Genomic DNA, 72,089 nt, shown 5'->3' on the forward strand with positions numbered 1-72,089 from the left:
CACCTCAAATGCCAAAGTGGAACGGTTTCACAGAGTTAGCAGCAGAAGTTGCAGGGGGGAAAAATAGATGTTTTTGTTCAGGGAAGCTGCTTGCAAACATGAAAGTGGTGTTGAGAATTCAGAATCCTTGTTCTGTCTAGACTAGCATGGGTAGGCAAACTAAGGCCCGGGGGCCAGATCCGGCCCAATCTCCTACTAAATCCGGCCTGTGGACGGTCTGGGAATCAGCGTGTTTTTACATGAGTCGAATGTGTCCTTTTATTGAAAATGCATCTCTGGGTTATTTGTGGGGCCTGCCTGGTGTTTTTACATGAGTAGAATGTGTGCTTTCATTTAAAATGCATCTCTGGGTTATTTGTGGGGCATAGGGATTCGTTCATTATTTTGTTTTCAAAATATAGGCTCCAAGGAGGCCCGGGACATTGCTGCTGCCGCTCTGCCGATGAGTCTTGGGGACGACCGCTCCCCCTGCAATGCCCATTTTCCACCTTGGGCCTGGGCGCGGGCCCCATACTCACTACCGCAGTGTATAAGGCTCCAAGGAGGCCTCGGGTATATGGGGTGGGGTGGGTGTTTATTTGGGTGTGGGAATTTGTTTAATTTAATTTAATTATGTTGTGTTTGTAACTTTCTTTGTTTTTTGTTTTTACTGTTTTATTGTTTTGTTGGTTTGTTTTTTGTATAGGTTTTATTTTGATTTTAAGGGGTGGGGCCAGGGCTGCCTGGGAGTGGGTCCCAGCAAACAAAATGGCTGGGGCAGGTTCCACAGGACAACCGATCTCAGTGATCACGGGTAGGAGGAGGAGTTACGCTAAGACCAGACCATGTCATTACCGAGGAAGCAGGCTTAGTCGTTGCTTGAGGACTATCCCTGCCTCCAGGTCTGGTCCTGACCGGATGGATACTGGAATCAGCAAGGGATACCCACACGGCCTAAAGGTGCTGCTGTGCAATGCCAGGTCAATGATCCATAAAACTACTGTGATCCATGACTTGATCGTGGATGGAGGATTTGACCTGGCATGTGTAACGGAGACTTGGTTGGATGAAGCAGATGGGCCTGTCCTTGCCGCTGCTTGTCCACCAGGTTTCTCTTACGCACAGCAACCCAGGCCTTGTGGGCGGGGAGGGGGGGTTGCAGTGATTTTTAGGAAGTCTTTAGTCTGCACCAGGCGTCCTATTGGGAAAACCCAGTTTTCTGAGTGTATGTTCTGGAAGTTGGGCAATAGGGGCAGTACAGGATTCCTATTGGTGTACCGACCTCCCCGCTGCACCAAGGATTCCCTGCCCGAGCTGCTTCAGGTCATGGCGGACGTTCTCCTGGAGACACCTAGTTTGGTCGTCCTAGGGGATTTTAACATCCATGCCGACACGACCTTACAAGGGGCCGCTCGGGACTTCGTGGAAAGCATGGCCTCCATGGGGCTGTCCCTGAATAAGTCTGGCCCAACCCATAGCCGCGGACATGCCTTGGACCTGGTGTTTACCTCTATGGATGTTGGTGATCTGACACTAAGTAAAAGCGAAATGAAAGAAGTGCCATGGTCAGATCACTTCCTGGTGCAACTGGACTTCTCCGTGACCCTTCCCCTCTGCAGGGAGGTGGGACCAATTCAGATGGTCCTCCCCCGCCACTTAATGGATCCAAATGGTTTCCAGAGAGTAGTAGGGGATGTTTTATCCCATGTTGATGGCCTTTCAGCTGATTCCCTGGTGGCCGGCTGGAATGTGGAGTTAACCAGGGCTATTGACTGTTTGGCTCCGAAGCGCCCTCTCCGATTGCATGGAGTCCGAACAGCCCCGTGGTTTTCCACGGATTTGAGGGCAATGAAACAATCGTTGAGATGGCTAGAGCGCCGGTGGCAGATGACCCATTCTGAAGCTGACCGGACACGGGTTAGAGCTCAATGTCGAGCCTACCAAGTGGCGGTAGCGACGGCGAAGAAGACTTTCTTCACCGCCTCTATTGCATCTGCAGAAAACAGCAGCAGGAGACTTTTTCAGGTGGTTCACAATCTAGCGGAACCACCTGCTACATCGGGGCCCAGTACGGGCCACATGATCTCCTGCAATGATTTTGCAAAGTTTTTTGCAGATAAAGTCGCTCAGATTCAGGAAGAGGTAGATGCCACCGTGGGAGCAGGGCCGAGGCGAGAGAGTGCCAGAGTCCTGTCTAGTCAAATTGCGTGGGATCAGTTCCAATCTGTTACCTCCGAGGATGTGGACAGGCTGCTTGGACGAGTGAAACCAACCACCTGTCTCCTTGATCCTTGCTCATCCTGGCTCATAAAAGCTAGAAAAATAGCTCACACTTCTAGATCGTATTGGGTAACTATCCCACAGGGTTAGCTTAGACGTGGGATAAAAACTAAAATAAATAAAATAAAACATTACCAAGTTTACTGCCACACAGAAAGGAGATTCAATTCTGGGCACAGAGACAACTGAAGGAGGAAAAATTGAAGAGATCCAGTGAACTAGAATCTCCATCATCATCATCATCATCATCATCATCATAGCAAACCAGGAGTGGTTGTAAAGTTAGGTCACCCCAGTGGATGAACTTGTAAACCTGAAAGGGTGGGGGGGGCAATCCTATTGGAGCTAAAATTAATGGGGGGGGGGGTATGTATATAGTCAGTTCCTGGGTCAAGGGTATTTGAAGATGGATCTTTTTATAGAGGTGAGTAGGAGAAGGGAGCAGCCTGGACCTGGAGGCTAAGAAGTAAGCAGGGCTTCCTGTCGACTACACTTCAATAAAGGGATAGCTCAGCTGGTAGAGCATGAGACTCGTGATCTCAGGGTTGATGAGTCAAGCCTCACGTTGGGCAAAAGATTCCTGCATTGCAGGGGGTTGGACTAGATGACCCTCATGGTCCCTTCCAACTCTACAGCTCTGTGATTCTATGTTTGAGTTTCCCTGAAATGCCTGAAGTCTGTTTCTAAGAAAGGCAGCTGTGCCAGGCAACAATATAGTCATACCTCGGGTTACAGACGCTTTGGGTTACGCGATTTCAGGTTGCGCACCACGCCAAACCCGGAATTACTGGAACAGGTTACTTCAGGGTTTTGGTGCTTGCGCATGTGCAGAAGCGCCAAATTGCGGCCCGCACGTGCACAGACGCGGCACTGCGGATTGCGAACGTGCTTCCTGCATGGATCACGTTTGCAACCCGAGCATCCACTATACAATGAGGAAGTCCCATGTGAACAATTTGATTGGGATGGGGGGTGGGACTGGCAAACAAGTAGCAATTGAGGAGACCTGAAAGTCCTTGTTGCGTCTCCCCTCCAATTAGTACAGCCTTCAAGGCTTTAGCCCGTTTACTGCAACGCTATACCCAATTTGATAAGCTTGAGAGTAAGCCCCATTAGGCATAAAGAAATTTCCTTCTCAATAGATATGTCTACATTGTACCATAATGTACAACCACATCATGATTTTGTTTTAATGAGCTCCTGGACTTTAGCCTAACTCTTTTCATTTGTCATGGGGGTGGGAGGCGGCTGTCTTTAACATCCACCCACACACTATTTGCATGTCTAGAGAATACCTGTCTCAGATGCATCCTGGCTTTCATGGATAAAGGAACAGCAAAGCATGAGTCAAGAAAAACAAACTGGAAGCAGCAACTCTTTAGGACCCTGGAGGATTTCTATTGCTTGGTGTCCAAAACTTTTGCTCATTGGCTGAAAACATGGAATCAAGTTTTGCTTCTTTTTCTCTCTTTTCTCGGGAGAGGGAACAAATGGTTTATCTTTTCATATGTGTGTGTGTGTTTATGTGTAGCAGTCTCCCCAAGACACTGTGGTTCCTCATGAGGTCCTGGGCCCTAGCAGCCAGTGGCCCCACGTGAAGATCCTTTGACACATGTCTTCTCATGCAGCTCAAAACTTCTCCAGGAAGAGGGCATATGGAGAGGCCGCTCCCGGTTGCTAGCTAATGCTGTGGGTGCTGAGCCAGTGTGGTGTAGTGGTGAACTCGCAATCTGGGGAACCGGGTGTGCGTCTCCTCTCCACACGCAGCTGCTGGGTGACCTTGGGCTAGTCACACTTCTAGTAAGGCTGAAGTCTCTCAGCCTTACTCACCTCACAGAGTGTTTGTTGTGGGGGAGGAAGGGAAAGGAGAATGTTAGCCGTTTTGAGACTCCTTCGGGTAGTGAGAAAGCGGGATATCAAATCCAAACTCCTCTTCTTCTTCTTCTGAGTTGTGCAAGGTGGGCAGAGCAATGCTAAGCTTGCCTGCTACTCCCAGTTACAGCAGAGGATGCTGTCCCATCACCTGTATTTAATGAAGATTCAAGTTGGTTGGCTTCTGTACATGGAATGGAGGAACACCACCTTGTCCTTTGTCTCAAGCAGCAAAATGTTTTCGGCTCCCCCAAGTTGGAGCAAGAGTTTGGGCGTTGTCATTTTTTGTTGTTTTTTTCAGCATAAAAAAAGAAGCGACCGTCAGAATTTCCCACCTGAAAAGATAAGGACCAGAGTGCTGCTCTTGACCACTCAGATTCCAAGACCAACTATTCCCACAACCCCATTTCATTGCCTCAAACATGTTGCTCTACCCTACTGCAGGGTCTGACTAATGCGGCAGCTTAAAATTCACCTTATCAGTTTTCCCATTTTGTACAGAGGGCATCTTTTTATGACTAAGGCTATCAAGAATGCCAAGCTGTCAAATTTTCCAACCATGTGAGCCACCAAGAACTCACCCCTAACAGAATATTCTGCTTGTAGACCCAGACATCAAAATGTTATGGACTGCTTTTCTATTTTATGACCAGACCATCAAAAACTGATGCACTTCAGAATATTTTACCTGAAAACACAGGCATCAGTATGTATGTATGTATGTATGTATGTATGTATGTATTAACTGGGACACGGGTGGCGCTGTGGGTTAAACCACAGAGCCTAGGACTTGCCGATCAGAAGGTCAGCAGTTCGAATCCCCACAACGGGGTGAGCTCCCATTGCTCGGTCCTTGCTCCTGCCAACCTAGCAGTTCGAAAGCACGCCAAAGTGCAAGTAGATAAATAGGTACCGCTCTGGCGGGAAGGTAAACGGCGTATCTGTGCGCTGCTCTGGTTCACCAGAAGAGGCTTAGTCATGCTGGCCACATGACCCAGAAGCTGTATGCCGGCTCCCTCAGCCAATAAAATGAGATAAGTGCCACAACCCCAGAGTCAGCCACGATTGGACCCTTTACCTTTGCCTATGTATTAACTAACTAACTAACTAACTATAGTGCCCTTCACTCAAAGACCACAGGGTAGTTTACAATATAAACCATATGTGATGTGATGCTGATTTTGATGACTAATCTATTTAGTTGGATGAGGTGTGAAACATGCTAAAGCATTCGTCCTTTCCCTAAATGATGACGGTGCGAAGAAGAGATTGGGTACTATTTTAAAAATAAGGCAAATTATGGCAAAAGCATATGTGATGACTGTATAAAACATATTCAGCACTATGACCTATCTTATGAATGAAAACTCCATTAAAATAATCTGTATTAAATAATCATGACTGTGGTCTAAAACAACACAATTAGCTGCATATTACATTTGAACTAGGAGACACTAAAGGACCATATTGCTCTCTCATCACTGAGAATATTTTCCCCTACTAAAATGTGTTCATGTATAGAATATTACCATATAAGTGACTCCAAGATCTCACCCGCCCACCTGAACTCCCAATTTGCATATCCACAGAGAGGTTCCAATATTTATTGCTTGCATCTGACAATGGGTCATCATTCTTTTTCACTTGTGGTTCTTTCCAAGCATCTGGTAGGATAATGGCTTTGCAAGGGATTTCAACTTCATTGAAACTGGCTGCAGCCAGGTCACCATAGAGGAAAAGGGGTAATCTGATGCAATTGTTGTCACATTTCATACAATAGAAAATGAAGTTGTACTACCATCTGCCTCATTTACATGTGCGCTTGCATTTTTTTCCTTTTTTTTTCTATCATTAACAATGCTATACGGTGCTCTGGATAATATTTTGACATATTGCGGAAGTGTTCATAATTCCCAAACGATGGATCAAGGCACACCAATGGGTATCTTGCAGAATATCGATATATTACCAAGATGCAGGAAATGAGCACTGGCAGCAATGTAACAGAAGGTGCTAAGTGTCCTTCACTTCCGGGACACAGTTGGAAGTCCATTCTTAAATCCCATGCTTTACAATCAATTAACTAGTCATAAGATAACTAGTCACAGTAAGAGCTGTTCGAGACAGTAAGAGCTGTTCGACAGTGGAATTTGCTGCCAAGGAGTGTGGTGGAGTCAGTGGCGTAGCGTGGGTTGTCAGCACCCGGGGCAAGGCAAGTAATTTGCGCCCCCTAACCCGTGGATTTGCGCCCCCTAACCCGTGGATTTGCGCACCCTAACCCTAACCCCCAGATGTTGCGCCCGGTGCGGCCGGCCCCCCCTGCACCCCCCACGCTACACCACTGGGTGGAGTCTCCTTCTTTGGAGGTCTTTAAGCAGAGGCTTGACAACCATATGTCAGGAGTGCTCTGATGGTGTTTCCTGCTTGGCAGGGGGTTGGACTTGATGGCCCTTGTGGTCTCTTCCAACTCTATGATTCTATGATTCTAAGATTACAGTATACGATACAAAAAGTGAAAATTGGAACTGTTCAAATTGGAGTAAGCCATATCCCTCAAGTAATCCCGCGACTGTGTTACACACTTCATTGATTTCCTTATTAAGTGGGCAAGATCCACCAGGATGAACAACTTTGAATGGAGCAGATCTCCAGGTCAGTTGGCATCACATCACCAAGTCCAGTTCAGATGAGGTACACCAGCATAATTTGTTCAGCCAGTTTTCTTGTATTCCATGACTGCTAAATTTACTCAGGTGTCTTTGTAAAAAAATTGCCAAAAAAGATTCTTTGTGTCTTTTGCTTTGCGGGTCTTTAAGCGGAAAAGCAATATATAAATAAAATAGCATAGCAAATAGAAGTTTGAAAACTTCAGCATGGTTCGAGTTTCAGCATGTTCTGCAGTTGAATCTTCTCCATAAACTTACAACAGTTGATAGCCTTTTGTCTGCATTTAGTGTAATAGCTTAAGAGCAATGGATTATGAAATTCACCTAGGAGAGTCCAGCTCCTCCCTCTTTCTTTCTTTCTTTCTTTCTTTCTTTCTTTCTTTCTTTCTTTCTTTCTGGAAGCGGACTATCATCTCCCACGCTGTGTTTCCTGGGACTGCTTCCAATCTCTCCCTGAACAGCTGAACTGCAGCTGCACCTGGAATTCTAGGCTTGACTTCTCGACAGCAGAAATATAGCATGGACCTGGAGTAGAGACCCTTCGCAGGAGCACATTAAAACATGATCTGTGAGGCTGAAGGGAATTGGCTTTTGGCTTGATGACATTCAAGGTGTGGACATGACAGCAGCTTGCAAATATTTTAGAAGGAAGTAAATGACAAAGAGGGAGAGGGAAATGCAGGGGTGAAGGAAGGCGTCGTGACACCCAGGGTGGGCGTCACAACGTAGGGTGCATGTGCGGCGTTGCTACGTGCGACACATGTGCCATACGTAGCGATGCCGCACATGCGCTGTGTAGCGGTTTGCAGCCTGCACCACTCCAGTGCCATACAGGCGGTGCCGGGATCCCTCTGGTGCCACTACAGCCATGAATAGAGGATCCCAGCACTGTCCGTAAGGCACTGGAGCGGCGCCAGCAGCAAACCGCTAAGTACACTGCATGTGTGGCATCACATGTGTGTGCTGTACATAGCGATGCCACACATGCGCTATATAGCGGTTTGCCGCCTGCGCCGAACATGGCTGTAGCGGCAATGGAGGGATCCCGGCACCATCCGTACGGTGCCGGAGTGGCGCCAGCAGCAAACCCTAAGTACAACGCATGTGCGGCATCACATGCATGCGCTGTACATAGCAATGCTGCACATGTGCTGTATAGCAGTTTGCCTCCGGTGCCGAACACGGCTATAGCGGCGATGGAGGGATCCCGGCTCCGTCTGTATGGCACTGGAGCAGCGCCGGCAGCAAATCGCTATACAGCGCATGTGCGGCGGTGATGCTATGTACAACGCATGCGTGCAACGCCACATGTGCACTGTACTTAGCAGTTTGCTGTCGGCGCCAGGATCCTCTGCTCGCAGCTGCAGCCATGAACAGAGGATCCTCCAAAGGCGACTGTAGCGGTGCGGTGGCTGCTCGCGCCACCATGAGCCCCCTCAGGGTGACTTATTGTCACCCCCACAGGCATGGAACCCAGGGCGTACCGCCCGCCGCCCCCCCCGTTGCAACGCCACTGGGAAAAATCTTTAGCAGAGAGAAGGTGTGGGGATCTGAGGGTCTGGGCTGAAGGCATATGATGCCACCATTCTTGCTGAAGCTAAGCAGATCTGAATCTGGTCAGTGCCTGAATAGGTGACTGCCTGGGAATGACACACACAATACAGTGGTACCTCTGGTTGTGAACGGGGTCCGTTCCGGAGGCCCGTTCGTAACATGAAAAGAGCGCGACCCACAGCGGTGTGTCTGCACATGGGCAGGTTGCGATTTTCCGCTTCTGCGCGTGCGCGTGGCGTCATATTGTGCTTCTGCACATGCGCGAGTGGCAAAACCCAGAAGTAACCCTTTCCAGTACTTCCGGGTCGCTGTGGGACGTAACCTGAAAGAACGTAACATGAAGCGGACGTAACATGAGGTATGACTGTAGTGTGGATTCAATGGTGGAAGAAAAGTGGGGTCTAAATATAAGAAAATAAGTAAATATGGGGATGGGGTTCAAAAGCAGTTCTTGAACTTTGAGTCCAATTCAAAGTGATGCTTTTAAATTCAGACTTTTTTTCTGTGTCCATAATATTTATTGATTTTCATCCAATTTAACAAATTCTATTCAGTTTCCATACAATATTCCCTTAACATTTTGACTTCTCATCGTTACTTCCATGACGTTTCAGTTCAAATCCTTTATCTGCTTCCTTAAATGTAATACTTATTTCCACAACATATATCCTACATTACATTCCTTTATCATTCTCATTCCTGTGCTTAAATTTCCAGTCCTGCCTGCAATTTCAATAGACTATTATATTTTCTCAGATAGTCTGAAAAGGGTCTCCACGCTTCCACAACCATTTCATCTTTTTGCCCTCTTATTTTTGCCATCAATTTTGCCATTTCCATATAGTCCAATAGTTTTAAAGTCCACTCCTCTGTTTTGCTCTAGCACTAAGCCATGGCCCTTTCCCAAATCATTCTTGATTGATTGGCAAAGAAACTGCTTTCATGATCAGACAAGTCCTTTCCACTTTTATCTGTTGCGGTCCTGCTTGTGAATTCTATCTGAAAGTAGCTATAGTGAGATATTTTTGCTACCTAAATTCCATTCCCTTTTTTAAAAAAAGAGCTTCACTTCCTCTTCCTTTTTATCTTCACATAGATTTAAGGGCACTAATTTCCTGCCTATATGTTGGTTTTAGAGTTTTGTTCTACAGTGGTACCTCCGGTTAAGTACTTAATTCGTTCCGGAGGTCCGTTCTTAACCTGAAACAGTTCTTAACCTGAAGACCACTTTAGCTAATGGGGCCTCCTGCTGCTGCCGCGCCACCGGAGCACGGTTTCTGTTCTTATCCTGAAGCAAAGTTCTTAACCCGAGGTACTATTTCTGGGTTAGCGGAGTCTGTAACCTGAAGCATATGTGTTATGCCTACCGGCATGGTTGCTTGAGAGTGAACAGGCAAGATCCCCACTGGTCTTTTCAAAGGCTTTATTATTGGTGCAAAAACATTTACAGTGCAGAACGCCTCAATTTCATGTCTTGCTCAGAATCTGAGAGTGGGCGGTCCTTAAACTTTCCCCAGCAGAGTAGCCTCTTGACCCCCATCCCTCTCTGCACGAAAACCTACTGTGCAGGGAAGGCTTGGGTAAAGGGTGCCTCCTTCTCCCCCCCCCCCCCGCTTTGCTCATGCACAGTGTCTTGGTTCTTTCTTGCATCCTCCAATCCCTGCATCTCTTCCCCACTAGAGGCGGGGCTTCCCTCCTCCGCTGAGGAAGTGCTGCGATCTTTGGAGGCTCGCTGTAATTCAGCTGCCCTTCCACCTCTCACCTCTGGGCTGATGGCAGTTCCCTGACAGTATGTAACCCGAGGTACCACTGTAAAAAGGTAAAGGTAAAGGGACCCCTGACCATTAGGTCCAGTCGTGGCCAACTCTGGGGTTGCAGCGTTCATCTCACTTTATTGGCCAAGGGAGCCGGCGTACAGCTTCCAGGTCATGACTAAGCCGCTTCTGGCAAACCAGAGCAGCGCACGGAAGCACCGTTTACCTTCCTGCCGGAGCGGTACCTATTTATCTACTTGCACTTTGACGCGCTTTCGAACTGCTAGGTTGGCAGGAGCAGGGACCGAGCAACGGGAGCTCACCCCGTCATGGGGATTCGAACCGCCGACCTTCTGATCGGCAAGTCCTAGGCTCTGTGGTTTAACCCACAGCGCCACCCGCGTCCCTGAGGTACCACTGTACAAGAATGCAAATTGCCATTGATGGAAGCGTAGAGGAAATAGATGTTTTCCTGCCACTTCTCCCTGTCCTTCTTCCTAGATTAGTCACCTGTATGATCTTGCCCAATCAGGAATCATCCAGTAGGTGTGATGATGTCCCTAAGTACCCTATCTAATATGCCTACGTGATGATGTCACTGAAGGTAAATGAGAACGTAAGAACACAAGAGGAACCTGATGGATCAGGGCAATGGCCCATGTAGTCCACCATCCTGTTCTCACAGTGGCCAACTAGATGCCCACAAGCAGAGCCTGAGAACATCTGCACACACCAAACTTGTGGTTCCCAGCGGCTGGCAGTAATGAGAACGAGGGAAAGTTAGGGGCAACACGACTAAGTGAACATATTTGTATGGAGTGCTTGAAATAAAACTTGCCCTGAAGGAAAAGTGTTTTTCAGCACTGCCATAAATCTTGGTGGAAAACGGTGTGTGGTGTATGCTCAGTTCTAATTCACTCATGTTCCAATTTTGTGGTTTGATACAAAGCACTGCACATAATCAGGCGAACACTCATTATGGCAAATTTACTCTAATCTCCAGAAGGTTCTAAAGAACGTCAGCACTTGGGACAGGTGCAGGCCAGACTGTTGTTCTTTTTTTAGGGAGGTGGGAACTATTACATTGAACATGATCTGTCTTCTGAGTATGATACTATTGTGCATTCCCTGACATGTCAGAGGAAAAACAAAAACACTAATATACTGAGACAGTGGGGAAATATATATATATACATACGCTCCATATTACTGCATATCCACATGACTTCTTGATCTTCCTCTACTGTTGCGCTCCATTTATCATTGCCAGATGAGTTGGCCATATGCCTCCATTTACCCAGGTTCAATGGTCCAATAAACAAGGGAGGGGGTGAGTGGGGAGGAAATCCTGGCAACCTATTTGATGCATATAGTTGATGAAATAATGATATGTAAATAAAACAAGGAAGGCCAACGGAGAATAATTTTAGCCAATAAAGTCCTAGAAGAACATGAAATTGAAGCCAGCTCCCCCCCCTCCAATGAACTATTACACGAGTGGCCTCGATTTCTAAGCAAAAATCTGACAGCTACCGGGACAAGCTGTTCCCGAACCCATGAACATTGCTCCTCTAAGAAATCTGGCTTGGTTTCCAAATGAACCATCTTCATTAACCAGGGGGCACTAAAGGGAACAGGATGTAACAGGTCTAAATGCCCACCCCGCTAGACCTCAAGCAAATGTTGTTCACTGTTTCACAATAGTCTGAAAATAATCCAAGCAGGGTTTTCCCCCAAATAGATCTGTCCTGTGTATCAATTTCCCGAATTGAATCATCCACCTTAACCACTTTTGTTGCCATTGACTAAACAATAAGGGCTTGTCTGCTTAATGAATTCAGACACTCCTGGTTCACCAGATGCATTAGTCACTATATCCCAGGCTCAAGCTGGGAAGGTAACAAAAGCTGTCATTATAAAAATCACCCCAAAATCCTTGCATTGGACTTTTGTTGTTCCTTGACACACACTCTGGTTTTAGGCAAGTTTCCTCCCTTCCAATTAGTCACGTGTAGCATACCGCCCAATCAAGGATCATGCAGTAGATTAGGGGACATCCCTAAATAGCCAATCAGATCTGGCAACATGATGATGTCACTTAGGGTACTGAGAGTATGGCAAATAAATGAATGAGTAAATGGACATTTTCATTTTTATGCTCCATCATGTGATGCAGCACAGCTGATATAAAAGAGTTTTGAGCCAGGATAGCTTTCTGGGTCCTCTTCAGCTTCCTTCTGAAGAATGCTGGGCTGAGAATCTTCTACTGATCCATTGCATTTCTCCTCCCCAGCTGATAAACTGCTTCTTTTGAAATTGGTCACTTAGGTTTGCAGTCCTGATAAACTCAGAAGTTAGTCCAGTTGAAACCAGTAGGCTTTCTTTGGAAGGAACATGGGTTAGAGATCATCCCGTAACAATGATGTTTTGTTAATTATCCTGATGCTTGTCACTCCCAGCTTAATGTCGACTCCAAAAGGGGCTCAAAGTAAGTAAAATTCAATACACACTGCTGGTGTGTCGTGTCCATACAATGCCAATAAGTGAAGGGGTTCAAAGGCAGAGCATCTGATTTAAACGTTGCAATTCAACCCCTGGCATCCTCAGGTAGGGCTGAGAGTGTTCCCTGTCTGTAACCCTGGAAAGCTCCTATCAGTCAGACAATACTGTTGCATGTCACCTCAATCTCTGAGCGATGCAAGATTCCAGCGGTTCCAGGCACTTACCCAGGGTTTGTGTCTTCTTTTGGAAATGAGGCAGAGCAGAGACTGTAGTGTCTTTATGATATATGGTTTATTTACACATCTATACGATGGAGGGGTTCACAGCTTTAACACCCAAATGGGTCCTTTTTCTCCCATAGCCACATTCAAACAGAGTTCTGCCATGGATCTCTCTCTCTGCCTTTGCAGCCTGCAGCTTTTCCTCTAGCTCACATAACTCTAAACTCTGGCTTTATTCCCTCTCACTATCTACAACTCATTTGCATCTCTCACAGAGCCCATTCCTTTGCTCTTCTTACACTTCACCAAGGAGGCCAGACTGGCTTGATTCAATACTTGTTGGATAGAGAGATTAGAAGTCTGGTACCCAGTTTAATGCCCCCAAGCCTTGATTAAATTCAAACACTTGCTGGATCCAGGGATTAAAAGGTGTCTGGCACCCATAAACTCATAACAATGACCAATGGATTCACTCAGTATAAGACACTTTTCTAAGTTCCTAAAATAAGATACAGGCCCAGCCCTCAAGTTTACAAATTAGGAGACAATACAAACCAAGGAAGCGGAGTGACCATCCAGTTGGTGCCCTGGCAGTTTTATCCTTTTTAATTCTTGTTATGACAGAGGTGGTGCAGCTACCAAGTAATGCATGGTCCTCTGACTCAGTGGCGTAGCGTGGGTTGTCAGCACCCGGGGCAAGGCAAGTAATTTGCGCCCCCTAACCCGTGGATTTGCCCTAACCCCAGATGTTGCGCCCGGTGCGGCTGGCCCCCCCTGCACCCCCCACGCTATGCCACTGCTCTGACTCATGGCAGAGGACTTAGTGTCATTCCCTCACCTCTGCAGTCATATGTATCCGACAGGGACTGAGCAGAGGAGGAATGGTGGAGACTGTGATGGCCTGGGACTCGGGCTCAGACTCGGAACCAGAGGAGTCTCAGTCTGCACCTAATCCTTTGCCTCAGGCATCATCTGAACCAAGTCTGGGGCCTGATTCTGAAGAGTCCCAGTCTGCACAGGTTCCCCTGCAACAAAAGCACCAGCTGGGCCGAGTCAGGGGCCTGAGCCTGCCCTGGCTCCAGATGCGGGGATTACCTCATTGCCTTCAACTGGACAATCACTTACAGGTGCTCCGCTACCAGTTGGGTCAGGAGAGGCTGAGGTGGCCTCTGGGTCTAGTAACCCACCAACATCTCCCGAGCTGCAGAGACTGAGGTCTGAGATAAGGAGAGACCTGAGTACTCGTAGGAGGAGTGCTCACCTTTGGGCGAGACAGGGAGGTGAGTCACCGGGGGATCAGGACCGGCCGTTACCCCGACAAAGATAAAAGGCTGCTGGACCCTGCCCCAGGTGGGAGCAATGTTGCTGTTTGCCAGAACCTGCCTGTGATCCTGTGCCTGACCTTGCTTGGTTTCCTGCCTTGGCCCTGTCGGACTGACTCCTTGCAGAACCCTTGGATTCAGGACCGGACCTGGACTGCGTTACTTGGGTTACCCCTGGGCCCAGCACAGAGACCGCCTCCCCAGCCTGCCCCTTCCAGAGAAGAAGAAGACAGTTCAGAATTACAACAGGGGTTTGAGGGAGGTCACAGCTCAGAGGAAGATGAGGAGGAAGGTTGGGAAATAATGGGAGGAGGAGGAGGCAGAGCAGGAGCAACTGGCTGACATGTTATCACTAGAAAGCATTCCAGACCCAACATCTCCCAGAACCCAGCAAGCCTTAAAAGTAGGAGAGCAAAAGGCTCAGAGGCAGATGGCCCTGAGCGGCAACCGTAGAGAGGGTGGTGCTGCAGACGAATGAATAAGTGGAAGATAAGAGGGTGGACATTTACTCAGGACAGCACCATTATTCCGCAAGGCTGCATTCCCGAGCCTCTCTCTATAAATATTAAATAAAAGCAGATGGTAAGGACTTTTCCTTGTCTTATCCGTTCCTGGCAACCTGCCATGGGAGTTGGTTCCTCTGCCGCCTGACAGTATCATGTGAGGACATAAGAAGAGAAGGTGACCCTGAGGGATGAGGCCAGTGGCCCATTTAGTCCAGCATCCCATTTTCACAGTGGTCAACCAGATGCCTATAAGAAGCCCCCGAACAGGACCTCTCACCTCTTGCAGTTTGCAGCAAATGGTATTCCAGAAGCATGAAGGAGCGTTTCCACCCCCATCGTTCTACCCAGACGCTGAGGTCCAGCGCCGAGGGCCTTCTGGTGGTTCCTTCATTGTGAGAAGCAAAGCTAGAGGGAACCAGGCAGAGGGCCTTCTCAGTAGTGGCGCCCGCCCTGTGGAACGCCCTTCCATCAGATGTCAAAGAGCTAAACAACTACCTGACATTTAGAAGACATCTGAAGGCAGCCCGGTTCAGGGAAGCTTTTAATGTGTGTCATTTTAATGTATTTTTAATCTTTGTTGGAAGCCGCCCAAAGTGACTGGAGAAACCCAGCCAGATGGGCGGGGTACAAATAATAAATTATTATTATTAATTATTATTATTATTCCAGTGAAGGCAGAACATATCCATCAGGATATCATTTCATCTCCCCAGCTGTACCCATAAACAGCTTTCTGGCTGGAATTTGCTCACCCTTTCGCTAAAAGAATAGGGAGCACTAACCAACAAGGCCAAGCAGGACTATGGAATTTACTTCTGCAAATTTATAGCTTGGATGGCTATAAAAGGAAACAAGGCTACCAATGGTTGCTAGCGGAGATAGTGATATTCTGCCTCCACCGTTGAAGGCAATACGCCTCCGAGCACCAGCTGCTGGGAATCAAAGGTGGAGAGACTGCTGTGCTCAGGTGCTCCCTGTAGCTTCCCATTACTCATGCAAATCCCTGCAATAAGGTACTTCCTTATACACACACGTCATTAGGTCTAAGAAAAGCATAATGTGACTATTGACTCACGGTCATTATATGGATTGAAATTCTTACTCAAAAAGTGCTTAGCCCTTCTGACCCAGATGAGGAGCCTTCTGTCTGACCCACCTTGGTTTCAGAAACTGCCTGGGAAGGAGAGAGTTAGGAACAGTCATCAAGGTGAAGAATTCAGTGGTTTTGCTGTGCTAGACTGGACTTGCTGGGTGGGAACCACACACAACTCAGAATATTGAGGGTAGTTGGCTGTTGTTGCCTTGAAGCATGAAAAGGATAACAATAAAAGTAAAATAAATTCACAGTACTATAGTGGTTGTTCAAAGAAGGTTTAAAAATGATGTGGAAAATAAAATAAGTTGCAGCCAACTTTTTTTTTAAAAAAAAAAGGTCTGGAAAGGAAGAAGGAAGGGCAACAAAGTAGCTGCCTACAGCACAAAAGACAGAATATTCCATAAATTAGCATCTAATTTAGGGGGTGGGGAAGCTATTACCCTCCAGATGTTGCTGAACTACAGTTCCCATCATCCCTGACCTTCAGCCATGCTGGTTGGGGCTGATGGGAGCTGGAGTTGAACAATATCTGGAGAGCTACTGGTTCGGTGGGGTGTTAGGGGAGGGGAAGTACATCTGGTGAGGGACATGTCATGCTCCTTCCTGGCATGGGAAGGGGGGGTGGAGGGGCGGGCCGCCCCGGGTGTCACTCTGGGAGGGGTGACAAGATGGCCCCTGCCTCCCCCCAGCTGTAGAGCAGCCGAGGGCGCCCCCAGTCCATATGGGCTGCCTCTCACATGGCGACCGTACGGGCTGTTGCACATGCACAGTCCATACTGGATGCTGCCACGCATGAATGGCTGCCTGTATGGCCAGCGCGCGAGAGCGGCATCCCGTATGGACTGTGCATGTGCGGCATCCTGTACGGTCTGTGCCTGTGCAACATCCCGTATGGTCACCGCACATGCGCAGTCCATACGGGATGCCGCTCGTGCTGCAGCCTGTATGGCTGCCATGCAAGCGGCAACCCGTACAGCCACTGCGTGCGAGTGGCAGCCCGTATGGACAGCGCATGTGCGGGATTCCACACATGTGCAGTCCGTACGGGCTGCGCCACCCTGGGTGCCGGAGAGGGTTCCTCCGTCACTGTTTGTCCCTACCTTTAGTCCCCACCCTGCACTCATCTCTCACCTGTAGCTCCCAGAAGCTGTCCGCATGATAAAGCGGCCACTCCCCAGGAGCAGCTTCAGCTAAACCAGGTGAGGGTAGTTGATGAGTCTTAAACCCTCAGTGAATTAGGGACTTCCCCTGCATGTGAAGACAGGCTCTGGCAGATTGAGTGAACAGGACCAATAGTGGGTTCAACCAGTGTTAGAAACCGAAATATGAAAGCTAGGAGCTAAACGGCACCTTAAACCTAAGTTATGGGCGCAACAACAGAATGTCTAGGCACATTATTTATAACAAGAATACAAAGCGGAAAATGAATGAACTGCAACTAAAATATTCTGTTCATTTTCCACATGGTCTAGTCCTTCCCCTGCCCACCCCCTAATATTCTTAAGAGGGTCTCCTCTCCAGTCTTTAGAGAGTAGCTGGAAGTGGGGAGGCAGAAAAACGTCCTCCTTTCCTTCCACTCTGCAGTTTTATTCTGAAATCTTAGGCACAGTCCTGCGCCCAGAGCTCAGAAACTGCTCACGCTAATGAAATTTCCTGTCACAAGATGTGCCTAGAACAATGGGAGTTTCGAACTCTGGGCCCAATGGTCAAGAAGGTGGTTTGTGTGTGTGCTGTAGAGGGAAGTGAGGAACAGGTGGGGCTCATCAGTCTGGGAAGGGAGCCCACCTAGGAGAAGAAAAGCTTCTTGATCCCAAAGCTTTGCTGCCTTAGAGCTATACTCATTTGTGAGAAAGACTTTGGGAGTAAACCCCTAGGAAAAATCTGTACGCATTGCCTTGTGGGACATCTTCAGGAGAAGAAAGGGCTAAGGAGTAAACCCTATGCAAATCTGGAATGGAGTCCCTAAAACAGTTGGATGGCGACTTGTAGCATTCAGGAGTGCATGCAGGAGCCAGGCCCTGTGACCAGTAGGACTTTGCAGAACTGGGGCTTTCCTAAGTTTGTTCTGAAGAGGCAAGGCACAGCCACACAGGTGCGGCCGGTTGGTAACTCACAGCACCTGGTGGCAAGAGCCGGGAAGGGATAGAAGGTCAGCATTTCCCTTTGGCTCTTTGCCACGGCAACACGCTTCCTGTGTTTGGTTTCTTGACTCCTTGGTTCCTGATCCTCAGACCCTTGACTCCTGGTTTCCTGACCCTTGGCTTCCTGACTCTTGGTTTCTGGACTCCTGTTCCTGCTCCCACCCTGCCATCTTGCCCCCCGGTCCTGACATCCTCCACCAGGACTTTGACTGCCCATAAACCAGACCATGACAGTATCCCTCCTTCGGTAACTTCTGCAGCCAAGCTGGTGCCAACCATATTACTGCACTTTCCTTTGGATCACATCAGCAATCCTCAGAAGTGGGTCTTTGATGTCAGGGCAGCCTAGGACCTCCATACACATTGCCCATGCTTGCGCCCCAGGGAGGTCACTTCAGTGCCGCTAATGCAGTGGTTTGACTTCATTCCTGGATGTATACTCCATTGTCTCTCAATACAGATGGATACCAGCAGCTGGTTCTCTGTCCTTGCCCTACAGAGAAAAGGAAAAACTCAGCTCTTGGGTTTTCCGTTGTCTTCTACCTCTGACTATGGGTGGCTCTGCCCCTGCAGACAAGCATCTCAGTGGGAATTGCAATGTGTCTCTGTGCACCCAGGAAAGCGTCGCATTGGGACCCACCCACCCAGAAGACCAGGCACTCCCTCCATCACCACACCCTCTCGCCAATAATAGTGCTGAACATTTTGCTAGTATATTACTAAAGAGGAAAAGATTGAATAAGACATTTATGTTCAAAGCAGGCCTGGTTTAAAAATCTCTTAGGATATATTTATGCCTGTTTATGAGGGAAGTAATGACTCTACAGCAGAACAAACATACATATGGTATTAAATTTAAATCATATGAATGTATAGACAGAACATACATTTTCTCACAGATGCAATGTTGATTGGAACATGCTGCTAAATAAGGCCACAAAAAGGGAATATGCATTTTACGAGGTTCATTAACATCTCCCAAGATGCATGCTTAAATCTTAGGAATGGCTTTCACCCAGATATATGTATAAGCATCAGTATCCCATAAGTTAGAGGCATCTGAAACTGTCATGCATAGTCAAGTTCTCTGTCAAGTAAAACATGGCTTAGCTTCAAAGTGGTGAAAGTTCCTAAATTATTGATATAGCAACACAAGAATGGCTTGCGAGAGCCATGTGGACTGAACAGGAGCAAGCAGCTCAGACCCCCTCAAGTGCTAAGCTTCTCAGGGAACAAATACATGATTACCTAGTTCCTCCCAATGTTAGGGGAAGTACCCAGCTAAGCCTGGGAGGACAGCTTACTCTATGTTATAAACCCCTTCATGCATTCATTAGACTTAAGCATGTTGGCATGTGGCTACTTATCCCACAAGGTTCATCAGGTGACCTTGGGCTAGTCCCTCTCTCTTGGCCTTATCTTCTTTACTGAATTGTTGAAATGAAGACAGGGGAGAAGGGAAATCAATTTTTGTGTGTGCCATCTTGATCCCCTTGGTAAAGGTAAAGGGACCCCTGATCTATAAGTCCAGTCATGGACAACTCTGGGGTTGCGGCTCTCATCTCGCTTTACTGGCTGAGGGAGCCGATGTTTGTCCGCAGACAGCTTCTGGGTCATGTGGCCAGCAGGACTAAGCTGCTTCTGGCAAAACCAGAGCAGCACACAGAAATGCCATTTACCTTCCCATCGGAGTGGTACCTATTTATCTACTTGCACTTTGATGTGCTTTCGAACTGCTAGGTTGGCAGGAGCAGGGACCGAGCAACAGGAGCTCACCCCGTCGCGGGGATTCGAACCGCCGACCTTCTGATTGCCAAGCCCTAGGCTCTGTGGTTTAGACCACAGCACCACCCACGTCTTTGCCCCAACCAAAGTCAGGAAAAAAGGCTGAAATTCTTTGAAGTAATGACTATAGCAATGAATGGTTTATGTTTGAAGATTCCTCGAGCACCATTTGGTGGAAAGGTAGAATACAAATTTAGCAAACCAACAAATAAAATGTTCTCTTTGAATTGAATACATTGGTTTGTTATAGATAATTGGTTTTATTGCTTTATTATGTGTTTGTTTGCATCATAGACCCTTCCATCCTATTAGGTCCTTAGATTCCTCATATCCTTCATCTGGGCTTGTGCAACATACATATTGTCTTCATCTGCCTTTAAAAAAAAAACACAACAGCAATTCTTGCTCTTGATTCGTTTATTCTCCTCCTCCTCCCCATTTCCTGTTCAGTGCTGCCAATGACCTCTTGTCGCAATTGGACAATGAACCAATGTCAAGTGCCAAGGAGGGTGGGATCTCTGGCACCGAGGAACCTCTCTGAAGAAGAAACTCTTCTGCAATACAGAGGTCAGCCTCTTCTGGAGATGCCTGAATTTGGATTACTGTTTGGAGGCTTGTGAAGCTTCCTACCAAGTTACAACTGGACTCTTGGGATGAGCACAGAATGGGTGTTTTGTTGACAATATATATGAAACCAAAATAAGAGGGGCGGGGGGAAAATCTCGTCCACAGAGGATTATCTTTAGGAAAAAAAGAAGACAACGGTTGTGGAAATCCTTCTGTTTATTGGTGCTTGGGGTCACTCCTAGCAGTACACAGTAGAAAGTACTTTCTGGTTAAATCCCAACAGCACAGCTGTCCTGTCACAGAGAAACAGTAGGATATTTTATATGTGTGTGTTTTTTTAAAAAAATAACAAAATAAAAAAGAGAGAAGGAGAACGTGAAAGAGAGAAATATTAGGATTAGCCATGTGGTTCGACTTTCAAATTTTATTTTTCTTTCCTGCTCATTTAGGAGGGAACTTATAAAAATCCCCTCAGGGCTGGATGAAGAAAAGAGAGCTACTTGTCATTTGGCCATGTAGGGGTGCTGGAACACATCTGCTTGAAAAACAACCATAAATCTTCAGTCTTCCGTAATGTACTTCTTCACCGGGAGTCTAATTAATAGAGCCTTTTGCGGCTCAAAAGTAAGGTAAAAATGGCTGCTGTTGTCTTTACCCACTTCCTTACTCCGCTGGTTTTCAAAACATGTTCCGAGGGAAACTTGGGTTTCCTAGGAAGCATATTCAGTAGGGGACACCAGCCTTTTGAGACCTGTGGGCACATATGGATTTTTGAGCAAGGGCCATGGCCATCACTTCCTCCAGTCACTTCTCCCCCCCTTCTCCTCAGGATCAGACCCCACCTTTGCATAGGAAGAGATAACAGTGTACCCACCCCCACACACAGACTTTGCTTTTCCGATGGAGCTGAGTAAAAGTTGGATGCAGTAGAATTAAGGAAAACCGAAATACAGCCATAACTTTGAAATGCATATTCCTCTGAATTTTTCAATCCAGTTATACAGTCCAAAGAGGCTAGGGTTAATCAGCTGTATCAGAAGCGTGAGCATGATGGGCTGATAGAAAGACCTGTACAAAAAGCAACCTTAATCTGGGTTCCAGGTGGGGAGTCAAGGACCATGTAATATATTGGCATCTACAACAATGATGGTAATCCGTGCAATGTTTTCTTTTCAGCATGGGGCAGTTAATCATGGTTGTGAGACAGCAGATGAAAAGCCACTTTGCTCAGATGGAAAGCTGGTTTTCCTTAAGGCTCTAGGGTGAATCCACCCACTAAGGCTGGCCAATGAACAGGGAGGGGTACAAGGGACTTCCTATTCCAGATGAGCCTTGGCTGAACAACACGGCCTTCCACAGTGCTGGAGGGCTCCTTTCTCTTTGGTTATCTGGCTTCTGGTTTGCCTGATTTGTTCTCTGGTCTGGAATCCCATTTTGTCCCTTGACTTCTTCTTGCTCACCTCAGATTGCCGTCCAAAGCCCTTTGGAGCCTCCTCTGCAGATAGTTGGGGTTCACGCGAGCTTTTAATTACTCAGTTGATTGCTTCATGGAGCGTCATATGTGTGGGGTGTGTGATGTAATAGAGGTAAGGTAAAGGTAAAGGACCCCTGGACGGTTAAGTCCAGTTAAAGGCAACTATGGGGTTGCAGTGCTCATCTCACTTTCAGGCCGAGGGAGCCTGTGTTTGTCCACAGACAGCTTCCCGGGTCATGCGGCCAGCATGACTAACCTGCTTCTGGTACAACGGAACACCATGATGGAAACCAGAGCACACGGAAACGCCATGTACGTTCCCACCACCTATTTATCTACTTGCACTGGCGTGCTTTCAAACTGCTAGGTTGGCAGGAGCTGGGACAGAACAACTGGAGCTCACCCTGTCATGAGGTTTCGAACTGCCAACCTTCTGATCAGCAAGCCCAAGAGGCTCAGTGGTTTAGACCACAGCACCACCTGCGTCCCAGGCAATATGTCTCTGGGTACCAGTGGCTGGGTATCACAAGTGGTAGAGCACTTTTGCACTCCAGTCTTGCTTGTGGCCTTCCCATATGTATCTGGTTGACCACTGTGAGAACAGAATAGTCCTCTTTTGAAATTCACCCTTCTCCAAATTGTGCAATGCTAAATTGCAAATCCCCATTTACCTTCCTGGTGCAGCGGTACCTATTTATCTACTTGCACTGGCATGCCTTTGAGCTGCTAGGTTGGCAGGAGCTCGGACAGAGCAACTGGAGCTCATTCCATCGCAGGGATTTGAACCACCAACCATCTGATCAGCAAGCCCAAGAGGCTCAGTGGTTTAGTCCACAGCGCCACCTGTGAATGCGCAGCACAACATGTGCTGATGTCACATGGTGAGGAGGAGGCTGTGTGTGGAGCCCGGCGTAGTGCAGCTTCAATGGCCCCCTCCTCTTTCGCTCAGCTCCACATTCAGCCACCTCCATCCCCTCAAGGGGTTGGGAGGGCCCAGCCCCTTCCCAACAGACATTGAGGGGGGCCAGAGATACCTCAGCCCCACAGAGTTGGCACGCCTGAACTGAACTGTTTCTCAACCAGCCAGAGCATCTTGAGCACAGGCCTAGACGAACACACAAACCAACAGACCCTAATTGTTTTAAGGACCAACATGAAGGTTCTTTCTCTCAACGGCATCCAGCGTAATAATTTTCTTTTCCTCCCAACTCCTGTTTGCAATTACGATACTCATTGTGAAATGCGTAATTAGTCCGTTTCCCTCCACAGCAATAATAATAATAAAAAAGATATTGAAATATAGATTTGGAAATGGAGCTGCTTTAAATTAAGAGGAAGAGCGGGAGGGGGAGATTAATCCCAACATACATCTTTGTTTCAGACATGCATGTCCTCAGGACAAGTTTGGTGCTGATGCAATCTGTTGAATTGGGCAAAAGGGAATGGAATGGGGGGAAAGCATTGCTACTTTAAGAGTTGTGTTGGATCTCTAATGTGTTTAATGAGGCACAGTGGGCTAACATTGAACATGTGTGTGTTCTCCTAGTCCATCACTCTCCATCTGCCATCTGTACATGTAGGCCGATGTGTAACAGTCACTCAGGTGTAGCTTATGCAATGCATCACTGACAATGGGAGCCTTTGAAGAAAAGCCGCACACCTGGGTAGTGAGGAACAGCAATAACTAGTAACTTTGGTTGGTTGTCAAGGCTGTAGGTTGAAACGGAGGTCGATAAGCAATTCCAGATTAATTTTCATCACATGACTTTTCATTTTGGGGGAAGCCAGAGCAAATTCTCCATTCTTAAGGAAATCAGCCCTGAGTGGTCACTGGAAGGACAGATCCTGAAGCTGAGGCTCCAATACTTTGGCCACCTCATGAGAAGAGAAGACTCCCTGGAAAAGACGGAGGGCACAAGGAGAAGGGGACGACAGAGGATGAGATGGTTGGATACCGTTCTCGAAGCTACCAGCATGAGTTTGACCAAACTGCGGGAGGCAGTGGAAGACAGGAGTGCCTGGCGTGCTGTGGTCCATGGGGTCACGAAGAGTCAGACACGACTAAACGACTAAACAACAACAAGAGCAAATTCATCGTGGAGATCTCCTATCTCAAGTTTCTCCCACTGTCCACAACTGCATTAATTAGAATAGGACAACATGTTAAGTTCTCTTGCATCAGGGCTGCCAGTGAAGCAGGGAAGGACAGTCCCAAGAACAGTTTGCTCAGATGTATAAGCCAGGATGACTTCGACAGTTTAATAGGGCCAGGAGGAACCTCTTTTTTTGCTCCTTTTGACACCTGATCCCTGCCGAGCTGGTAGTTGCTATGGCATCTGCTGTCCATCAGAAATGGCGGTAATGCAATGCAGCAGATAACAAAGACTGTGGCTCTTTCCTTTGGGAAACTGTCACGTTGTTGCCAAAAAAAAAAATTGCTGGAACACACTGCTGGAGTCCCCAGGTTGGGGATCTGCAACACAGTATGTCAACACATTGTGCAAGCATAGCTACGGTGTTCTAGGACTGTCAGTACAAGTCCACCCTGCTATGTAGCTATTAGGAGTGAATAAATTTGTCAGTCTCAATATCTCTCTGTTCCTCGTTTTGCAAGTCCAGTTCTCCACATTTCTACGATAGTTTGTAGCTGTTGTTTTTAAAGTCCGCTTGAAAATTCATCAGCGTTTTAATGCAGAAATTCTCCTGATACACACATTTTTGTATGCAATTTTGGCAAATATGCACACTTTTGCAAGCAATCTTCCCAAATAGAATGCCTTCTTTATGTTGCTGTTTCCACCAATAGATTTGTTGCTGTTGTTGTTGTTTTGCACTCTCCAGCTGGCACAAGTACAAGATGGCACCAGTGGGGTGGTGGCACTCAACTGACCTCTGGCTGGTTGCACTGCTGCTGCTTACCAGGAGGTAGAGGGGAGGGAGGGGAGGTGTGGTGTGGTGAGGTGGGCACAGTGCAAACACACTGGCGGAGCCAGTCTTGTGCATTTGCACTGCACTGACCTTGCTGCTGCCTTGCTGCTCCTGATAAGCAACAAACATATGACCTATCAGAAGTTAAGTGAGAACTACCATCCCACCACATGGCCTTCTACTGGCCAGCACTAATTCTACTCCACAACTTCTTGAATTCAGACTGGCCAGTACTTATCACAGTGTTTTCACAGTGGTGAATGTCCTTCATAAAGGGCTTTTTAAAAAATGCTCAAAGAATGCAAATTATACAAATACAAAGAATACAAACAGCACTATTTGTAGGATGAAATTGGTATTAAAATGATTAAAATGTATTTTCTGTACATGCGTCACTGCAGTGTGTGTGTGTGTGTGTGTGTGTGTGTGTGTGTGTGTGTGTATTCCTGCTGTTTTAAGGCTCTGTTTGAAGAGCCCACTTGACTGGGTGTTATATTCATACATTTGCATGTGACAATCAAATGCTAGATTAAGTAATAATAATAATAATAATAATAATAATAATAATAATAATAATTTTTATTTATACCCCGCCCTCCCCAGCCAAGGCTGGGCTCAGAGCAGCTTACAAGCAATAATAAAAACAAGTTGAATGATTACAACTTAAAAACAAAATTAAAATACAACATTAAAATATTGAAACATTAAAATATTAAAATGTAGCCTCATCGCAGGAGGAGAAGGAAAGGAAAAAAGAAAGAGAGGGAGGGAATCAAATTGGCTCCAAGCCAAAGGCCAGGCGGAACAACTCTGTCTTACAGGCCCTGCGGAAAGAAATCAGATCCTGCAGGGCCCTGGTCTCACGAGGCAGAGCGTTCCACCAGGCCGGAGCCAGAGTTGAAAAGGCCCTGGCTCTGGTTGAAGCTAATCTAACTTCCATAGGGCCCAGGACCTCTAGGGTGTTGCTATTTATGGACCTTGAGGCTCTCCGTGGGGCGTACCGGGAGAGGAGGTCATGTAGGTATGAGGGTCCTAAGCCGTGAAGGGCTTTAAAGGTCAAAAGCAGCATCTTAAATCTGACCCTGTACTCCACCGGGATCCAGTGCCGCTTGAAAAGCACTGGATGAATATGCTCCCATGGCAGAGACCCCGTGAGGAGCCTCGCTGCAGCATTCTGCACCCGCTGGAGTTTCTGGGACAGCTTCAAGGGCAGCCCCGTGTAGAGCGAATTACAATAGTCAAGCCTGGAGATGACTGTCGCATGGATCACTGTGGCCAGTAGTAGTATTAGTAGCCCCAGTTGATGAGCGTTCTTTTAAAAATATATTATGAGAGCAATCCTGTGCATGAGAAGCTGGCCTAAAGTTACACCAAATCAAAACCCCTTTAAAATAATGTTCTATGCCGGGTTGCCAAGTCAAGGACTTAGGATCCAGTAGAACTGCCATATTTCAAATGTGAAAATCCAGACTCAAGAGTTGTTGAGCTAGAGATGGGTTGTTATACGTCCAGCTTTTCCCAGCCTTTTAAGCGAATTCTGTCCAGACACTGTTTCAAACTGCCATATGTCCGGGAAATTCTGGACTTATGGCAACCCTAGGATCCAGCTACGAAGTGCTTCTCCCAGCAGCAGCTTTCTAAGCCACTATCTGAAGCACTTCCTACTGCCTCACCTTCATTAAACCTCGCTGCACGCACATGTAGCATCTCACCTTTGCCTTCCTGCTGCTCCTTCTCACTCTGCAGTTGGCATAGCTGATGCAAACTGCAGAGCGTGACAACACCTTACATTTCTATGTATATAGGAGGAAATACATCATGCTGTGAGCCCCTTGAGGGTTCTGATTGATAAGAAAGTGCCTCAGTGAATGGAAAGGGAGCTCAAGGCTTCATGCATGGTTATTTCCCCCCAGTTCTTTCCAGAGCCAGTGTGGTGTAGTGGTTAAGAGCGGTAGACTCATAATCTGGTGAACCGGGTTTGCATCTCCGCTCCTCCACATGCAGCTGCTGGGTGACCTTGGGCCAGTCACACTTCTCTGAAGTCTCTCAGCCCCACTCACCTCACAGAGTGTTTGTTGTGGGGGAAGAAGGGAAAGGAGAATGCTAGCTGCTTTGAGACTCCTTAGGGTAGTGATAAAGTGGAATATCAAATCCAAACTCCTCCTCTTATTGAAACCCCACAAAAACTCTGTGAGATAGGTAAGGCTAAGAGGGAGTGACCAGCCCAAAGTTACACAGTGAGCTTCATGTCCCAGTGAGGATTTGAAACCTAGTCTCCCAAATCCTAGCCTGACATTGTAACCGCTATACCCGCCCGCCACAATCTCCTCATCACTGAAATAAGGGATACGAAGAGACTTGCATTATTTCCCACCCCCTCCAGTAAAACAGTGGTTAAACTGTTTAGTGTCGGCAGCATATTTGTCATAGCAAGAAAGAAATTGGAAGATAGAAGGACAATATTGTGGTCGGATGCCGTGCGCCAAAGCTTTTCAAAGAATCAACACATTTCAAAGAAACTGATACAGCTACTGGCAGCCCCTGAACACACGAAAAGGTTCAAGTTGTGGCTTCCAATATGTTACCGCTGAAGAAAGCCCTTTACTTGTAATGAGTGCTTGCTCGAGATTTCACAACCTATCATCAAGTTGCCCATAGCCAGTAATCATCATTCTCAGAGAATTTCTCACATTCTTTTCTTTTTTTAAAAAAAAATGTGTTTTCTGCCCTGCAAAAAACAACAACCCCAGTCTCAGAAGATGGGGACAGTGGAGGCACCTCTACAGCAGAAGCAGCTTAGAGTCCTGGGGCACTGTAGAGATTAGCAAATTTATTGTGGCATAAAATTTTGTTTTTATTTTCGTGTGAGTCGGAGCCCACATCTGGTAGAGAAAGCTCTGGACCGTGAAAGCTTAGGCTACAATAAATTTGTTTGTTTTGAGGATGCCACGGGACACCAGCTTGTTTTGATAGCCTACGGAATGAATCCACACCCTTGCTCTGAAATTATGGAGGTTTGAATAAAATACTATGGGATTTTTGGTTGACCGATAATGTAAGTAAATCATATCCCACATAACCGAGGTAGATCACATTGATCCTCGTAAGCACCATTATTGCACATTTTAATTAAAGGTAAAGGTAAAGAGACCCCTGACAGTTAAGTCCAGTCGCAAACGACTCTGGGGTTGCAGCGCTCATCTCTCTTTAAAGGCCGAGGGAGCCGGCGTTTGTCATGTGGCCAGCATGACTAAGCCACTTCTGGCGAAACCAGAGCAGAGCATAGAAACGCCATTTACCTTCCCGCCAGAGCGGTACCTATTTATCTACTTGCACTTTGATGTGTTTTCGAACTGCTAATTTGGCAGGAGCAAGGACCGAGCAACGGGAGCTTACCCCATCGCGGGGATTTGAACCACCGACCTTCCAATCGGCAAGCCCTAGGCTCAGTGGTTTAGACCACAGCACCACCTGCGTATTTAAATTACGTACACTTTAATGCTATTTGGTCAGATTCAACTAATGAGTCCCGCTAGCAAAAACCTATACAAGGACTTCCATGAGTACCATGAGGCTTTCCCCATCCCAGAACTACAATTCCCAGAGTGGTTTAACAATCAATCCCTCTTCACAGGGAACTCTGGGAACTGTATTTATTTATTTATTTATTTATTTATTTATTCATTCATTCATTCATTCATTCATTCCCGGAAGTCTCAGGGCGGTTCAGAAACAAGACCACAACATATAAAATCAAACCAAAAACAAGCTCAATTAAAAAAACACCCCAAAAGAGCCACATTCTAAAAGGGTGTTGGATGTCAATAAGATCAACCAAAAGCCTAGTTAAAAAGGAACATTTTTGCTTGGTGCCTAAAGGTGTATAATGAAGGCGCCAGGCGAACTTCCCGGGCGAACAGGAGTCTCCTAACAACTCTCATCCCTCTTAACAAACTACAGCTCCCATAATTATTTGGGGGAGGGCATGACAGTTTAAAATGTTATCGTAGTGCTTTAAACACTTGATGTGAATGTGGCCAGTGTTGAATACAGTTCAGCGCTAGTCATACTCACAGTAGACCCATTTATATTAATGACCAAGTCTATGAATTTCAATAGGTATACTCTGAGTAACAGTTGGCTGCGACCCATTGTTACGATGGTTTTGGCAACTTATGCACAGTTCACAGCATCATCCTGGGGCATCGTGGGGCCATGGAATGCCCACCACGATAAAAAAAAGATGGCGACTACTAGCCAAAGGGTTGGGGGAGACCTTCCATGGCCACTAAAGATGTGTCTGCCTTGAATTTAGCACATACACCCCCCAAAAAAACAGAGACACCCACCCTCCACTTGCTGCCTGCAGACAAGACTGCAATCCATCCTACTTCTGTACCAAGAAACAGCAAACAATGTTCTGCCTTTCGATCCTATCCTCTGCTCATAAATATCCACAACCAGCCTGGTTAACGCAGAAGACTGTGGGACATTTCAGGCGAGGAAAGAACAAGCAACCTGTTTATTTAACATGAGCTATCTTTCTTTCCTTTTCTCTTTTTTCCCTTTCACACAATCAAAGCTGACAAGTCCGCTCAACATTTGTTTGGCAGAGCTCCCTACATAATAACAGCCTGGCTTAATTGGGCCTCCTAACCATCTATATGTTCATGCAGCAGGCAATCCATCTGTTCGGCATTCTGTGATTGCCTTTGAACATAACTAAATCCAAAGGGCGGAGTAGGGAGGGGCGGGTGGAGCGGGGAGGCCCTTTACATTAAAACAATGTGGGGAAATCTGATGTAAACAGGGACCCTCCTATTCTGTCTGCAGCTTAAATTGTGGGGATGGATTTAGATCCTCCAGGCAAAATGCAAGCATTTTCCTTCTCCTCCCTACTCCCCACACCAATGCGCATGCGCACACACAAACCTTCGTCCACTCATCTGTTGGTTACATTCTGAAGCTTAAAGGCAGTCCACACAAACAGGAGTAGAAGCAGTGCAAACGTTCCTGAACTGCACCACTTCCAAATTTGTTGTTGTTCAGTCGTTTAGTCGTGTCCGACTCTTCGTGACCCCATGGACCAGAGCACGCCAGGCACTCCTGTCTTCCACTGCCTCCCGCAGTTTGGTCAAACTCATGCTGATAGCTTCGAGAATACTGTCCAACCATCTCATCCTCTGTCGTCCCCTTCTCCTTGTGCCCTCCATCTTTCCCAACATCAGGGTCTTTCCCAGGGCGTCTTCTCTTCTCATGAGGTGGCCAAAGTATTGGAGTCTCAGCTTCAGGATCTGTCCTTCCAGTGAGCACTCAGGGCTGATTTCCTTAAGAATGGATAGGTTTGATCTTCTTGCAGTCCATGGGACTCTCAAGAGTCTCCTCCAGCACCATAATTCAAAAGCATCAATTCTTCGGCGATCAGCCTTCTTTATGGTCCAGCTCTCACTTCCATACATCACTACCGACTATACGGGCCTTTGTAGGCAAGGTAATGTCTCTCCTTTGTGGATCACTGCCTTGCCGTGGCGAAAGGGCTTGAATAACTCAGAGAAGCTATGAGCTATGCTGTGCAGGGCCACCCAAGATGGACAGGTCATAGTGGAGAGTTTTGACCAAACGTGATCCACCTGGAGGAGGAACCGGCAAGCCACTCCAGTATCCCTGCCAAGGAAACTCCATGGCCAAGGACAACAGGCTTCCAAATTAGATGGGAGCCAAAGAACTAAATGCACACTTCCAAGTTTTTCACACACACACAAATGAAAGGAACTTCGCAGAGCCCTTTTCAGATGTTGGGAATCTATGTAGGGGGACTGTGCCCCCCATCCCTGTCACTGACCTGTACACATTGTGTGTCCCCATTTGCCCAGGGTCTTTGGCCCTTTCCAATGGAGGCTGGTGCCCACTGGGACTCGGAGGGTGAAAGGAAGAAAAGCCTTTGATAGGTGCAGCCCAAGCTAATGACAGGTAGAGATGACTAATTCTAGTTTTGTCCCTAAACTCCTCGCTGCTGCTGAGTTCTACAAAGACCACCCAGAAACTAAGGAGGAAGAAGCCAACAGCCAATGCCCATCGCTGGACTGGCTGGAAGTAAGAAAGCAGGCAGGCGAGAGCTTGTGGAGGGCAGGCTGCGCTTGGCAGGGGCAATGCTCCACTTGCCCCAGTGCACCAGCCCCCACTGGCACCTTCAGTTTGTTCTCCTCCCTGCATTCCTTGAACACTTGGCCTCAGCAGTGGCCTCCTACATCCATGAACCCCTCTGGCGACTCCACGATGCCTGTGTGTTCAGCTGAATGTACAAAAGGGACCTTTCCACTGTTAACAGTGGTACAGATGTAGGAGCCCTTTTTATAAATCCAGGTGAGAGTGCAGATATCAAGAGCGGGGCCACAGGGATGCCTGCACATCAGGGGTGTGGCTGGTTGGCATGATGCTGATGCCTCCTCCAAGTCTTCAGGGAATGCGTGGGACGAAGAAGGGACACACAAATGTGCAATAGACCATGTGAACACAGAGCCAGCCAGTGCATGGAGATTCAAGGCAGGAAAAGGCGTGGCTCCCTGCACACACCACACACATTGGGTTGCATTGATCGCATAGTAGACCCATTGACATCAATGGACCTAAGCTAGACCTATTGATTTTAATTGGCCTGTTCTGAAGTGGCCCAATTACTGTATTTTTTCCATGTATAAGACTATATTTCCTCCCCATATTTTTTAAGTTTAAAATTGGGGATCATCTTATACATGGAATGTTGCAATTAATTATTTCTTAATTTTGGGCTCAAAAAATAGGGGTCGTCTTAGACATGGGGGCATCTTATACACAGAAAAATACAGTATTTGAACTTCCTGTTGAACCACTCTGGCAATTGTAGCTCCGGGAGGGGTCTCCTAACAACCTTCAGCACCCTTAAGAAAGTCCCAGAATTCTCTTGGGGAAAGCATAAGCATTTAAAGTGGTATCACAGTCCTCTAAATATATGGTGTGAATGTGACCCAGAACTAGCATTGGACCCACTATATGCTGAGTCTGCGGAGATTCTTCCAGAAGAGTTTGCACGCTTGGGAGAAGAGTTCAAGCGTAGACATCTCCCTAATAAGCTCTGTGCAGACAAATATTTTTCATGGAGAAGCATTCCACCATGCAATCTCTAGCCTTTCATGCCAGTCAGTATTTCTTCAGTTAAAAACAGGATCCCATGTTAGAAATTAGTCACTGACCAGGGTGCTACACTTAAAAACCCAAACCAGCAAAACAAGTAAACTGGAAGCTGGCATCAATAAAATTGTTGGAAGCGAGGCTGCCTTTGGAAAGGAGAGCTGGAAAGGATTTCAGGATTTGGAGGCCTTTTGTTTGAGATAAAAACTGAAGTGAAACAATAATTGGGCCTTCTCAGATGGTTTCGATTTGTCTGTATAATCCCCCAGAGAGACATGCGAAAAAGAGAGAGCACATTCTGTGATCGATCAAAATCGGAACAATATGCTTTTAGCAAGCACAATAAAAGGGCATAGAAGCTGGAACCCTTGTTGGCTGGAGGAAGAGGGAAAGTTGCTCCAACCGTTCCTTACTCCCTCTCTCTTTCTTTCTCCCGGGAAAGAAAAATGTGTAAAAAAACCATGACCTGATTATGCAAAGATTGTTTCGTTTCTTCGTTCCAGCTGAATGAGTCACACCCATTACAGGGAATGGTGGCAAGTGGCAAGTTGCTTATACCGCTGGCCCTCTCATCTTTATTGTCAAATGCAACACACTGGAGGAGTTGGGACCATCAGGTCATCATTGATGCACAAATAATTCACATGAGGGAAACATGGGCCATGTTTACGCTACACATTTAAAGCACTTTGAACAATTATGGCTCCCTCTAAAAAATAACTGGGAGCTATAATTTGTTAAAAGTGCTAAAAGTTGCTAGGAGACACTTCCCCTCTCAGAGCTACAGTTCTCAGAGTTCCCTGAGAAGAGGGATTGATTGTAGCTTCACGAGGAGAATAGAGGCCTCCTAAAAGCTCTCAGCACTCTTAACAAACTACAGCTCCCAGATTATTTCAGGAGAAAGCCGTGCCTGTTTAAAGTGGTATCACAGTGCTTTATATGTACAGTGTGAACATCACCACAGTGTGGTGAGTCTCTGGTTCACCAGCTGAAGTTCTTAAGTGCAACACAGCCATGTGGGGGATACTAACCCAATGGCAAATGCACCCTGTACACCAGGAGTGGGGAACTGGATCCAGGAAGTACTAGTGAATCATTGGAGTGATTCCGATTGTCCTGCAGTTCTTTCAACACAATAGGTGAAGGTAAAGGCACCCCTGACCATTAGGTTCAGTCGTGACCAACTCTGGGGTTGCGGCGCTCATCTCGCTTTATTGGCCGAGGGAGCTGGCGTACAGCTTCCAGGTCATGTGGCCAGCATGACTAAGCCGCTTCTGGCGAACCAGAGCAGCGCACGGAAACGCCGTTTACCTTCCCGCCGGAGCGTCACCTATTTATCTACTTGCACTTTGACGTGCTTTCGAACTGCTAGGTTGGCAGGAGCAGGGACTGAGCAACGGGAGCTCACCCCGTCGTGGGGATTCAAACCACCAACCTTCTGATCAGCAAGTCCTAGGCTCTGTGGTTTAACCCACAGTGCCACCCGCGTCCCTCACAATAGAACACACAAATCACACCTGGTGTGTGTGTGATAGGACTGAACCACAAGGGTTGAAGAGGCAATTTGATGTACAGTGGTACCTCTGGTTAAGAACTTAATTCATTCCGGAGGTCCGTTCTTAAACTGAAACTGTTCTTAACCTGAAGCACCACTTGAGCTAATGGGGCCTCCCGCTGCTGCCGTGCCGCCGGAGCCTGATTTCTTTTCTCATCCTGAAGCAAAGTTCTTAACCCGAGGTACTATTTCTGGGTTAGCGGAGTCTGTAACCTGAAGCGTCTGTAACCTGAAGCATCTGTAACCCGAGGTACCACTGTACTGTCAAATGCCTAGGAAGGTACGCATGATTTCCAGCTCCTTAGCAGAGGAAACATAATGGTACTCCTTCCCCCTTTAAACTTGGTGCAAATGTGCATGTGCATTCATCATCATTGTTATTTGGAGACCTCGTATCTGGAAGGCACAGCCTTGCCCACCATCCTTGTACTCAGACAGTGAGTACTTTGCAGTGCCTCCATTTCTCCTGCTTTGCAGAAGGCAAACATTGCAAAGTAAGGGAAAAGTTTAAAAACACAAGACACCTCATCCAGGGGCTGCATCTAACCATACTATAGGTCTCGTCAGCTTAGCTACGCATTTGGCTGGTTTTTACTCTCCACTGGGACAACACCTTCCTGTAGCTGCCATAAGTAGAACAGAACTTCATTCTGCAAGGCCCACTTGGAGCTGTCCAAGGTACTGTTTTTGACTGCCCTCTGCATAAAAGATGCCTTTGCCTACCTCCACCAGACTTTACCTGCCATGGCTTGACTTTGCCTACCTTGCCTGGACTGTTTGATTGGAGCTTGCTGACCTTGCTGCAACTGTGCTGACCTTGCCAGGACCATAGCTGTCAACTGTCCCTTATTGGGTGGGAAAGTCCCTTATCCCAGCGCCATGTCCTGCTGCTGTCCCTTGTTGATGGTCCCTTAAATTTCCCGGGTTTCAAAGGAAGCATCTCCTCTCCCTCCCTCCCTGCCGGCCAGGGAGGCTCCAACTGTGTTGCTTGGCTGCGTTGCTCACCCAATAAGGAATCTAAGAATGACTGGGGGGTGGAGCTTGCATGCCTTGTGCTGATCAAATTGGCCGTGTTGCCTGGGGACTCACCTTTGCTCAGCGCTTCCCAGCAGAGAGGTGACAGTGGTTTTTCTTGCTGCATCCCCTTTGCTAGGTTGCTGTGCAGTGGGAACCACTGCTTGAGGCTTCGTTTGGCTGCTGGCTGGGCTTTCTGCCTTTGGCTCGGAGGGGCTCAGAAGGTGAACATACCTGTGCTCTGAAAAGCCCTTATTTTGGCTGCTGATCCCTTATTTTCTTTTTTTTAATAAATTTTTTATTGGTTTTTCAACACATAATAAAAGACAATACAACACAATACATAAACAAACAAACATATAAACACGTATAATTTCTTAACCTTTCTTTCCTTAAACCTTCTTTCAGCGACTTCCCCATACCTCCCCTTTCTGCATCCCTGTTTTAAATCATCCCAGCAACCCCTAATTTCAATTTCTTATAGCACTTTCTTTAAATCTTTTTTCTCATATCCAATTGTTTATCACTGCAATTCTGTTTTGCGTTACCCAAGACATTTTAACATTCATTAATTTTACAACAGTTCTTAAGATAAACTTTGAATTTCTTCCAATCTTCTTCCACCGTCTCTTTCCCTTGGTCACGGATTCTGCCAGCGCTGATCCCTTATTTTCGAGGCTGCTGGTCCCTTATTTTCAAATCTGTAAGTTGACAGCTATGGCCAGGACCTAACCACACCTGACTTGACTTCCCCACCTACAGAACCTTGCAGATAACTCACGTCATCACGGTGCAGCACTTCAGTTTTACTAACGCAGATTCACACATCACCTGACAACATCATCATTCAATGGTTGTCTGGCCTGAGCCACAAGGCCTAAGATGAGCTGGGCACCAAGAGCAAGGAGGTGCACCAGGGGACTAGAATGGAGCGCTGGAGTCAGTTTCCAAGGCCAAGGCAGGAGGCAGGACCAAAGAATTGCAGCAACAGGGCTCTACCCTTGCCCCATGTGACCTATTAACCTGTGTTCACATGTTTATTGGTTGCACAGGGGTTCTAATGAATGCATATAGTCTGTGGTGGTGGAGTCTGCTGCAGTGATCTCACTCTTACCCTGCATGCATTTATTGCAATATGTTCAAGGGTCTTGCAAAGAGACCTACATGCCTACACTTGTAGGAATGCATACAAGGTCTCTTCATGCAAGCTAAATGTTGGGTCTTCTGCCTGATCCCATGCCCATGTTAGCTTCTCTGAGAAGAGCTAAGACTTAAAGGAATCCACCCACCAAGTGATATGCATCTATTTCTGAACCAGGCCTTGGTGGTGGTGGTGGGGAATTGCTGCTGGAGAAGAGAGGGAAACTCTTTAATCTAGGCAATGTTTAATCTATGGCTTCTTTCTGCCCATGTGTACTGCGTGTTCCTTTTTGCATCCCCATTGCAGCAAACCGAAAAGCAGCCTGCAGCTATTTGTGTGAGGCTTTTAAATGCTCATTGAAGCTGTTTACCTTCCGTTGACTCAATTACATCTTGTCAGGTCTCTACTCAACCATGCGACGCGGCTGCTGGCAGGGACCTGGGTTCTCTAACCGCTGCATTCCAAGCAACACACAAGACCCTCAGTTGCACACACACAATGACTTCGCTCCGCTCTATGAAGTTTAGAAACCTGTTGGCGGAATGTAGCAATTCTGTGGGCTATGTAGCAATTCTGCCATCCTTCGGCTGTATTAGCAGCCAGTCTTAGGCTTATATTCGCCAACCTGGGGTGTCAGTGTAAGATACAGATTTTCCATGATCTCTTTTTAAGTTGAATAGTGTGTGTGTGTGTGTGTGTTGCAGAAGGTATGACTAAAGGGTGATTTTAAAAAAAACACCAAATAGTTAAAGTTTTTTTTTTCTTTATATCCCAGTTTTCAGGGTAAAAGTCTTCACAAATCAGTCTACTATATTATTATTATTATTATTATTATTATTATTATTATTATTATTAGCTGTCCTTCTCCAGAAGGTTCCAGCACAACTGAGAGCAATATAAAATACAGCATTAAAAACAGTTTAAAACAAATTACAATCACCACTAGAGTTGGGGTGGGTGGGTGGGTGTGTAGGTAGGTAAGTGGGTGTGGCTTAGCAGGGTTCCAGCTCCCCCTCCACCAGCTTTTTCTCTTTGTGCTTCCTGGAACAAGCAAAGAAGGAGCCATGTGGCTTGGCTCCCAACTTAGCAAATGCTGCATGTGATTGAAAAGAATCTGTCCCAAAAGGATATTTTAAAGGCTGCATCTTTGCTAACTGAAAGATTATGTGATTCTTTTTGTAAGTGCATTTCTTTCTAAGTCATTTGGAAATAAATAAATAAATATTATTATAAGAACACTCTTCCTTCAGATGTCGAGGAAATAAACAACTATCTGACTTTTAGAAGACATCTGAAGGCAGCCCTGTTTAGGGAAGTTTTTAATGTTTGATGTTTTATCATGTTTTTACTATTCTGCTGTGAGCCACCCAGAGTGGCTGGGGAAACTCAGTCAGATGGGTGGGGTATAAATAATAACATTACTATTATTAACCTTTTCTTCTTCTTTGTTTTACTGCAACAGATAAAGACTTTTTTTATGCAACTTCTGGAACTCTGTGAGTAAGGTGTTCCATTATATGCAAAGCTAGGTGTCTATGATTTATTCTAGCCTAAGTATTTTTGTGGGGGATGTTTATTTAAGGGTGGATGGTTGCAGATGCAAAATCTAACCAGGTTTTAATGTGTTTGGAGCTATCACCATTGTGCTAACTCGGCTCGCTCCCAAACCTTTTCCTCCAACATAGCCAAGAAACCCTACAGATATATCTGAAACTGTAGCGGGGCCATTGATGAATTGCAATTTTCTATTTCCTTGCAGGGTTAGCAGACCTCACCTAAATCATGGACGAAACCAGGAAAATCTCAAACCAATTTGGCTCCCCGCCAAGGTCTCTGACTGGTGACTGAACACAAAAAGATCCACTCCAAATAGCTAAAACAACTGCCAGCCGCAAAGTTGCTCCATTAAGTACAATCCCTGCTGCAGTTTGGAGTGAACTTTCCTGCCTGCAGACCCCTGTGGTCAAATGAATCAACAAAGGAGCTTTTGTAGACGGGTGCCTTTTAAAAGACTCGCCATCAAATTGCACCCATTATGCTAGGTTATGTTCATTTGCTTGAAGTGACACAACCTCCCTCCTTTTGCAGTTGGTGTCATAAATCAGTCCTCTGTTGAGTTTTAATGCTTGGCTCTTTTTATTTTCTAGGAATATGCTGGCAAGTGCTGGGCCGTCTGCCACTAGACCCCGGTGCTCAGAGTAAGGTCTGTTTATGTTGGCAAGATACAGCCTTTGAGAGACTGGCGATTTGCAGTCAAAGGCAGCAGGAACAGAGGAAGGAAGGAAAGAAGCTTGGACCACCTCGGCCTCTTTTTCCATTCTCCTGCCTTTGTTGATGCCATTAGGGGTCTTGAGGCTGGTTTGTCAACTCAGGGTTCTCCTGCTGTATCAACCCTTGGGCTGGAAATCCTATTATCAGGGCTGCAGCTTATCGAGTGCTGCAGTTCCAGTGACATTCTGAGCCCATCCCTTAATTTTGAGCTTCCATTCATTTAAAAAAGGGCACATCTCTAGTATTTTTTTACTTGTGGTGATACAAGTTGCAGTCAGTAGTCCATCCGATTGCTCATTAAGAAGTAGAACCTGCATCCATGTTCCATTATTTCAGCCAAAGAGTGCAAACGCTCAGGGATAGTTAATGAGGACTGGCCCCTTATTTTTACATTTAACTAAAACGGATTTTATTAACATCTTACAAAGCAAATATTATTTTTTGCTATGCACACTGCTTAGAGAGCTCAGGTGGACTTACCTATGAGTAAACACTTATCCAGTATTTTTGTACAATGTAGCACCACGCTCCCAACTCATTATGAAAAAGCAACGCCTCACAAATGCTAAAAGGCTATTGTACAGAAGCAAGCACATGCAGCACTCTGGTGAGAGCAGAAGAGGCAGCATGGGACTTCCCTTTTCCTTGAAACTGCCGACTGCTGTAACTGATAGCTTTGGCACCAAACCAGATCCAGGTCATTTCCAGCAAAATCCCCCTTTATTTTAGGATGATAAAACCCTTCAGTTCTTGACCTGATCCGAACTTACTTTAATTTTGATTTGTCGTCTTAAAATTAAAAGCACCCTCTGAAAAGCTGCCATAAATAAGGAAAAGCTAGACAAAATAATAAGCATTGCCCTGCATGGATCATACAGTTCTTAGCTGCTTTCCCATAATATTTTATTAGTAAGCCTTTGTCTATGTGTCTTGTAAGTCGTTCTCCTTGCCCTCATCCCGTTGATAGGTTGCGTCTGAGCTAATAACCCTCTCCGGCACCACAGTCACCTGCTGACGTTGGGATTTCATCTTTCATTTTGGAAATAAGCAACCCAAGCACGTGAATTTATTTATTCAAACTGATCAAACAAGCTTTGCCTGGGATTTTCTTTGGGCTGCGTGCATTCAGTGAAAATAAAGAGTAGGTGGGTTGCACTGTAACGAGATGAGAAGATTTCAGAAGCAAGCGAGTGACCATATACAGCCCCAGCTAATTCACAGCAGTTAAGGCATTAAAACGGTTCCTGGAATGGAAGGGATTGTATTATTGAATGGATATTTATGTATATGCAAAAAACAAACCTCGTGCATATGAAAAAGTAGATGTCAGGGAGTACGGTTTAAGCCTCCATGGTGTGTTAGTTTTGTATTTGCAGGGATTTCACTCCCACAGGAAACCGCTTGCCATTCCTTCCCCTGTACATCAGAACTAAATTATTACTATTATTATTATTAACTATTGCAATCACCTGTATTTTGTAGGCAGCCATCCCATGATTATTTTAATGCCCCGCCCTTCTGTGTCACCTACTAACCCATCTTTGCCTACTCACTAAGTCAGCCTTATGAATAAGCTCACAAAAGTTAAAGGTAAATGTAAAGGGACCCCCGACCATTAGGTCCAGTCGTGGCCGACTCTGGGGTTGCGGCGCTCATCTCGCTTTATTGGCCGAGGGAGCCAGCGTACAGCTTCCGGGTCATGTGGCTAGCATGACTAAGCTGCTCCTGGCGAACCAGAGCAGCGCACGGAAACGCCGTTTACCTTCCCTCAGGAGCGATACCTATTTATCTACTTGCACTTTGACGTGCTTTTGAACTGCTAGGTTGGCAGGAGCTGGGACCGAGCAACGGGAGCTCACCCCATCGCGGGGATTCGAACCGCCAACCTTCTGATCGGCAAGTCCTAGGCTCTGTGGTTTAACCCACAGCGCCACCCGCATCCCTTCACAAAAGTTATTAGCCTGCAAAAATGTTTGCTAGCTGGTAGAGCACTGCATCCCTCTTGCATTTCTGCCAACCTAGCAATTTGAAAGCATACCAGTGCAAGTAGATAAATAGGTACCGCTGTGGCAGGAAGGTAAATGGCATTTCCGACACTCGTCACAGTATCCCGTTGCACCAGAAGCAGTTTAGTCATGCTGGCCACGTGACCCGGAAAACTGCCTGCAGACAAACACTGGCTCCCTTGGCCTGAAAAACGAGATGAGCGCCACACCCCAGAGTCTCCTTTGACTGGACTTAACTGCCCAGGGGTCCTTTGTCTAGTCCAGTGCTTAAATGCAAGGCTGCACTAGTTCACCTTATCAACCTTTATTTCCTCCTTTCATTTTCATCCAGGCCACATTATCTCAGTTTGTATGAAGACAGGGGTTGGGAACCTCCTGCCCACCAGCCTAATTAGGCCAGCCAGGCCTTGACCCATGATGTTGTTTTGGCCAAGCAAGACCCACTCACTCTACATCTGGTGCCATATAAAGCATCCAGTATGGGGTAGGTAAAGATGAAGCTGAGTCAAAAGTGGGTTGCAGACACTGCTGATCAGCTGGTCAACCTTGGTGATCATCTCCCCAATGAATAGGCAGTGAAGGTCTTCTTCTCGGGCAGATTTAAAAGAGGATTAGACAGAAGACACCACTGAGCAGGTCCTGCCCTATGAAACCCACCTGACATATCTCAGCAAATAAAGTTCATAGTTCAGATGTGGATCTGCAGAGCAAGAGTTGTAGTCTAGCAGGTTGTCAAGAAAGCCCACTCGAAGATGCTCAGTTGCTAGATCAAAATATGTATAAGCTTGCTTAATGAAAAGTTGAGGGACCATTTGCAGTGGGGGTTTTTTTAAAAAAGCAGCACACACTGTTGACAGTGTGTGTGTGTGTGTGTGTGTGTGTGTGTGTGTGTGTGTAATGGAAGAGTAATATCTGACTAATATGGTTTGTTTGGGGAGGCTTTGAAGCTGACAAATTCTTGCTTTTGGTTTTCATTACTAACATCCTGCTGCAACGTTAGATCAAACACAATCCATGTGACCATCATTTGCCACTCTGTCCTTTGGCCATGCAAAATTCCAAGTTGTTAATCGGCAGATGGTGGGGTATGCATAAACCAGTCTATTCCTTTCCCTTCCCCCAGGAAAAGCTTAACAGCGGGCTGGTTGTGTTTACATAATATCAGTGATTGGGAGATAGAAGAAGATAAAGGAATCTCCATTGGAAATGCCTCTGCTGCATGAACAGTGAGGGCAAAGTGAAGGCAGCCCCATGATGTGTAGGGCTACAGGCTGAAATCTGGTCAATGCAGGAGTAAGCCCACATGTGTCCTCTTCATCTGAGGCAAGGGAGAGTGGGCTTCCCGACACACTGCAGGCCATTTTAACAGATGAGGGTAGCCACCCACCTGTCAGTCTCATGTGATGGCACTATGGTTTATTGTCTAAAAGCAAGGTCCAACGTGCAAGAGTTGGAGATTAGCAATAAGCAAAGGCACTGCCTTGGGTTGAGTGGTGCATTGTGTGCATGACATCGTGTCATCAGGAGGAGGCCTTGCCCAGAGTCACGCAGTGTCAATGGTCACGGCTCCTTTCTTGTGCTCAGGTGGTGCCTGCCTTTGATCCTGCTGTGTGCTTGGCTCAGCCGTTCAGCCTCCTCCATCCCCTCAATATTGTGTGTGTGTGTGAGAGAGAGAGAGAGAGAGAGACCCCTCCTAAGGAATACTGAGGGGACTGACAACACCTCCATCCCCTAGAGTTGGCATGCCTGGTAGCACGAGTAGTAATAATAATAATAATAATAATAATAATAATAACAACAATAATAATAATTTATTTATACCCCACCCATCTGGCTGCGCTTCCCCAGCCACTCTGGGTGGCTTCCAACAAAATATTAAAATTCAGTAATGCATCAAACATTAAAAGCTTCCCTAAACAGGGCTGCCTTCAGATGTCTTCTAAAAGTCTGGTAGTTGTTGTTCTCTTTGACATCTGAAGGGAGGGCATTCCACAGGGCGGGTGCCACTACCGAGAAGGCCCTCTGGCTGGTTCCCTGTAACTTGGCTTCTTGCAGTGAGGGAACCACCAGAAGGCCCTCAGTGCTGGACCTCAGTGTCCAGGCAGAACGATGGGAGTGGAGATGCTCCTTCAGGTATACTGGACCGAGGCTTTAAAACACTTTGAAATGTGCTCGAAAATGTACTGGGAGCCAATGTAGGTCTCTCAAGACCAGTGTTATGTGGTCTTGGCGGCTGCTCCCAGTCACCAGTCTAGCTGCCACATTCTGGATTAGTTGTAGTTTCCGAGTCACCTTCAAAGGTAGCCCCACATAGAGCACATTGCAGTAGTCCAAGCGGGAGATAACCAGAGCATCCAAGACTGTGCGGGCTCTGAAGTTGGTCCAGTGAGTTTCTCTGCCTAGCAGCCAAGCTTTTAAGAGGAGGAGAACCACCAGCTACTCACAAGAATTTGCATCCCACAGAATTCCTGGACTGCAGGTGGGTGCTCCACTTAGGGGTCTGAATCTCCTCTTTGGTCTTGATATACCAGCTCTCCCTAGGAGACAGCACCAGACACCACCAGCACCCCATAAAATATTCCCACTCTGTCAGAGCAAGTCGGTGTCCTAATCCTTTGCTACCCTCCATGGGGAGAGAAGGAGCACATCACTGGACCTGGGCACACCTGGGGGCAGAGGGAAGACTTCATCAAGAGGGCGGTGCTGCATAGTCTCTGAAATATACTCGGAGTCGAGAGTGGATTTCATGCTCTTTATTCAGCTCATAGTGGTGAGGAGGAATGGAAGTTCCCCCAGAATGTCTGCTTTATATACATTATTTACACAATGGGCCCCATGTGATTGGCTAATTCCGGGATTCTCCTGTAGGCCAATCAGGTTGTGGATTCACTTCCACCTGGAGTTGGATTGGGTGGCTTCCACGGACCAATCAGACTGCTGCATTCTGGGTCCTATTGTTCTAGGACCAATCAGACTGCTGCATTTTGGATCTTATTGTTCTAGGACCAATCAGACTGCTGCATTTTGGATTCTATTCAACTCAGTACATAACGGTCTCATTCTCCCATCCTATCATTCTGAGTGGCCAAAGCAACGAGGCTGCTGTTCCATCACTATTCATTTTAGAGCCCCCGTCCCACCACAAAAAATTGCTGGGGTGGGGCTTTGTTGTGATGAGGGTGGGTAGGGCAGACTGCAAACACAGGCCCTGCTTTGACTTGCCTCAAACTGCCTTGGCATTTGCCACCCCTATTCCATGATTAATACAGTGATCCTGAACCTTTGTGGGTTGTGGGCAGTCCTTCTGCCTCACGGACTTCTCAGAAAACCAGCCCAGGATCTCAGAGGAATAACGAGGGAGAAACTCACTAGGCATTTCCCAACCAAGACATTTCTGTTTCCATTGCCCCCCTCCCCCAATTTTCTCCCTGGGGTGGACTTTTAATGGTGAAACTGACCTTCTCTCACTAGATTTGGGGGTTGGTTGTTTTTAACAGCTTGGTTCAACTTGGCCAGGTTCAAGGGTTTTGCCAGCTGCCAAGTGCACCTCTGACTTGTTCTGCAATTAAGACTGTGTTATGTTACCACAATGCTTACTGGAAAAGATTTTTTTGGGTAAAGGGTAGTGTTTCATTCTCACATTCCCAAGTGGTGTGGACATCAGGCTTGCATTTGTAGGATCCATTTCTTCTTATTCATATATATATATATATATATATATATATATATATATATATATCTGCCTTTATGATTTCTTTACACAGGATATACTACCAAGAGGTCAGCCTATTGGCTCTGTAAGTGGCTACGTGTTGAATGAACTGTGTCTTGTGTGAAAAAGAAGAACTCTCTTTGTTGGGAAAACTAGTACATAAGGCAAAGGTGAGGCTAAAAGGTGTGTGTTTCTAAGCCTATTAAGCTTGCCAGAGTTTGACCACTGGCTGCCCCTATGCTGACAGTAGAGGAGGAAGCATTTGGAGATTCTCTTCCAGGCAAAAGATTGCAAGCCTTGCCTCCTCCTCCTCCTCCTCCTCCTCCTCCTCCTTCTTCTTCTTCTTCATTTCAAGCAGTAGCACCAACACTGGCCTGGAGGCTGCATTTGGTGCAAAATGTTGATGGTGACAGACTATCTTCAACACATTAGCTTGCCCTGGCTGCCCATGGGCTACTGGGTGAGGTTCAAGCTTCTTGTCTTATTTTACGAGGCCCTTGACAACGAAGGCCCACAATCCCTCAAAGACCATCTGATCCCTTATCTCCCTGCCCAGTCACTGAGGTCCTTAGAAGGAGTTGCTGTTAGTGGTCCCCCATGGTCCAGACGCGTGGCTCAAATATACCAGGAACAATGCATGTGGTATTGTTGGCCCAATTTTGTGGCATTCCCATGCAGCTGAGGTCAGACTTCATTCATATATATGCTTTTAATTGAATTCCACTGTTCATCAGTGGAACAGACTCCCTCTGGAGGTTGTGGACTCTCCTTCATTGGAGACTTTTCAGCAGAGGTCGGATGCTTGGATGCTTTAGTTTAGATTCCTGCATTACAGGGGGTTGGACTAGATGATCCAAAGGGTTCCTTTCCAACTCTACGGTTCTATGAATTCTGATGTAAACGTTTAAATTCATTTTTAGTTTCACTACTTAGAGATTAATGTATTTAACTGTTATATGAATTGTTGAAATAAATAAAGTGGTTCTGGGAAGGGGATGGACAAACTGTTGTGGGGCAATATCATAATGTGCTCTGTGTGGGGCTTCCCTTGTGTCTAGACCTGTGACTTCTACTGAGTAATACCATTGGTCCATCTCTCTTCGGTTTCAGGCGGGGATCTCCCATGATTCTACCTGAAGATGCTGGGGATTAAGCCTTTCTCCTAGGCATCATGTAAGAGGAAATAAAAAGAACCATCAGACCAATATTTATGTATGCAACTATGGTGGCAAGGTTACTGAGTGCCAAAAATTGGAAAAGCAGCAGCGTCCCAATTAAAACAGACTGATTCCATCTAAAATGATGGAATACTTCCATATTGCCGAAGTAACAGGGAGGATAAGAGGAGATATGGTACAAAAAGTGAATAAGGAGTGGGCTATCTTTAAGGAATACATCAAAATTTATGTGGAAAAAGTAGAATTTCTGACAGATATTGTGTGAATCCAGAAAGCGATTAGAGTGAAAGGAGAGTAAAGTCAAGACAGAAGAAGAGATTAAAGAAATAATGAAATGCATTTAAGCTAGTTGGAAAATAAAGTAGCGTAACAAGAATGGCTGGAAGTCAAGTCACTTGGTGGGTGTCCGCATGGGGTAGGTGTGTAGTTATGCTGATATGTACAGTATAGGTAGGTATTATATAGAGTAATGTAGGTGTGTTTTATGTTATGAAAATAAGGTAGTGTGTTATGTATGTGTACTGTGTAAATGTACAGTGGTACCTCGGGTAAAGTACTTAATTCATTCTGGAGGTCCGTCCTTAACCTGAAACTGTTCTTAACCTGAAGCACCACTTTAGCTAATGGGGCCTCCCGCTGCTGCTGTGCCGCCGGAGCACGATTTCTGTTCTCATCCTGAAGCAAAGTTCTTAACCCAAGGTACTATTTCTGGGTTAGTGGAGTCTGTAACCTGAAGTGTATGTAACCCGAGGTACCACTGTATATGTATGTGTTTTATATGTTTAAACAAACAAACAAACAAACAAACAAACCAACCTTGGACCTTCTTCAGGCAAAGCAGATGCTCTACTACTGAAAGTCCAGGATTTAATCTCCAGCATTCAGTCCCTTTGGATTTTACCAGATTATATTATTCTCAAAAGGCCTTGTACTGTATAGTTTGACACTGGAGCTTCATTGCAGTTTCTGAAGAGAACTGAGAGATTTTGAAGAAGAGAGCAAGACTAAGACCTCAGGGGAAAGATGGGTTTTGAAGAGGGCACCATGTTGGTATTCTGGAGAAGGGATCCCAAGAACAAAGGAAGCCAGGACAGGACCCAGCATAGCACAGCCCCTCGCCTCTCCTCATTTTCACATGCCCACACCAAGCCCCAACACAAGCCAGTCAGAGTGAGGTGAGAAGACAGCTCTTCCAGAATGCGTAAATCCCAAGATAAATAGCACTGTATTAACATCGACCCATATTAACCACATTCAGGCCATCTTAGATGACAGAGCTGGGAGATGGGGTGGAAGGGCTTAAAGGAAATTAAAGGAAAACAAATGCAGAACAGATGTGGGGAAGCACACTTTCATTCAGAGAATAATAAATGTGTGGAGTGCCCTGCCAGACAGGGTTACAAGGGGCAGGAACACCGAGGTCACTTAATAAACAATTAGAGTCCTTTAGGGTGGAATCAAATGCTAACAGACAAACCTGGACGTCTGACATTTTGCCATAATCACATCTTCCTTCCCCTCCGAGTTTATGAGATCTGGTTCCTTTTTTTATTGCCAGTATTTTCAGAATCACTTTCCCCTTGAGGGATGTTACCTGAGGGGTTTTCCCCCTCTGAAGGAATACCGGCAACTGCATGCGCCTTCATGTTCACTTTGCAGTGCGTACATGAGGTAAACATTTCTGGGCCTCCCCCACCACTGACCCAATGTTAGAAAACCAGCCTAGACCACCAACACATTTTGACATACAGTAGGTCAATTAACAGCTGCTGTGGGTAACCACTATAAGACACCTCTAAGCTTGGACTGGATTGGAGCATGTGCCCCTCACAGCAGAAGGACCCATTAACCCATTGTTTTCCTGCTGGTTCCCTTCGAAAGCATTTTGTATTTGGATTGCCAGAGATCTCCACTAGAGATGGAGGAGAGATGTGATTCAGTTCTAATTTCAATCACAGTCTTCCTCATCTGTACTTTCTAAAATGATATGGGAACTGAAAAACGCAGCAATACTTCTTATTCATACTTCTCTGAATTTTGTAGCATGGTTCTCCAGCCGAGTAATGTGGACAAAATATGTGTATCCTGGAATAAAGTGTCCATTAAAAATGCATGTGCTTGTGAAAGTAGCATACAGAAATAAATAATTTGCACGAATGTCTGTATTCCAATAACTCAAGATACTATTAGGAGAACTTCCTTAATGCAACGTGAAATCTGGCTGCAGCAAATGAAGAGGGTGTGATGGCCTGGGACTCGGGCTTGGCCTCGGAACCAGAGGAGACTCAGTCTGCACCGGATCCTTTGCCTCAGGCATCATCTGAACCAAGTCTGGGGCTGATCCTGAAGAGTCCCAGTCTGCACAGGTTCCCCTGCAACACTAGTGGGGCTGAGTCAGGGGCCTGAGCTTGCCCTGGCTGCAGATGCGGGGATTACCCCATTGCCTTCAACTGGACAATCACTTACAGCTGCTCCACTACCAGTTGGGTCAGGGGAGGCTGAGGCGGCCTCTGGGTCTAGTAACTCACCGACGTCTCCAGAGCTGCAGAGACTGAGGTCTGAGAGAAGGAGAGACCTGAGTACTCGCAGGAGGAGTGCTTGCCTTCGGGCAAAACAGGGAGGTGAGTCACCGGGGGATCAGGACCAGCCGCTACCCCGACAAAGATAAAAGGCTGTCGGACCCTGCCCCAGGTTGTGGGAGCAACATTGCTGTATGCTAGATCCTGCCTGTGATTCTGTACCTCCCCTTGCCTGGTTTCCTGCCTTTGTGTCCTGCCTTGGCCCTGTCGGACTGACTCCCAGTGGAACCTTCTGATTGTGGACCGGTCCTGGACCGCGCTTCACGGGTTACCCCCGGGCCCAGCACAAAGGGATTGAAGAGGTATGAAAGAGAGGGCATGACCTCTGGCTGCCCATATCCAGTGGAACAGGGAGTATAGGGCTCAGAGAGGCTCTTGAATACCCAGGGATCACCCCCCCCTCCCCACAAAGGCATGTGAATACTAAGTCTATGGCAAAGCTGACAGCAATATTAAGAAATTAACATGATGAAGCCTTTATAGAATAATGGATGCCTTTTTGGAATATCTGGAACAGATCTCTACAAACGAATGAAATCGCAGGCAGAATTTGAGATAGGAGTAGCGGAAGATAAAGGAATTGTACAAGAGGGATATTGGTAATAGATGAGAATTTGACATATAATGCAATAGAAAAGAGTTTGAATGAAAGCACTATGGAGGTGGAGTGGGAAGCCAATACATGAAACAATGTAATTGTTCAATTTGAAGTTAATTTGTAAAAAAGAATGGAAACTCAATAAGAATTATATTGGGAAAAAATGAATGCTATGCTAAGTCCCAAACATCCTGTGTGAGCATGAAATCCTGACTGAATTTCAGTATTGTGTATTCTGCTCTTGGTATTATCACTGCCATTATTGTTACTGTTTTAATTAACGAATAAAATATTGACTCGCCTTTCACATAAGTCTCAAGGCAATTTGCAAGCACACAATATGACACACACACTCCCCCTATATGTGTGGACTGAGATATGGGGCACAGCTGGCCTCATCGTTGCTGCGTGGAAATACAGAGGAAGTTATTGTTCTTCCAAGTGCCCCTTAATTTCTTTCTCCAATGCAATTATTAGGGATGACAGCTTTAGAGAGCAATATTCAAAAAAAGAAATGTCAGAGGGCTGGTTTTGATGGAACAAGCCAGCGGATGGGCTTTGCTGAAAAAAAAGTTAAGTATAATCATAAAAGGCATCATCACTAATCCCCCAGCTGGTTTGCAGACAGAAAGGATTCGGGTTCAGCATTTGGAACAGTCGAAATGCAGACCTACCTCCCGATTCTGAACTCTTTTGGATTTCCGCCTTGTTATTTCAATGAAAGGGAAAATCAACTTTCTAATTCTTTTGATCTTGGAACCATCCTACAATGCGTAACATCAGGGCAAGCATCTGTTCACAATGTTGATTTGCAGAGTAAGCTATGATGTGGGGCACGTTGTAAATCGCTATATCATGAAAACAGGGGTCTAGGGTGGAAAACATTATGAGAGTTGGTTCTTTGGAAGTTTCATGTTTCTTCAGCCGCAAGGTTCCCAGAGTGGATTTCCTATCCATACAATGAAATGATAATGGGGAGGAAAGTATAGTGATTAAAGAGGAGAAGAACAAAACACTGGAGTGGCCAAGGCAGATAAATGTGGCTCAAAAATGCCTTTTGAGGTGACTGGGAATGTATGGAACTCATTAGCAGGGAACTCACAGTCATTTTGTACTTTAAAGTATTTTAATATTGGAAAGAAAACACTCTGCTGATATTAGACATATTCACGGATGGCTCTGTTTTGTAGCACCAGACTGCCAGTATTTAAAAAAAGACCATTGAATCATATAATTGTGGAGTTGGAAGAGACCCCAAAGGTCATCAGCCCAACCCCCTGCTATGCAGGAATAACAGATAAAAAATCCCTGACAAATGGCCACCCAACCTCTGTCCTATATCAAAGCTGAAAAATTAATTATCATCAGCACTGCACTATCAAATGTACGTATCACAGTTCCCAAGTTCAGAAGATCTGGCTCATTCTCCTGGCAAATGGGACTTTCTACTTAAGGGGTGATGGTGGGGGAGGTGCACATGATGTGGGGTTATAATATCATTGCTTGGGGGGTTATTAGCATAAAAAGCCCTGAGCAACTCAGAACAATATTCCTGAATGTCCACCTGCCCCCTGTAGACCTGGTGCTGCACCCTACAGAATATCATAAAAAGGTAAAGGGACTCCTGACGGTTAGGTCCAGTCGCAGACAACTCTGGGGTTGCAGCACTCATCTCGCTTTACTGGCTGAGGGAGCCGGCATACAGCTTCCGGGTCATGTGGCCAGCATGACTAAGCAGCTTCTGGCGAACCAAAGCAGTGCATGGAAACACCGTGCCGCCGGAGCAGTACCTATTTATCTACTTGCACTTTGACGTGCTTAGCATGACTAAGCCACTTCTGATGAACCAGAGCAGCGCACAGAAATGCCGTTTACCTTCCCGCCGGAACGGTACCTATTTATCTACTTGCACTTTGATTTGCTTTTGAACTGCTAGGTTGGCAGGAGCAGGGACCAAGCAACAGGAGCTCACCCCATCGCGGGGATTAGAACCACCAACCTTCTGATTGGCAAGCCCTAGGCTCTGTGGCTCAACCCACAGTGCCACCCGCATTCTACAGAATATCATAGGTGACCTGAAAAATGGCATTTTCTGCTATTACCCTTGTATGATGGAATAACCTTCCGTCTGCCATACATGAAGCAGCAACCATCAGTTGTTTCAGATGTCTTGTAAACAAATCTCTTTTTGCCCAGGCTTTCCCTAACCCATAGGATCAAGGCCCCTTCCTTTGAATTCCCTGGACATGCTTTCCTGCTACTGCATTTTTGTTTAAATGTCGTACACCGTGTGTGTGTGTGTGTGTGTGTGTGTGGTTTATACATTCTTTAAAACAAAATAAGTAACTCCCCAGTTATAAAAACTCATTGTCATAAACTGAAGCAAATTTCCATCAGATTTAAAACAAAACATTCTCAGAATATGTGGAACTCCTTTTTCTAAGATGTTGCAGTGGTCGCTGGTATAAATGGCTTTTGTAAACAAAGATTCAGGAAGCAAAATATTGGAGGCATGTACTCTGTAGCCGCATGACAACCAAATCACCAACCCCTGGTTCAGCATGTTGAAAGAAATGCCCCTTGGGTCTTGTTTAGACTCCCTGTCCTATCATTCCCACAGAAATTTAAGGCTCAGGGCTTCTCATGAATATATAAGAGATCTCATGGCTTGTGTCGTTCCCCCACCAACATGATTTTTATTTGACAAACTAAAAGCTTGCAATCTGGAGCGCTGCAACAGCATGAAATTGCTCTACAGTTCCCATTGGCTGTGAGCCTCTAATCTTTGGCATTATGAATGGGGGTGGGGCATATAAATACCCATGGTTTACTGCCCATACATTTTGCATCAGGAAAGTTGCATCTGTCTTCGTCAGACAGCGAGCAAATCCCGAGAAGTTTCCCACAAGCACCTCTCATCCCAATCTCAGCTGCTACTAAGGTCATTAGAGGTTTCCCTACCGTTTTCTTGGGTTGAGTGTGAAACCAAGTAATGCACAGGTGTCCCAAACCGAACGCGCTCCAATAAATAGATGTTAAAAACAGAAACAATGATGACGCCATAAACTTTGCTATTATTGACTCATGCTACTAATGTAGTCTGCTAATATAAGCTATAGATGCTTCATTGATTATCCTGTTTCAGCTGTTATTCAGGTTAAGACCCAATAAGAATAGTTATAGGCTAGGAAGAACCTTTTATCACATTAATGGGGAGGGAGAACTCTTACATTAGCCTAGACAGTTATTATGTTGTGAGTGAGATTCAGTAACAAGATGGGAATTTAGATCTGTACAGTTAAAATGGATTAAAGCCCTCCATAGTGTAACAGATCCACTTAAAAAGACTTTTGTGGTTATGAAAGTGACAGAGAAATGAATGAAATGTGTGATATGATTGATTGATTGATTGACTGACTGACTGACTGACTGATTGATTGATTGATGGGAAGACCCCCTAAAAGCAAATCAGGGTTATTTGTCCAAGCTCCCATCCCAACACTTCCACAGAGGATCTTACATGTAAGGAAGTACAGTGGTACCTCGGGTTACAGACGCTTCAGGTTACAGACGCTTCAGGTTACAGACTCCGCTAACCCAGAAATAGTACCTCAGGTTAAGAACTTTGCTTCAGGATGAGAACAGAAATCGCGCGGCAGCGGTGCGGCAGCAGCAGGAGGCCCCATTAGCTAAAGTGGTACATCAGGTTAAGAACAGTTTCAAGTTAAGAACGGACCTCCGGAACGAATTAAGTTCTTAACCCGAGGTACTACTGTACATTTTATTGAAGGTTTGCAATGGTACAGCTAAAGATTATCTAAGGCAGGGGTGGCCAACTCCCAAGAGACTGTGATCTACTCACAGAATTAAAAACTGAAAGTGATCTACCGCATTTTTGGGGGGTTCAGGGAAGAGTTGTGGAGCTTTCTTTAGGGAGGAGGAAAGACCCATTTTGGGGGAGTTCGAGTCTAAGCTGTTGCCCATTTTTAGGAAGAAAGGGGAACAGACACTCACCAACAGATCGCTGGGGAAACAAACAGCCTCACTGTCTTTCATTCTGCAGATTGTGCAACAATGGAGGGCTGAGCGAGGGGGCAGGGATGGAGTCTATTTTACCAATGCTATGGAAAGGGACCCAGCGATCAACCGCGATCAACCAAAACATCCCAGGGATCTACCAGTAGATCGCAATCAACCTGTTGGACATCCCTGATCTAAGGCATGTCTATAGAGTTGAAGAACTTTATCAGGAGTCTGAGACAAGAAAAAAGTGACAAAGATGTCTCAACAACTGGGGCAATACCAAGGGCAAATGCCACTTCAGATATACCAGACGTTTGCTCACGTCCTGCAATACAGGGAGGGAAAGTCACCAGATTTTCAGTATAAGATAGGGTTCTATCTCTATACGACAAGCTGGAGGGGATAAGATAATGGGTTTTGTGTGTGTGTGTTTCTAAAAGGAGTGCATTAGGAAAATTTGCTTGAAAAAAATTTGCATATTATTGAAAATAATAATAATCATAATAATAACCACTTAATGTCAAAATTAGGCTTCTAAACAACTTACAAAAAATAAATGTGCATAACTGAAATACACCCCCCCCCAAAAAAAAAAACCATTAAAAAAACACAGCAATTAAAACAGGAGACTCAAGACAAGTGATCAATGCAGTATATTAAGGAACAGTATTTTAAAAATTCATACACTGGGCATACCTTTTAAACACAAATAAATTGCAAACTGAGGCAGAAGTGGGGCAAACATAGCTTAAGATTGGAGAGAAACTGTTAGGAACTGAAACTGATAGACTTGCCCCCCCTAAAAGAAACTCACACTTTTGCCCTGTCGACTATCCTTTCCATTCCTCCTCCACCCACCCCCCCCTTAGAATCAAAGCAGCAGGCACAAAGCGATGGTGATCATGGGGCTCTTTTGCCACATCCCATAACTTGCAATAAAACTGTCAAGACTCGCCATCCCGCCAAAGCTGGCTCCATTCCAGTGTGACCGGCCATATCTCACTCTCGTAATGGGTAAAACCGTTAAGCACCTCGCTGGTGGCCTTCTCGTTCTCAGAGGTATTTGGTTTCACAGAAGGAGCAAGCCTCCCTGTCGTGCAGAGAAGCAGGAGAACATGCTGACTTTGCATGCTGACATGATTTGGAAGGCTGACGTGCGCAGTATAAAATGGGGTGTTGGTTACAAATCTCCTAGCATGTTTACAAGTGAGAGCCAGCACAACTTGACAGGAAGGCTTGTTCTCATTGAGCAGAAGTGGAGTAAATGGTACAACGTGAACATGAGACCAAAAGATCTGCCGGATCTGAACAGAACTTCTGCTGGATCTGAACAGAAGTTCATCTAGTCCTGTGGTCAGTCTGGGCCAAACTAGGAGCGACATTCAATGATGGATGTTCCACTCTGTCCACTTCAGCTTCTAATTTTTCCAATATTGTGTTCAGTTCTCCACATTTCCGCATGTTTACAGATCTTTTTTAAGCCCACATGAAAACTCGTCAGCATTTTAGTACGAATTTCTCTTAACATACACATTTGTTTGCAATTGTGCACTTTTTCTTTTCTTTTCTGCAAAGCAATTTCCCATAATAGGACACACCTTTGAATGTTATTTTCACCAATACGTGCATTTTCATGCATGCCTAAACTAGCACATGTATTTTTGTACATACTGCTTGGCTGGAAAAGTGCGCTGCAAAATTCAGAAAAGTGTGAATTTCAAAGGATGGCTGTGGTTTGCTTCTCATGTTGTTTGGGGTAGTGAAAATTAGGTAAGTTTACCTATAAAAGCAAAATGAATCATTTTTTATTATTTTTTTGCCCCATCCTCACCTCTGACACATTTTGCATTTAATGTGCAGGGTCCCCCCCCCCCACAAAGGCAAAACCAGCATCAATTGGGAGGACTGATGTGTGTTGGTTCTGGAGCAAACACAGAGGGGGGGGTGTATCCGTTTACTCCCAGCTGCAATCCTACGCAACACCCCTCCTTTAAAGCTGCTATTTGCATGGGAAAGAAACTCACTACTGGTACCACTGGAGGTATCTGATCCCATTTTGAAACCATCTAAGGTAGTGGCTCTCATTGCATCTTGGGTGCAGAGATCTTTTGACCAGTAAAAGAAACTGACTTGGCCAGAGGAGTCAACTGCTTTGTTGTTGGATCTTTGGTGCCAGTTGTCAGAAAATCCAGGTGCTTTTTCTGCAGCCCTATTTCAGCTGAATATTTTATGTGACTAGATAGCTTCTGTGCTAGTCACACCACTGACTTTTGCCCCAGCTCCACAATGAGATCTGATTCCTGGCCCCAAGTGCCACCATTTTTTATTGCATGACTGTTAAAATTGGTGCTGTCAGGAGCTTTCTGTTACTGTTCTATTCTTGCTGGAGAGAGGTCATAGAGTTCTTGTCTGGCTTGCGGACTGGTGTGCCTTCTAAGGCTGCCATGATAGATGATTCCAGCATTTTGTTATGGCACGGACCTGCAAATTAGAGGAAAATTTCAACTCGAGGCATGGCAAAGGGAGGAGCTGTTTATACAGTGCAATATGTGCTAGGGCAGTAGAGTATCATAGTATGGATTTGAGATGGAGCACTTTTGCCAAAGAGTTTGGCCGCCACAGCTCTAAATGGGCATCTCCATATCCACTTCCCAATATTCTATCTGTGTGTTGGCCTGGATTTTTTGTAACTAAGTGTTTGAGGAAGTTGTTTTGTTTTGTTGCTGGTGTGCTTTTAGATTGGAGTCGGGATAAGATGCTGAATGACTCTTCGTGTGACTCATTCCAAAAAATGTATGCCTGTCTCTGTGATAGGCATAATAAACCCTCTGTGTGCGATGATGAAATGGTATTTTCCACTTGTTTCAGCCGTCTGTTATCATAACCCCTGCTGGATTATTCCAGCAACTGGGATCTGTCCAGGCTCTCTTAAAAACAAAGGAACATCTCATTGTCCAAAAGGGAATTAAGAGAAGGTATCACTGTACCAGCCTGCTGTCTCAAATCAGGCTCTATCGTTTAATCATGGGTGGATCCAGACATCATGGGGCCAGGTTGTTATTTGCTTCAGTTTCATGCCAAATGAAAGGGAGAAAGGGGGAAACACTGGATTTCTCCCAAAGTAATGAAATTTACAAAACTTTCCTTGTGGATAACTATATTCATGTACCTCTGCTGTTTCTATGTCTACAGGCAGCAGGAGATGGCAAGGTGGATCGCAGATGGGGATCACCAGCAGTTGCTGTGCAGCAATCAGAGGAGAGAATAATCTAGTGCTACTAGCCACTGATTGCTATGTTCTACCTGCACTGCCAGAGGCACAATGCCTTTGAAAACCAGTTGCTGGGGACTCACAAGTGGGGAGAGTAGTGCCACACTCAGGTCCTGCTTTTGGGCTCCCCCTAGACATCTGGTTGGCCACCGTGAGCACAAGATGCTGTACAGTGGTACTTTGGGTTAAGTACTTAAGTCGTTCTGGAGGTCCGTCCGCTGCGGCGCCGGAGCACGATTTCTGTTCTCATCCTGAAGCAAAGTTCTTAACCTGAGGTACTATTTCTGGGTTAGCGGAGTCTGTAACCTGAAGCATATGTAACCTGAAGCGTATGTAACCCGAGGTACCACTGTACTACATTGGCCTGATCCAGGAGGGCTCTTCTTATGTTCTTAATGTTGAAGTTAGTTGCGTGCCAAGGCACCCGAGCTGCAAAGTTCCCAGGAGAACAATAAAGCACACGGACATGAAGTATTTTGGTTTATGGGTTCAAATAGGCCACAACTGTATTGGTTACAGATGTGAGTGGTTTGGCTTAGGCATTGGGGTGAAGCCAGGCTATATCTTGACTCCTGCCATCTGCAGGGAGTCCACTTAAGGGTAAACCACAAATGGGACGCTCTATGACTTACATCATATCAGGGCACCCCGAGGGGTCCCCATAGGGGCTGTGACATGGCCCTAGCCCACGTCCAGGTTTCGGATAGGATTCACACCCTGGGTCCCTTTAACAGGATACCCTTACTGAGGAGGGGCAGGCGAAGGCTACAACCTCCCCTCCATCCAAACAAAGGCTTACCCAATGCCTAACCACCACTCGAGCCCACACTGAGAACTGATTGGCCAGTGGTCTGGCCTGCTTGGTACTAGTCTTTCCACACTAGTCCTTTTCTCCTATAGTTAGTGGCAGCATTCACACACACCTTGCTTTCTGATATTCCAAATGGTCTTTGTCCAAAATGGTAGCCTTCTATTCGGCCCCCCCCCAGGTGTCATCCTGTGTTCAAGTTACTCGTCTGTGGTGATGGACTAGTTTTCTGTCTGGCATCTTCCTGTGTTCCTCAGTCACACATCCAGCTACTGCACTGCCTTTTTGTAAATTGAAACATGCACTGTGTGTCACCTCACTGTAATGTTCAGGGGGTTCCTTTATGGGGGAAAGGACTCCCCCAGGAGTAGCAGCAGGTGCTCTTGTTAAAAGTAGAGGATGAGTGAAGTTATCTGCGCATAGCACCCAGTCCCCACCTACTCCAGAACACACACATGCATCCCACCTATTGTTTGGGGACTAGATATTGCAGAACTCTACACAGTGCTTGGGAAAGCCATGAAACTCATGCCCACAAGAGACAGTAATGGGCACCAACTTGAATGGCCTTAAAAGAAGATTGGCTGAATTCATGGAGGACTAAGCTGTGGAGGTCGCGCTATGGGTTAAACCACAGAGCCTAGGACTTGCCAATCAGAAGGTTGGCAGTTCGAATCCCCGCAACGGGGTGAGCTCGGTCCCTGCTCCTGCCAACCTAGCAGTTCAAAAGCACGTCAAAGTGCAAGTAGATAAATAGGTACCGCTCCAGCGGGAAGGTAAACGGCGTTTCCGTGTGCTGCTCTGGTTCGCCAGAAGCAGCTTAGTCATGCTGGCCACATGACCCGGAAGCTGTACGCCGGCTCCCTCGGCCAATAATGCAAGATGAGCACCGCAACCCCAGAGTCGGCCACAGCTGGATCTAATGGTCAGGGCTCCCTTTACTCTTTACCTTAAGCTATCAACAGTTACTAGCCAGGACGGCTATATTCTGCCTCCACTGTCAAAGGGCCATGCCTCCAAATGCTAATTTCTGGGAATTGTAGGTGGGCAGAGCACTGTTCTGCTCATGTCTTGCTTGTGGGCTTCTCACAGTCATTTGGGTAGCCAGTGTGAGAAAAGGATACAAGACTAAAAGGCACCACTGCCTGATTCAGCAGCCTCTTCTCCTGTTCTTTCTATTCTTACATCTCATGTTCTTACTATTAAAGGGATAGTATCACAAACTTTGGGATGCGGGTGGCGCTGTGGGTTAAACCACAGAGCCTAGGACTTGCCGATCAGAAGGTTGGCGGTTTGAATCCCTGTGACGGGGTGAGCTCCCGTTGCTCAGTCCCAGCTCCTGCCCACCTAGCAGTTCGAAAGCACGTCAAAGTGCAAGTAGATAAATAGGTACCGCTCTGGCGGGAAGGTAAACAGCGTTTCCGTGCGCTGCTCTGGTTCGCCAGAAGCGGCTTAGTCATGCTGGCCACATGACCCGGAAGCTGTATGCCGGCTCCCTCGGCCAATAAAGTGAGATGAGCGCTGCAACCCCAGAGTCGGCCACAACTGGACCTAATGGTCAGGGGTCCCTTTACCTTTACCTTTACTAGCACAAACTTCATATTTTGGATGCTGCCTGGAAGGACACGAGAGGACATATGCTTCAAACAACAGTGGAATGCTACAAAGGACATTTACTAGAAGGTTCAGCGTACTTTCAGGCTAGCAAAAAAAGGAACTGTTCTTCACTGAGCTTGCACGGAAGCCAAGTTATGAACTGACAAAATATACAAGTCTTAAACACCTCATCCCTGTTGTAGCCACAGTTGCTTCCACTATATCTTCACACCTCATTGCCGAATAGTCGGCGTGGATGAGAGCACGTCTAGGGTCATCAAGACATGGTCCAAGGAATATCCCCACTGGCAGAACCTCAAGCAACCTTTCCTGCAATAAAACCGGGTTCATTAAACGGGTTGTGCAGCTCAAGTGATCTGGAATGCATTAAAACACATTGATGTTGAACAGTGAACACTCATCCATTAGAATGTGCCACGCTGCTTATCAGGTATTAGTCTACATCTGCTCCACAGTTAACAGCCAGCTGACAACAATTTGTGGGCGCATTAATCCCTGCCATCATTAGACAGAACATGCGTGCACTAAACCAGCCACCAGCCATGAGCAAAACATGTGTAGCTTATGAAACCACGAGCTTGTTAAAGGATTAAAACTCATCTACATGTTCAAGGGGGAGCACAGGCTACAGCCCTCCTGACTGAATGATCGCTTATGTCAAAGAGGAGAGCCATAGCTTGTGTCAAGGCTCTGCCAAGGCTTTGGGAAAGCTATTCCTCCCCCGGCTGCAGCAAGATCAGAGAAAACAAGGCAGAGTCCTTTTTAATGAGTTTTATTCAATCCGAATAGCGAGAGACAAAAGAACACAACAAGCCTTAACAATGGTGTTGCTTCAAAGTGGGCTCCCCCCCTTGCAACAGCACCTTCTTCCCCAATGGTGGCCACTCATGGCCAAATGCCTCTGATTGTGTTGTTCCTGCACTCTCACCGAACATTGCATTCTGGGAGAAGGGGGATCAGAAATACTCACCAGTGACAACATGTCATTTGACTCCCCCTCTGCATTCCACCCCCTACCTTCTTCCAACACTGCCCAACTGCTCTGTTTGTCTGTCTCTGAGCTGTGACCTCCCTGGAACTCCTCAAAGCCCTGCTGTAATTCAATGCTGCCTTCCCCCTCTCCTGCAGCTTCAGGAGAAGGTGGGGTGCTGATCTCCATCACTCCTCCTTCTCCTCCATCTTGCCCTCTTGAGTCCAATCCCTGGCAGTTTGGTGGAAGAGCATGTGTTTTGCAAGCAGAAGGTTCATTCCCCAGCATCTAGGTAGGGCTGAGATGACCACTGACTGAAACCACAGAGGCTTGCTGATCATCTATAAACATCAAGAAAGACTGGGAAATGTCTGTGCATATTATCTGCTTGGTGGCGAGTGAGCATGACTTAAAAGCAAAAGAGGACAATGTTCCTTGTACTGTTGGTTAGAGGTATAGAATGCCTCAGGAGCTAGATGAACCAATGGTACGGTACGGTACGATACAATACAATACGATATGATACAATACTCTTTATTGTCATTGTCCCATACATAACAACGAAATTGAAAATCTACATCAGACATTCAGAAACCAACAAGCCTGCTATCCCAGCTATCCCAGCCTGGTTAGCCCCCTAAAATCTCTGATACCCCATAATATAATATCCTCCCATAGAGACTACCTTACACTGTGTTTAAAGCCAAAACCACATTTGAATAGAAACTGTTTCTCAGGTGGCTACCTAGTCTTTATAACCCTGTACCTTCTTCCAGAAGGCAAAAGCTGAAAGAGATCATTACCGGGGTGCGCACTATCCTGCACTATCTCTGCAGCTTTCTTATGGCACCTGGAAGCATAGATTTGATCCAAGGTAGGGAGAATGCACCCAATTATTCTCTCTGCAGTCTTTACAACCCCGGACAACATTGTTTTTTTCCTGACTGTGCAGCTCCCAAACCACACACACAGACCATAAGTTAATACACTCTCAACAGTACAATGGTAAAATGCCATGAACAGGTCCTTTGAGAGATTGTTTTTCCAGAGGATGGTCTATGATGGTCTGACTCATCATAGAATTGTAGTGTTGGAAGGGACCCTGAGAGTCATCTAGTCCAGCCCCTTGCAATGCAGGAATCTCAAGTAAAGCATCCATGACAGATGGCCATACAACCTCTGCTTAGAAACCTTCAGTGAAGGAGAGTCCACCACCTTCCAAGGGAGTCCATTCCAATGTCAGACAGCTCTTACTGTCAGAAAGTTATCCCTGATATTTAGTCAGCTCCAGAGTAGGAGAAAATAAGTGTGCTCCATCTTCCATGTGGCAGCCCTTTAGATATTTGAAGATGCAGAGGGTTGGGCTACGGCTATGGCCACAGCTGGCTCATTGGATGAGGAAGTCAATGGGTTTAAACTGTTTGCTTCATTAGAGGTTATGTCAAATACCTCTTCTTCCTGCTGAAGCCCAGCCAAGGCTCTCTGTTGCTTGCCTTTGGTATATACTTGGCCGAAATGCCTTATCCCTCCTGGAAATGACTCTGTGCGCAGTATGAATGGAATACATCAGGCTGTTGCTAAAAAGTCCTGGGAGCCAAAATCTCCCAACCTTTGCCTTTGCCTTCAGACATAATGGATTTTCTTAGGAGCTCTTGGATCTCAACAGAAGCGTTTTCTCTCATCAGTTTATTTTGTGTTTGTGTACTTTGGACTACTGGAGGAGTTGCTGGGAAGGTCGTGCTTTGGAATGCAACCTCCCAACATTTCTGCCCCATTGTCAAGACACGACATGTGCAGTGTGACCCCAGCAGGCCTCCTCGGAAGTGAGCTTCATCAAACCATTTAGTATATGTGCTTAAGGCTGCCTACAATCTTGGAGTGCACATAGCTTCTCTTTAATAATAAAACATAGCACTTATATAGAGGATGCCCACTTATGCCTCAATGGCTACTAGGCAGGATGACTATGCTCTGCCTCCACAGTTGGAGGCAGTATAATGCTTTCAAATAGATAATCATCCAGGAGTCCTTTACCTTTTTAAGTCCAGTCAAAGGTGACTATGGAGTTGCGGTGCTCATCTCGCTTTCAGGCCAAGGGAGCTGGTGTTTGCCCACAGACAGCTTTCCAGGTCATGTGGCCAGCATGACTAAACCGCTTCTGGTGCAACATGACACTGTGATGGAAGCCAGAGCGCACGGAAACACCGTTTACCTTCCCGCCGCATCGGTACCTATTTATCTACTTGCACTGGCGTGCTTTCAAACTGCTAGGTTGGCAGGAGCTGGGACAGTCTGCCGACCTCCTGATTGGCAAGCCCAAGTGCCTTAGACCACAGCACCACCCACATCCCTGCTTTCAAATACCAGTTGCTGGAAATCACAGATGGACAGGGTGTTGTTGTGCTCAAATCCTGCTTGCAGGCTTCTCCAAGGCATCTTGCTGGCCTCTGTAAGAACAGGATTCTGGGTTAGATGGACCATTGACCTGATACAGTGGGCAGCCAAATGCCCATGGGAAACCTGCAAGCAGAATTTGAGTGCAACAGCACTCTCACCTCCAGGAAGCATTACTGTCTCTGGCCATGGAAGCAAAGTGTAGCTATCATGACTAGCAGCCATTGATAGTGTTCTCCTCCAGGAATTTGAAGATCCTTTCTTGGATAATTCCACATTATTTATTTATTTTGGTTACTGTTTTATTTCATTTCCTGTTTTCTTTTGTTGTTGTTGTTGTTTAGTCGTTTAGTCGTGTCTGACTCTTCGTGACCCCATGGACCAGAACACGCCAGGCACTCCTGTCTTCCACTGCCTCCCGCAGTTTGGTCAGACTCATGTTTGTAGCTTCGAGAACACTGTCCAACCATCTCGTCCTCTGTCGTCCCCTTCTCCTTGTGCCCTCCATCTTTCCCAACATCAGGGTCTTTTCCAGGGAGTCTTCTCTTCTCATGAGGTGGCCAAAGTATTGGAGCCTCAGCTTCACAATCTGTCCTTCCAGTGAGCACTCAGGGCTGATTTCCTCAAGAATGGATACGTTTGATCTTCTTGCAGTCCATGGGACTCTCAAGAGTCTCCTCTTTTAGTTCCTTGGTTTTTAAAAAAGAAACCAAATGAGGCTGAGTTGAGTCAGTTGGTAAAAACCACTGCTTGATCTTAGGGGTTTTCACAATTACTACTTCTTAATCCTTCAGCTGTAAAATGAAGGGGATCTTACCCGTGTGGCTGCTCTGAATCAAGTAACAGAAGTGGATCATAAGGTGTTTCATGAATTCATTCTGCTATACAAGAGAAATCTGATTCCATTTGCATTTAAAGATGATTCTATCAAATTCCCGCTTTCCAAGAAGCAAAACACAGCAAGCAATGTGTCAATTTGTAAAAAAAAAATTGGAAATTCAATTTAAAAAAATATTGTAAAAAAAAAGGAAGCAAAACACAGACATCCTTCGAAATTTTCACATGTGGATTTTGCAATGCAGTTCTCCAACCCAACAATGTTTACAAAATTGTATATATTAGAGGCCAGTGTGACATAAAAATGAATATATTAGGGATAATAACACAGAAAAATTGTATCACCTAAGGAGAAATTGCTTGCAAGATTTGTACGCATTCAGCTTTGCATGTTCGGCAAAGGAAAAAAATTAAAAGGGATGGAAAGAGGCTGAGCATTGGGGGGGGGGGAGAGAGACTTTAGCAATCCCACCCATCACTGGACCCAATGTGTTTTGTCTATACACAATTTTGGCTTTAAGTGCTAGCCCCAGAATGGAACCCCTGTGTAAGCAGAGAGTCACCTGTACGTTAATCAAAACTGCCTACAAAAATGTGTTTAGCTGGAGAAATTCACACTGAAATGCTGGATAATTTTCAAGAGAATTAAAGAAAACAAATCACAAAATTGCTGTAGAAATGTGGAGAAGTGAATTTTATGACCATGAGGAAGGTGAAAAACTGAGAGAATCGAAACTGACAGATCCTTCCAGTAATTCCAGAGAATATATATTAATTTACATGAGTCGGAGAAGTACTTGGTAATGTTTGGTCAAGCCATATCTATTTCTATGGTTACAGCAAGAAGACACGCACCATCTGTTGATAGCAAACGGTTATATTTGGCAGAGGAAAATTGCCCCAGTACTACTTCCCCATCCATTCAAAGAAGCCCAGGCTCAGGAAGTGAAGAGCTTTAAAAAGTCTTTTTATCTATGTGCAGAGTTGTGTTTCATTAAGTGTCCATGTATACAAGCTTGTAACTAAGGATTGGGTCTCCAGAAAGATAGTCAAAGCCCTCAGAGTTGATGATGTTTATACAAGGGTTTCAGCAACCATTGACTGAGCCAAAACTGTTCTCGGATGTTCTCTTTTGCTTTCTCTTTTCCCCAAATTTGCTAAATGTTCTTGACTTATACGACAGAGAAGCATGTGGAATTTCGAAGGCAAACAAATATGCTGTAACATTGGGGAGAGTGGTTTGGAGGGCCAAAATCTCCTGCAGGAAGTATATTTAAATGTTTGCCTGGTTGTCGTAGATATGAGATCCACCATTCAAAAGAGGTTCCTCATCCCTGCTATAAATCATTTAGTATACAGTGAAACCTTGGTTTCTGAGAATCTTAGAAGCTGAACATTTTGAAACCCGAACTCTGAAAACCCAGAAGTAATTGCTTCTGTTTTTGAACGTGCCTCGGAAGTCAAACATTTTCAATTTTTCCCCATTGGCTTTGCAGTCAGCCTTTTGATCCTCGGTTTTTTGAAGGTTTTGGAAATCGAACGGTCTTCTGGAATGGATTACGTTTGAAAACTGGGTTCCACTGTAACATGTGATTTGGCCTTAACACTGGATCAATACCATTCTCTCACTTGTTCCTTCTTTTGGTTAATGTGCTATGCTAGTTCCATTTTGTCTTTTCCTAATGGTTTTTTCCCTTTAGCAACAAACTGCATTTAAGAGTTTTCCCAGTCAGTTTAACTTCCTGGCTAAATCTATTTTGGTGTCACAACTAAGTTGAAAGATTTAAGGCATGTTCCATAAAAAAATAATCTTACCGAAATCTCTTAAATCCTGCATCAGCATGAATGATGGCTTCTTGCATTACCCAAAATAATGTTCCACTTGTATCTCATCTGTCTGGCTATTTCCTTGATAAGCAATGCCAAAGAATACATCCTATGTTCTTTCACAACCAGAAGATGCAAGGCTGGGAAGCAAAGTGTAGGAGGTACCATACTAAAACAAAAAGAAAACTTTCAGCAGCCCTGACTTCTGTTAAACTGTGAGAAACTGGGGTCCTGTCTGAACTATACATTTGAAGTAGGATCATACCACTTTATTTATTTCTTTTTTTAAAAAAAAAATCTATATACTGCTTGATTTTAATCAAACCTCTAAGCCAGGAGTCAGCAAACTTTTTCAGCAGGGGGCCGGTCCACTGTCCCTCAGACCTTGGGGGGGCAGACTATTTGGGGGGGGGGGTGAAATGAACGATTTCCTATGCCCCACAAATAACCCAGAGATGTATTTTAAATAAAAGGACACATTCTACTCATGTAAAAACACGCTGGTTCCCGGACCGTCCGCGGGCCACATTTAGAAGGCGACTGGGCCGGATACAGCCCCCAGGCCTTACTTTGCCTACCCATGCTCTAAGCAGTTTACAAGGGAAGAAAGATGCCCATAAAAACAGTTTTAAACCATTTTTAAAAGCATGTAGGGATAATTAAAATTGACAGCTGGATAGCTCAGTTGGTTAGAGCATGGTGCTAATAACACCAAGGTTTCAGGTTTGAGCCCCGTAAGAGACAGCTGCATATTCCTGCATTAGTCCTCAGGGTCCCTTTCAACTCCATGATTATTCTATTCTATTCTATTCTATTCTATTCTATTCTATTCACAGTAAAAGAGATGAAAACATATCAACAATTACTTACTTACTTACTTACTTACTTACTTATTTACTTAGGTAAAGGGTAAAGGGAACCCTGACCATTAGGTCCAGTCGTGGCCGACTCTGGGGTTGTGGCGCTCATCTCGCTTTATTGGCCGAGGGAGCCGGCGTACAGCTTCCGGATCATGTGGCCAGCATGACTAAGCCGCTTCTGGCGAACCAGAGCAGCACATGGAAACGCCGTTTACCTTCCCGCCAGAGTGGTACCTATTTATCTACTTGCACTTTGATGTGCTTTTGAACTGCTAGGTTGGCAGGAGCAGGGACCGAGCAACGGGAGCTCACCCCGTCGCGGGGATTCGAACCGCCGACCTCCTGATTGGCAAGTCCTTGGCTCTATGGTTTAACCCACAGCGCCACCCGGGTCCCTATACTTATTTACATACTTACTTACTTATTTTATATTCCGCCCTATACCCGGAGGTCTCAGTGTGGTTCACAGAAAAGATCACAATATATAAAATCAAAACAATAACAATAACTCAATAACACCCCGCCCCCCAAAAAAGAGCCACATTTTTAAAAGGGCATAGGATGTCCATCAGGTCAACCAAAGGCCTGGTTAAAAAGGAATGTTTTTGCCTGGCACCTAAAGGTGTGTAATGAAGGCACCAGGTGAACTTCTCTGGGGAAAGCATTCCACAGATGGGGAGTCACTGCAGAGAAGGCCCCGTTCTCTTCTCGCCATCCTCCGGACCTCTCGAGGATATTTATATATCAATAGTAACTCACTAAATACAGGTTAGCAGCATATCAGCAACCAGTGCATACACACTATCCAGGCCTGAGCCCCAAAGAGGTCATACAGCAAAAACAACACATGGGGCAGCAGTTACGAGTTGCCAGTCTCCGCAGCCTGCTGCGATTTTCTGGCAGTATGGCCATTGAATCTTGAGGGTTGCCAACAACAATTTCCCTCCGAGAGCCACGACCCCCAGAGTGGTTTAAACAACCCATCCATCTTCCCTTGAAACTCTGGTTAGTTGAGTCCAGTAGTAGCTCATCACTAGCATGGAGATAACTCCCACAAAGGAAAACAGCACAGCAGAATAATTTAAGTACAGTGGTACCTCGGGTTAAGAACTTAATTCATTCTGGAGGTCTGTTCTTAACCTGAAACTGTTCTTAACCTGAGGTAACACTTTAGCTAATGGGGCCTCCCGCTGCTGCAGTGCCACCGGAGCATGATTTCTGTTCTCATCCTGAAGCAAAGTTCTTAACCCGAGGTACTATTTCTGGGTTAGTGGAGTCTGTAACTTGAAGCATCTGTAACCTGAAGCATATGTAACCCGAGGTACCACTGTATAACACAACACAACCCCCCAACCTATTTAAGACACCCAGCAAAGCCCTGCATCTGCTGCCACACGTACAGGAGAGAAAGTGGCCAGAGGTGTCTCAGGATTGAGCGGAAGGACCGACGAGTGGAAACATGTTGCTTATATCTCTAAGCCGGTACAAAGAAAGCTACAGAAAGCGTAGGAGGTGATACGGAGCCTGAGAATCACACAGAGCATCCTGAGTTAGGCTGGCTGACAGGGGTCATCAGAAAGGTCGAGCTTAGGCCGGAACCAAGTGGTAATTTGAGATAACGCCATCCCTTAAAAACCAAGCTGAGTTTCCAACAACCATGGAAACTCATAAGTTGTTCCTAGACAGAATCCTCAACTTTTGTGCTACAATGAAAATAGGATGGGGTGGGGGTTTTGTTTGTTTTTTGCTCTTTTCCTTTTTAAAAACACAGGTTTCTTTCACAAACTACAGGCCCTGTCTGCACCAAAACGAATAATCAGAAGGTCCACGTGATAACTCCGGTGCTGGACTGTATGACACTACACACTGTGCATAAAAAAAAATTATGGCTGTGAACACACGATTTAAGCACATTCAAAACACATTATTTCCTGTTATGTACTGAGTTGAATAGGATCCAAAATGCAGCAGTCTGATTGGTCCTATAACAATAGGATTCAGAATGCAGCAGTCTGATTGGTCCTAGAACAATAGGATTCAGAATGCAGCAGTCTGATTGGTCCTAGAACAACGGGACCCAGAATGCAGCAGTCTGATTGGTCCACAGGAGCCACCCAATCCAGCTCCAGGTGGAAGTGAATCCGCAACCTGATTGGCCTACAGGAGAATCCCGGAATTAGCCAATCACATGGAGCCCATTGTGTAAATAATGGATATAAAGCAGACATTCTGGGCGAACTTCCATTCCTCCTCACCACTATGAGCTGAATAAAGGGCATGAAATCCACTCTCGACTCCAAGTATATTTCATTTCCCTTGAGGAATTCTGGGAGCTGTAGTTAAGGGCTGCTGCGAACTGTAAATCAGTGAGGGGTAAACTACAGAGCCCAGAATTCTTTGAGGGAAAGAATGTGTTTTGAGTTTGCTTTAAAGATATAGCATGAAACAGTCTATGTTGGAGGGAAACAGTGCAATCCTATAGACACTTTCCTTGGAAGAAGACTTGTTGCAACCAGTGTTGTTTATAGCAGAGTAGATGTGCATCATGATACTGTGTTAATATATCTTTCTCTGTGTGGTATGCCAAATTTGCATAGTCAGGGGAATGTGTATATGGCGGAATCTTTGAAGGAGTGATCTACCCCAGTGCTTTTCTGGAACAGCTCAGCCAAGCAATGCAGACATCATTTATTTGTCTGCATCATTTCCTATTCCTCCTGTTGAGGATGAGGAGCCTATGGCGCTCCAGATGTTTCTTGACTCCAGGTCCTAGCCAGCATGCCAAGTAGTCAAAGAAGATGGGAGGTGTAGTCCTACAGCACCTGGAACTTTGCTGATTTAAGTCTGAGATCCCAATATGTGGTTCTTATTTGCTAATAAATGTTCTCTGTTTGCTGGGCTCCATTTGTGCAACACTATAGTTGTTGAGAGGGACGCGGGTGGCACTGTGGGTTAAACCACAGAGCCTAGGACTTGCCAATCAGAAGGTTGGTGGTTCGAATCCCCGTGACAGGGTGAGCTCCTGTTGTTCGGTCCCAGCTCCTGCCAACCTAGCAGTTCAAAAGCACAAAGTGCAAGTAGATAAATAGGTACCGCTCCAGCGAGAAGGTAAAGAGCGTTTCCGTGTGCTGCTCTGGTTCGCCAGAAGCTGCTTAGTCATGACCCGGAAGCTGTCTGCGGACAAACGCCGGCTCCCTTGGCCAATAAAGCGAGATGAGCGCTGCAACCCCAGAGTCGGTCACGACTGGACCTAATGGTCAGGGGTCCCTTTACCTTTATAGTTGTTGAGCATTACTTGTATTGCCGTGAGATAAAGCAAATACGTCAAGTGACCAGAAGCCAAGGAAGATGGAGCAGCTGTGCCTTCAAAAATGAAGTAGAAGAAGGAATTTCAGCACATACAGCTTGACATGCAGGAGTTCCAGCTGGGCTTTTCAAGTTGGTGGGTTGAAAGCCTCTGGGGTACTGGAGCAGGAGGTGATCAATTGCAGAAAGCAGGGAAGAGAGAGCAAAGAACATGCTGATGCTCTGATTTTGAGGACCCTCAAGAACTTCCTATGGACATCCTGTGGAGATGGGCAAGCTCAGGTTTAATCCAGAATGTTCGTGACTCAAATCAGTTCAGATTCAATCAGGTCCCTGTTAAATAATCTGTGCTTGGGCTCAGTTTGGATCGGGCCCAGGAGAGCCGCTTGCCATCAGCCAATCTTTACTTGTGGAAGTTCCCTGGTGGGTGTCCATGGTGTATCTAGCCACATGCATGTTTCCTGCAAACTCTGAGCATTTCCTGCAGTTGAACTCTTGAGTAGCATCAGCATCATTGCTAGAAAAAGAACTGGTGACGGACATCTGAAGGAGACTGAAAGGAGAATCATCTCATTGTGGTCTCCCGTTTTCCTCTTCCCTCCTCAAGTGTTTCCTCCCTCCAATCATGATAGAAAGTAGATGTGTCTCGCAGAGATAGCTCATGACTTGTCAGAACAGGTACTACTTTCACCTATCACTCAGCACCTCCTTAGGTTTCTTCCCTTAAACCTCTTAGCACTTGATTAAAGATTCACATCTGAGTTTACAAAGCCAATTGATATTTATTCAAATAATAGCCAATTTGCAAATGCTCTGTGGTCAGAAATCTGTTTTCCCCATCACACGCAAACATGTTGCCAAAGACTCAGCAGCGAAACGAGGGATTTCAGTTCTACATATTAAATAGCAAACCATGCACACACACATGAGGAAGGTATCAGCAGGCTTCTGAAAACCCAGAGGTTTGTATAAGGAGGGGGGAAAGGGGGAGAACTGTAAATTAGTGGGCAGCACAATGAAAAATGTCATTGTTTAGTCGTGTCCGCCTCTTTGTGACCCCATGGACCAGAGCACGCCAGGTACTCCTGTCTTCCACTGCCTCCCACAGTTTGGTCAAACTCATGCTGGTAGCTTCGAGAACACTGTCCAACCATCTCGTCCTCTGTCATCCCCTTCTCCTTGTGCCCTCCATCTTTCCCAACATCAGGGTCTTTTCCAGGGAGTCTTCTCTTCTCATGAGGCGGCCAAAGTATTGGAGCCTCAGCTTCAGGATGTGTCCTTCCAGTGAGCACTCAGGGCTGATTTCTTTAAGAATGGATAAGTTTGATCTTCTTGCAGTACATGGGACTTTCCAGAGTCTCCTCCAGCACCAGAATTCAAAAGCATTGATTCTTCGGCGATCAGCCTTCTTTATGGTCCAGCTCTCACTTCCATACATCACTACTGGGAAAACCATAGCTTTAACTATACGGACCTTTATCGGCAAGGTGATGTCTCTACAATGAAAAATAAGGATGTCCAATGGACATGGAATGCTGACAGACGATTGGTGGAGGCAGATAGAAAACCCAGGGATGGTGAATGGAATGAATGTCCCAGAAGAGGGAATAGCTGGTTAGCTAAACAACAGCAATCAATATGGCATCATTTTCATAGAATCACAGAGCCGGAAGGGACCAGAAGGTTCATCTCAGTCCAACCCTCTGCAATGCAGGAATCTTTAGTCCAATGTGGGGCTTGAACCCACGAACCTGCGATTAAAAGTCTCAAGCTCTACCAACTGAGCCATTTACAATTCCCAGAGATTCCTGCTAAGCGGGATTGGTTGTGAAATCTCTCTGGAAAATGTAGCTCTGTGAGGGGTATCGGGGTCTCCTAAGTACTCTCAGCTCCCTGAACAAACTACAGCTCCCAGAATACTTTGGAGGAAGCTGTGACTGTTTAAAGTGGTATCATAGTTGTCAGGGAACTGCCATCGGAGCCAAGAGTGGAGGTAAGGCTCCCCAAAGATGCAGGAGAAGGGACCAGCAGGGAGAGAGAGAACACTTCCTTTGGGGAAGGAAATTGGCGTGACACCAGGAAGAAAGGGGAGCAGGGAAGGACTTCGGAGAAATGGCTCCAAGACTCTTCCACAGAGACCAGCGGGGAGAGCCCAGGACCTCCGCTGGCCACGCCCACTCTGCGCAGAAGACTTCCGCTCAGGGAAGCTAGGCGTAGACTTGGCGTCAAGGAGCTTTTATGTTGGAAGAAGTTCAGGAAATGCCCACTGACAGATTCTGTCAGTGACTGACACAGCCACGGAGAAAGGGCTGTCCAGCCAGGGAAAGGTTTAGCCAGACAACATTGCCTAGAGCAGCAGCCCCCTTACGCAGGAGCAACCCCCAATTCCCTTTACAATAGTTCTTTAGATGGATGGTGTGGATGGGACCAAAGTCAGAATTTCCTCCCTGCCATATCTACACCCAGCTACGTGGACTTGTTCAACTGGGCGGTTTCTTTCCTGAAGGCTATATAAATAAGTTCAAGTCAGCATGTACCCCCTGAGCATACAAACCACTTTATTTTATTTGCTGTCGATGAAAAAAATAGACTGAACCCTGCTAAGTTTAAGCACATCTTAGAATATCTTCTCCAGCAGGAATGTGGTACAGCATTATTCTTAGCACAGGCTAACTTCACAATTTTCAGATGACATTATTAGTCTGTGGGTTTTTGGCATCTGTGAGGCTTTCCATGAACAGTATGTGCCTTTACAGAAGGGATCTATATCTTAGCGCGGAGATGTTAGTTCATATATTTAGAATATACACCCGGGTGAGATATTTAAACTACAACTGAGTAAATATTTTATTTCTTTGGATGCTCTCTTTGAAGGAACCGCATGGAAGTGCAGATGGGCTCAAAGTATATATTAGCTCTTCCCTCCTGAATCAACCTTATAAAATATTTAGTCATAGACAGATGCTATGCAGGTCTCCTCAAATGTATGTTGCATGCAACATAAAGATGGATGGATCTGTCTGTTCCCATCCAGTGTCCACATTAACCTGTGAATTAAATAATAATAATGCAAAATGTATATTATGTATAATGCAATGCAATACAATTCACACATTACCCTACAATATGCATATCTGTTTCTGAAAGTGTGTATTAGGCAGATTCATCTTTAAACCTGCACAGAATGACATTTGTACCCAGGGCCGGATTTAGGTTTGATGAGGCCCTAAGCTACTGAAGGTAATGGGGCCCTTTATATGTCCAGCTGTCCTTTGTCAACAACAAATTGTCGCTGTTTTTCGTGTTGAATATAAGCTATATGGTAATTTATGGACCTAATAGGTATCTAAAGCCATTTGCACATAACAAAATATGTATTTTATCAAAGTAATTGTTGAACTTATCTTATATTTTGGAAATGTACATCTAGGGGGCTTTTTCCTTTAATTTTTTGGGGGGAGCCCCAAGACAGTGGGTCCCTAAGCTATAGCTTGTTTAGCTTATACGTAAATCCGGCACTGTTTGTACCCCATCCCTATCTTTGCCCGAGCAAAACAGTGACACGAAGCTGGTGGCTGCACAGTTTGAGCATCTCCAGCCACCCACCAAACCACCCTGAAGTGCCTTGCATAAAGAAGCAAAGCGGCTGATGAGCCACTCTGAGCTGCACCTCAACACAAGCAAGATGGATGCTTTTGCGTTAGGCAGAATCAAGAGGGAGGTGTGGTCTAATGGGGAGAGTGTTGGACTAAGACCTGGGAGACCAGAGTTCAAATCCCCACTCAGCCATGAAACTCACTGGGTGACCCTGGGCCAGCCAGTCTCTCCACTCGACCCACTTCACAGCATAGCTGTCAACTTTTCCCTTTTCTTGTGAGGAATCCTATTCAGAATAAGGGAATTTCCCTTAAAAAAAGGAATTGTTGACAGCTATGCTTCACATGGTTGTTGTGAGGATAAAAATAGGGAGAGCCACATGCACCACTTGAGCTCTCTGGAGGAAATGTGGGGTTTCAGTGTGGCAATAAATAAACAAAATGCAGTTCACCTTCAAATATATACAGTGGTACCTCGCTTTTCGAACGTCTCCATTGACAAACGTTTCAGAACTCGAACGCCGAAAACCTGGAAGCAAGTGCTTCCGTTTTCAAATGTGCCTCGGAAGTCGAACGGCTTCCGCTGAGTGTTTCTCCGTTTTCTCAATCACCGTATTTTTTCCTCTATAAGACTCACTTTTTCCCTCCTAAAAAGTAAGGGGAAATGTGTGTGCGTCTTATGGAGTGAATGCAGGCTGCGCAGCTATCCCAG

Source organism: Podarcis filfolensis (genome assembly GCF_964270895.1).
Source record: "Podarcis filfolensis genome assembly, chromosome: 7".
Taxonomy (NCBI): domain Eukaryota; kingdom Metazoa; phylum Chordata; class Lepidosauria; order Squamata; family Lacertidae; genus Podarcis; species Podarcis filfolensis.